Source organism: Chenopodium album, chromosome 11, assembly GCF_948465745.1.
Source record: "Chenopodium album chromosome 11, dcCheAlbu1.1, whole genome shotgun sequence".
Classification (NCBI taxonomy): Eukaryota; Viridiplantae; Streptophyta; class Magnoliopsida; order Caryophyllales; family Amaranthaceae; genus Chenopodium; species Chenopodium album.
The window spans coordinates 42890646-42962734 of NC_137844.1; the positions used below are offsets into that span (position 1 = coordinate 42890646).

A 72089-nucleotide genomic window follows, 5' to 3' on the forward strand; every position below is an offset into this window, starting at 1 on the left:
AAGTGGTTTAAAAACCGGGAAATCTGAAAATAGATTCTAAGTTTGTAAGCAAAGGTATGACACTTGAATAATTTGCCTAATTGGGCGAGACTTATTATAAGCAAAAACATACAAGAAAGAAAAATATTTTCTAAACAAAGCAAAGACTTGTTAAAGGATTCAACAAGTTCATAGTATGACTATTGACTGCAATGAAACCTATACATTAGTCATGTTGCAAAGATCTATTAAATATATTTTAGTGATTACTACCTTATGAGATTTGGTAGATGAATATCAAAATATTTTCTTGAAATTGTTCATGAAAGAAGATTTGTATATGATACAATCAAAAGTTTTGATAATCCAATAATCCTAAGGATGCATAAAAGATCCATTAATAGATTGAAGTAAGCATCATGGAGTTAGTGTTCTTAATTTTGTGAGTTAATCAAATCGTTTGATGTCGTAAAATGAAGAAAAGGTCTTGTGTATACAAGATCTTTAGTGGGAGATATACAATCTTCTTGGTCTATTACAGAGAGCAATTATTCATTGCTTGAAGGGTCAAGTGATGGCCAATGCATTTTGTATGAAAATCTGGAAGAGGACGATGAGTACAGATGGGATTCAAGATCTATAAAGATAGGTCTCTAAGGATGTTTAACCTTTATTGAGAAACTTATATTGATAAGATTCTTATTATATTCAAAAATTGAAAGGAGTTTCAATCCCATGTAACATGGCACATTGATTAAAAATTCAATGCTTTGAGAAAGCTTGATGAAATTAATGTTTTGAGTGATGCTCCTTATTCAATTTGCAAAGGATGCATCATGCATGTCATGGATTATACTTGTCTATTTGATTCACGTGTTTTAAGAACAAGGATGATAGATTTCAATCGAAATCCAATGTAACATTGGAATACAAATTAGAAATTCCTAAGTTCCTTGCGAAAGGACGAAGGAAAATTCTTAGTGTATGGAGATGAAGATTATTAAAAATTTTAGAAGTTGCAAAATTCGTGTTTATGAGAATGTCTCATGAACTCTACTTACTAAACCCCTTCCATGACCAAGGTATGAGAGTCATACTAAGGTTCTTGGATTGTGGCAAGTTATGTAATTTAAGTTGTGTATGTTTTGAGAAAACATATCACATAAGTAATACATTAACTTGCAGAATTATGTTTATCAATTGAAACAAAGTTTCAATCTTATTTAATCATGGTTTTGATATTAAATAAAATGTCCAAAATAATTATGAATTGATGGCCTCACCAGGTTGATGACTTGGTGAATAAAACCCCACAGGTGAACTAAATTCATATATTATTTAAGTTCCTAGTTCGAAATCATTAAAGTAAACATAAATGATTTCAATAAAAGGACTAGCATGTATGATTGATTGGATAGCGCAGTTTCATGGGCTATAGGAGGGTAGTGATGCTCGGTCAATCACATAGATATGCATGAATGATGCATGATCGAACTATAGACCTACTTTGAAGTTCAAGTATAGAGCTTCCGGGTATATTAGTGGATTCCTTTGACATGAGTGGAACACTGATTCCATTCAACGATTGATTTAATTGTGGTATGTTCAAACGTTTGCCCGTAACTGGAGATTATAAAGGATGTTTTTCTTGGTTACTTCAAAAGTTGAGTGGGAGCTTTGGTTGCCACAAGATTGGATTGAGTCTACCTATTTAATTAGGAATGTGTCTTGGCCCCTTGAAGAGGGAGAATTCAGAAAATGCATGGCTGTGCTCAAATGGATTACATAGTAATAATTTGTTTTGTAATTCTTACTCAGATTTCAAGAAAAGATTTGTAGATTAATATGATTACGACATGAGATGCAATCATATTATCAAATCGACACACATTGACTTAAGGAATTTGAACATTGCGCAGTTGTCTCAGACAAGTGGGAGATTGAAGGGATTATGTCTTCGATAAGTGCAATTACTAGATATATCAAGGATCACTATTATGGAGATAATAAGTTCGTTCTTTGGGGTCATCATTGTCTGTTGCTAGATATGATAAATGATCTTTGGGCTAGTCATATAGTCCAAAAGCCCACTAGATTGGATCTTAGAGGTCACACAACAAGGGTATTGGGTTAAACAAGTAAGATGCCCATTAATGGGCCTCATGAGGATATGACAAGCTATGTAAGGAGTAGGGCTAGTGTAATTAGAAGTGGGCTGGGATTTTGGGCTTCACATAGACTCTAATTATATATGTGACATATAAATAGAGGTCATGCCTAGGGTTGAATGATAAGTCACAATTCACCCATACAGTAAATTGTGAAGCAAGCAACCAAACACCCTAACACCTCTATCTCACACACGTCTCTCTCATCCTCCCCCTTTGTCCATACGGTACGGAACGGCGCACGGTGGACGCACGGTGATGGTAGCGGTGGTTCGTGGTTCGTTTGTTTCCTCTCCTCTCCGTAGAAGGTTGATTGAAAGGTTCAATCACAACTAACTAGCATTAGTGGAGGTTTAACTTGTGCCCATGGACCAAGTAGAGGAATCACGCTTGAGGTTCTTTATCTCCCATTATTCTTGCTCGATCGCACGTGGAATCACGCTTCAAAGATATAATTACTTGTTCTTTATGTGTTATGCAATGATCTTAGTTATTAGATGCTTATGAATATGATTCATGAAATTCCACTTAGAGTGTCTAAAGTCCTACAGGAATCTCCCTATTTATAGGGTCCTTGGGAATTGTGCCCCTTCCTAAGTTACAGAAACCTAAGATTGCGGGCTGCGGCGTTTTTCGACTGTCTCGAGAATTAGGCCTTGAAAGCCGCCATTCCCTTATGAGTATTTGTCTGCCACGTGTCGAGCTCTGGTTGGTCCACTTTTAGCCCTTTTTAGGGTGACACGTGTCACGCTCTAAGAGGTCCATGTGGTAGGGTAAAAATAACCAAAACAAAGTTGATAATCAATAAATTTATAAAATTTGATGGTAAAAAATTTATATTAACAATGATCTAACAATTTTTACATGATAACATTTGCTTAACATTAACCCAATTTTATTAAATCAAAATTAAATTAAAAGTGCCTAGATATAATAATAGAATTGAATTAATGTCACCCAAATTTAATTATGATGTTCAAATTATGTTAAATAACAAACCTTTTTTATTCTAAATAAATTAGCTTTGCAAGTAAGTCAAATGAATAAAATCATACTAAGTCTATAACTATATATTAAGATATCATGTAGGTGATAAATGTCATGAATGTGATATGTTTATATGATTAAGTTGAAAGATGATGGTGATTAGTGTTATCCCTCTTATCTCATTTCTCTAATTTTCTTAAATTTGTCCAGCTTATCGATTAAACAAGTATTATACTGTAATAATTATTTTAAAACAAGATTACAAGAGTTACCAAAAAAAAAGTGTGTAATATTAAACACTTTTTGGACCCATATATATACTATATAGGTAATGTTCCACATTCCCACATGTATGCTATTTAGTTAATTTTAAAAGGTTACTACTTAGACATTTAGGGTAATAAGACTTACTAGTAGTATTATGACTATAATAATTTATTGGGTTAATTTCAGGTCGAGTTGTGTTTAAATGAGGTTAAACTATTGTTGGTTTGAGTTCAAGTCGAATCAAATCGGTGTAGGGTAGATTAGGTCGAATCAAATGAATGTCGAGTTAAGTTCAAATTGAGTTAAATTCGGATTTGGGTGGAATTTAAATCAGTTACAAATTGAATTAGTTTTGAATTTTTCGAGTCAATATTAATTCAGACTGGTTACAATTCAAAATCAAATGTTTTTATTAATCGAGTCGGTTTTGACTCCATTCATATAATATAATATCATACAATAAGTCACATATAAACCAAGATGAGTATGTCACACATGATGTTGCAAATGTGAAATTTAGATATTTTCCCCGTGTATTTTTTAGTGTTATACTTTAATTTACACATAGTTTTTGTAAATGATGTAATTGGTAGTAAAAGTAAAATTATGCTTTGTTTGGAGTCATTTAATCGAATTAAATACACATTGATAACTTTTTCACTATTATAAAACGAATGAAAGAGGAAAGTGTTATGATCATGACGCAACAGCTGTATCGCCTAGTATAAGGGATTCACACCTACCTAACTGGGCTACTTCACTGATATGCGTCCTATATTCATTCTACCAAATTCTGGGCGCCAAAGCAACATACATACCCACCTGCTTAGGACTTGTTTTCTTCAGCTTAATTTCAGTTCAGTTCAGTTCAGTTTAGTTCAACTCATTTCAGCTCGGTTCAGTTACTAATTTCCTTGACTTATAAACAATTCAGTCAGCTTAGTTCAGTTCAGTTCAGCTCCAATCAGTTCAATTCAGTTCCCAATTTCCTTCTCTCATAAACAATTCAGTTCAGTAAATCAAAACAGACCCTCAAGGCCTGTTCTCTTCAGCTTAAGTTTAGTTTAGTTTAGTTTAGTTTAGTTTAGTTCAGTTAAGTTTAGCTCCAATCAGTTCAGTTCAGTTCTAATAAGTTCAGTTTAGTTCAGTTTATCTTTATGTCTAATGATATTGCTAATGATAATTAAAGTCAAATTTTATACTTTTTAGCATATATTACAACAACAACAACAACAACAACAACAACAACAACAACAACAACAACAACAATAATAATAATAATATATTATTATTACTATTATTATTATTTTTCATAAATATTTTAATATGTATTTTTGTATATACACTTATATATATAATAATTAATAATCAAAGTGGATCATTAATCTGTAGTTAAAAATCATTAATCAATAGTCAAATAGTTCAGTTTAGCTTAGTTCAACTCTAATAAGTTCAGTTCACTTCAACTCTAATCAATTTAGTTCAGTTCAATTTAATAAATCATAACAGATCCTTAATCCAAACAAATCCTACCTCCCAAAATCTGTATTGTCGTTATCCCTGGTACAAATCACTCTAAAACAAACCTCCTCTCACCCTATAATATAAAAAAAAACATTTGCTAGTATATAAATAACAAAGTAACAAAACCCAACCTAAATACTCCGTAATATTCGCTACCCAAGGTTTTATTATTATCATTTTCATTGTCACCGCTTTCAGTACCATTCACCGTCTCAACAGTGTCAATGGCGGAAGCAGTCTGCCCTGCGCATTGCGCGGCATGGGCGCGCGACTACATTGGGTATTGCTTATGCACTACCAGTGACGCCGTTTCTTTATCCCTTGGTTTGGCGAGTGTTATTAGTTGGGGTGTTGCCGAAATCCCTCAAATTATCACTAATTTCAAGACTAAATCTACCGAAGGCCTTTCCTTTGCTTTCTTGCTTACTTGGATTATTGGGTACTTTCTTCCTCCTTTTTCTCTTAATTGTATTTTTTCATAATCATCTTTACTATATTAGTACTTCCATGTTTCATTGTTTGTTATATAGTCTCGAGAGAAGACTGGCCTAGCTTCTTGTGTATCTTTCGTTTAAATAGAAAAAATGTTTGTTTGTTAATAATGTATTAATGTGTGAATGGTTAGTGTTTTTCGTCGAAATAAATAGAGCCTTAATATAATTTTACTCTGTTCGGAAAATTGTGTACGAGGTGGATTTGATAAGTTACGGTGGGTTGAGACTTGAGAGTGACTTTTATTTACATTTTTGGCATCTTTTTCATAAGGGACGTCGTTATTGTTTGCTGTTGCTACCTTTTAATAATGGGCTAATGGCTAATAATTTTTTATTTAATTTTTTTTTCTATGTTTTGTAAATTTTCTTTGGTTGTGTGGAATTATTTTGTATGTGGCGGACTTATAATACTCTTTCGGTTCCTTAAAGTTTGCCCCATTCACACTTTTCATTGTACTAGGAATTTAGGTGGATTTTGTGTTTAATTATGAGGTACTCCTAGTAAAGTACAAAGGGATTGTAGGGATTAAATGAGTTGGATCAATCTTTTAATTAAAGGCGGCTCAAAAAGGAAAATGGTTAAATCTTTAAGGGATGGAGAGAGTAACTTATTATGGTGATTTTTGAGTTGAGAGTGACTTCTTTTTAAAATTATGGTAAGTGGGCCTTGCCTAAGCATTAGGTAATCAAGTTTAGGAGATATGTACTTTCATTGTTAGTTGATAATAATAATAAGTGTTTTATCTTTTTTGAGATTGTTTGGGTATTGCTTTATTCTTCCAGCCCATAATTCATGTATTTGCATGTGGTAAAAGTCACTAAGCTTTGTCACAATGCTGGAATAAAGATCAGGTTTTGTCTTATAGATATGTAGTACCTGGGTTGTGTACTTTAAAGATAAGATTAGTGGTACCCTGATACAATTATGAATAATATTAGCATCTTTTTGAAAAGTGTTAATGGCAGCTGTTACAAATTTTAGTGTTTAGCTGTTTATCATTTTAGCGAGACTGTCTAGCATTTAAGGTAACCATGAAAGTTTTGATAAGCTTAAGTAGGAAGGTTAATGTTCCTCTGCATATTGCAATGACAGTACTATCAAGAAGGGAATTAGGATTCTTTTATGGGTTTAATTTAGCTCACTTTTTCTTGTGATTTTTTTATCTCGAAAATTGATAGGGGCCTTGAATTATTCTGTGTGAACAACATTTGGAATATGTTATTGAGGAAATTTCATTTACTAGATTTAGTCATCAAAAGGCCCACAAGTGACCTAAAGCTGCTCCAAAAAAACTAACTCTGTTCTCTAAAGGCTTGTCTAGTACTCCGTATAAGTTTGACCATTAATAGCTCAAATAATGTATTTGTATAAGTTATATAAAGGTTATAATCCAAAATTACATATTGAGAAAAATCTAACAAGAGTCTGTGTGAATATGTTTTTTGTATGTATGAATTACAAATGATGGTTAAGGTGGAGTTTGTGAAAAGATATGGCCCCACTATTTCTCACATTCTATAAATAAAATACACACCTCCTATTACATCTACTTTTTTTTTTTTTTTATTTATTATTTCTTTTAATAAAATAATGTGAAGTATTTTACTCTCTTCTTATGTCTATTAAAAAAATATTCCATTATTTCCTTTTACGTCTGTTTTTCATATGAATAATATTGCACTATCGCCTTTTACCTCTATTTTATTAATCTAATAATAATTGATAACCAAACAACTACTCATCTACAATAGTACGTGCCCATGATAAGTGCTAAAAATATGGAAAGAGGGAGTAACAATATCCCATATTATAATCATGTTTCTTGTAAATTAGCAAAGGATGTGGTCATAAATGATAAACTTGATCAACTAATTTGAAACGGAGTAAGTATTAATCAGAATAAACGTACCTGTGTGGTGGGGTAACCGAGGGTAAAAGAGAAATTTTCTTTGCAAAGTAGACCAAAGCAAAGAAGTAAGATCACTGAGGATTGGACACAAATGAAAAAAGTGGGAAGATCTTTGGATAATTAAATGAGTATTCAATCAATGTCTTGCTTAAGCAGTTAAGCCACCTCTCATTTTTATTCCTAATCAATTTCCTTAATCCTTATATGTATTTATCTTCTCAAGTGGGAGAAAGAACCTGTGTTTTCAACTCAACAATCAAGATTGGCTTCTCTCATTTGTAGCTTAGAAATTATCTTAGTAAAACTGATTGTATCATATGTGACTCTATAGAGGTTCAGCAAATCAGCAAAGTACAGATAGACTCTTATCTTAGTGCGTATAAGCCTCTAAGGTGTAAACGCAACTTGCTTAATGGGTTAGTGTCTGGATGTTGCTTAAAATTTTCAATTTGAGTATGGATATGTTAGTACCAAAGATGAAAGAAGTTACAAATAATATTGTCTTGTAGTAACTCTGATCATTTTGTGACTTGTGCATTCTAAAATCAGACATCAACTAAGTATTTATTATGAGACTTAAATGTATTAATTGGTCTTTTTTTTAGGGAAGTATTAAGTGGTCTTTTTTTTTTTTTTTTTTTTTTTTTTTTTTTTTTTTTGAGGGAATCATCAAGTGGTCTTTTATCCAAGAGATGTGGCTTTATTTGTTTTAATTTTTTTCTATGTGATTGTAGGAGTTATGGAAACTGATAATCTCTGTAACCCTGGATCATAATATCTTGTGGTCTTACCTGGATATGTTTAACTTATCCGTCTGCACTCAGTCTTACTTTTTGTTACCCTTTTTATAATTGCAGGGACTTTTTCAATATGTTTGGCTGCTTGCTAGAACCAGCTACTGTAAGTTTCTCTGTTACAATTTTCATTGCTAATTATTCTGTATTTCCTCCTTTGGCATACATTATGCAGATTTATTTATTAAAATTTGAAAGTCCCATCTATGATTTTTGCTCACTAAGAACTTCAAATGGATGTATCTGTTTCTTGTTGATCTTTGGCCTCTCGAGTTGTAATTCTACATACTGAGCTGTAAAAGTAAAAAAAAGGGAAACTAGCTACCTCAGTTCATTGTTAGCCATGACCATGTTTAGGCATTTGCTTCATGCTCCTCGAGGCAAGTAAACAAGGTTGTTCCTCCCTTGATGCAAACCTCTCATAATCTGATCCCTTTCTTGGTTGAGCCTAACCAGTGTTATGTAGTTTGCTCTTCCCCCCCCCCCCCCCCCCCCCCCCCCCACCACCACCAAAAAAAAAAAAAAAAAAAAAAACCTGGACTGAAAAAGGCAAATTGTACTAGCAACCCTGTTTAACAACTTAGGTAGTGATTGCAAACCAGTACGTGAATTAGGTAACCCTGTACCTTACTATTGTTTAGTTGCTTGATTCTCTTCCTATCTCTCTCCCTTTCACGTCCTTGTATTCAATTTTTATAAATAATGTAGATCAAATGGCTGTGTAGTCTATACCTTTGTGCAATTATGGGCGTTGTACTAACTTGAATCTGAACTACAATTCAGATCAAGTGATTCTGAAATCAAGTGTTGTTTTGTGTTTCTTATATCCAAAGACTTGACTACCCCTTCCTCCCATTTTCTTTCTTGAAGGTCTTTGTCTTTAAAGCTCTCAAAATTCCCTTCATCTCTCCCCCCCCCCCCCCCCCCATCCTTAATTTTAGACTTTTGCTAATGCAAGCCAAAACCAAAGCACATGGTAGTATGGTACTAGCACAAACACGTAAAGTCGTAAATACCTATAAACAACTCTAAAAGAATACTAGGATTTAAAATCTGAATGTATACTGTTTTTAATCTATTTTTATTTTTTTATGGTTATTAGAATGGAGGCTCCCCCCCCATTCTTTCCAAATCCTTAATTTTAGACTTTTGCTAATGCAAGCCAAAACCAAAGCACATGGTAGTATGGTACTAGCACAAACACGTAAAGTCATAAATACCAATAAACAACTCTAAAAGAATACTAGGATTTAAAATCTGAAAGTATACTGTTTTTAATCTATTTTTATTTTTTCATGGTTATTAGAATGGAGGCTATTTTTTTTTATTCCATTCTCCAAGGTTGCTCCTCACGATGGCCTATCAATGGCCTCTTAATCTTCTTTTGACGATGCAAACTCATTGCACATCTACGTCTTCAAAGACAAAAATTCCTTTCCAATCGGACAGTTTAAGTCCTTTAAGACCATTTTACAGTGACTTTAATAAGTTAAGTCAACTGTGATAAGTGATAACCATAGCTTAACTGCTCCAATCAATATGTAGTGTGTATTTGCCATCTGGACTCTAGATCATTAGAATTCTAAACAGAATTTGATGTTGGACATGCACATTGCACTGAGCTTTTCCAGCTAGACACCTTGTGAAAGCTTTGTAGTTAAAGCCATTGAATATATGCATGTGAGACTTGACTGCTTGCAGATTCAACTTGTTGACCTTAGAGCCTAGGTTTATCACTCATCAAATTCAGATCGTATTTTTGAATGTCAGAGAAAACTCCCTGTTGGATAGTTTCTATTAAAGCTTGATTTTTTTTTTCTTGGTCAGAGTTTTTAGATCAAGAAGAAGTTCTGCTTTTGATTGGAATCCTTAGATTTCCATATTGATGACCATTTATCTTTGAAATGCTTCACACTGTAGACCTAGTGCTTCCCTTACTACACTTTTTTTGTAGCAAGTCCTATGAAGCCTGGCTAATGTGTTTTTGGCCTTATTCCAAATCTTCGAACACCTAAGGTGTAGAATGACTGTATTTTCCTGCCAGAAACTATACACTAATTTATCCTTATAAACTCATGCAGACAAATCCATATATTCCTAGTAGTTTGAATAAGAACCACTTTTTGTTCTGACCAAGTCGTGAAAAAGGTGTTTGAGACTGGTATCTCTGATAGTGTGCCCCTTATCCTGAAAGTCAGTAACCTTTTGAAAATATTGTAAACTTCATCATCAGAAATAGATCTCTGGGTTTCCTCCTTGCTCTTTCTCAATGAAAATTGTAGAGAATTGGTTTTTTACAATTTATGCAAAGAGGATATAAATATTCTATGCTCCACCATTTCCTTCAATCCTCTATATCTCCCAAAATTATTTCTGATAGAAGATGAGCATGGATTAATTCATGCACCATGGACTAAGGTACATGCTCCTGCACCACGCTTCTTAAGTTCAAGGGTTTATACTCTTGAGCAGCTTAAAGCTCAAAGCTAGGCTATCTCACTTTGTTAGAAAGTATACATTGAGTTGGGAATATGAAACTTAGGAGTTTAGCTACAAGTTCAAGGCTTCAAGCTAAAACATCTTTAGGTAGTCAAGTCAGCTGTCCAGATATAGTGTGACTATACATATGGAATTCATCAGACCCTTTTTTGTAAAAAGGAATTTCATACCTTTCCATTTTTAGATGTTAATTGAAATTCCAGCTGTTTAAGTATGAGAAAATTTCCTTTCCATGGACTTTGTTGTCCTTGACGCCTATCCTTCTTCATTTGAGCTCAATTGTGAATAAAGTCTTGTTCAGATGTGGCCAATGTAGCATAGTAATTAAACACTTTAATCTCCTTTCTCCTCCCAATGGTTATCTTATGTAGATGAAAGGGTTTAGAGAATTTGAGCTTGAGTTGTTGGGAGGTTTGAGAATAACTTTCATTCATAATCCATTGGTCCGATTCAGATATCATTGCTTGCTGTTTAATTGTTCTAATGTTTTATGCTTCTTGAATTTATGTTCCTGATCTTGTTTAATAAATCTTAGTTGACTGATAGTTCACTTGTCTTTGTGCAGCTTCCTACACAATTTTATATGGCCTTGGTAAGAAAGTGTCCGTGTATAGAGTAATTTATGTCTTCCTGCTTTGTTCTGTTGACTTCACCCAGCAATATTATTTTTTTTTTTTTTTTTGCAGCTGTACACCGTGACTACCTTGACTCTTACATTGCAGTCTGTATATTATGGTCACATCTATCATCGATTAAAAAGTAAAAGACAATGCAACAAGGTTTGTACTTTTGCTTCCTGTGTATTTGCTTATGTTTGTACTAATCAAGAAATATCTCTGGGTTTGTGAACTTTACAGGTTGTTGAAAGGGTATACAACTATGTTAAACATGATATGTGCTAGAGAAGCTTGTCTTTTGGGAAAATTTATGTGTCTTTGTAATTTAATGAGTCTTCTTGGTACGGTTTTCAAATTGAGAGTTGATAGAGGATTTGTTGGATCAAACAACATTGCTTAGTGATCACTTTTTTTAGCTAACATCACCACTACTATGTTGTGATAACCTTGTAAATTACTACTACAGACTAAGTTTGTCTTTTTTGTTACTTCAACTCATCTTTGTAAAAACTCCCAGCGTCCCTAAAAGTAGTTAGGTTTAGATAAGGGCCAGGTTTATATAAAATTACATAATTGAACAATGACTTATTTTTTTTTTTTACTGATGTGCAGGATGTGATGCCTCATCAGGTAGAAGTGGAAGGAGAGTATAATGTACATCGAAACGGTGGTGTTGAGAAACAAAATGGAAATTGTGGCCACAAACCGATATCCAGTGCAAATCAGAGTGGTGCTACAATGAGTTCACCTATTCCACTTCCTGGCATTCCACGTAGTCATTCTGCAGGACAAGATTCCTTTTACACGTAATCTGTTTGTCTACTTTTTGAAGGTGTTTCTATGCTTTATTATTCTTTTAGCCTAATCAAAAATTTTGACCTTCCAAATTATTCCAAATTCCAAAATCTCAGTACCTTGCTAGTCTTGAGCATGTGTCATAAGTTGTGTTTCATTTGTTGAAGATAGGACTAGGTTTTTTCTTTTTACTTAGAGAAAGGGTTTTCTTTTTTTATTTTTTTCCACCACATTATTCTCTGTAAATATCCTTGATGTTTGCAGTTTGGATATCAGCATTTTATAGTTATCTTACCTTTGTGCTAGTCAAATGTCTCATTCAAAGTTCTGACCTTGCTGTTTGGTGAATATACTGACCTATCTCTCGATAAATATGTTGACAACATTTAGTAGATACACTAGGGAACTAACTTCTAGCCTTCATATGTATGGTTTAAACTAAGTCACAGTTGCTTTCTTTGTTTTTGTTGCTGTTTGTCAATCTGCTTGTAGCCTTCATATGCCATGGGTTCGGTATTTGTTTAGGCTTGTACACTTTTTTTTTCTTTTTAATCTCCCTTCTATTTCTCTTGTAATTTTGAGTTATTAAATGTGTTAGTCGTGACAATTTATACTGAAAATGTCACTCGCCTTTCCATTATGATATATGTTATGGAAGTTTTCAAGTTATAATTGTTCATCTTTTGTTGTTTGTATTAGTTTATCTGTTGATGCTAGTTTTCAGTTACTTATTATCATGAAAACCATTTACAAAAATAGCAGTTGTGTACTTTTATTCTTGCAATAGATATTATGTGGAACCATGGTATAGTTGGAAAAGTTGGTGCCACCAAATGCACTTTTTGAAGTTTAAATGTTCTAAATGGTTCAATTTTATCTATTTAGGTCAGCAAGATCTTTATCGACAAGCCATACTCCAACAAGGAGGTCTTTTGCTGCACCATGGAGACCCTCTACCACAGTGGATGTTGAGGATCCTATTGAAGAGCCTTTGCTTGGTGGATCCTTGCCAACTAGGCCGATGCATCCGTCAAAACCAAAAAACCTTTTGTGTATTGTAAGCTTCAATCCTGTAACCTTGTTTTCTGTTAAGAACTACTCATGATTTTGTTGGGCTGCATGTCATTTAATTTTTTCACTCAGGTGCCTGCTATAATTTTCATCGTTGGAACCCTGAATTTTACCCGTAGAGACACAAGGCTGAGTTTGGCTGTTGAACTACCAAACAGAAAGCTTTTGCAGGTAATATAGCATACTTCTATTTGTATGTTACTGAATTTTATAATTTGTTTTTGGTGTGGACGTTCAGTGATAGATTCGACATCTCCAGTTCAATTATGCGTTCATCAGTGATCCTTTAGTTTATCTGCTGGCCTTTGTATGTCTTACTTTCTCTTGCTGCTATAGGCAGCTATATCAATTTTGGAGTTACGCATTTCAAAGCTAATACACAACAGGCATCAAAAAGCAAGGGTTGGCATACAAATTGAGCTAGTCTCACTTAAATATAGAGAAGTTCTTTGTATTTTTTGTTAGCTTTTGCATCTACATTCTTGGTTCTAGAAGCTAATGTGATTTGTGGTAGTAGAGAGCAATAAAAGAATTCTGAAAAGAGAGAAAAGCTATAGTCATTAACGCATTTGGTCCTGCTGAAGTTTTCTTATCTTGAAATTACTTGGATAAATGACTGGAAATAGCTTTGATTTTGCGGAGTCAACTCGTGGAATATTGAAAACGACTAATATGCTACTTTCGTGAATTCCCCAAATCAGAACTTATTATAGAAAATTGGAATTTCTGTAACAGTTTGAGTGTGATGGAGGGACAACCTCAGTGTGACTGACTTGAATGCTAATGAAATTTCAGGTCAATGGTCAGCAGAACATCACATCAGGTGTTGGTGAGGGAATAGGCACGTACATGGGTTGGGCTATGGCGGTTATTTATATGGGTGGACGGCTTCCGCAAATTTGCCTAAATGTAAGATTTACTCACTGAAGTTCTGCATGGTTTTTAAGTTTATAAATATAAGAAAAACTCCTTACTAACAATATTTAAGTACATCCTCTGTTTTTTTAATCGTTGCAACACACTTTTTCATGGTCTTTATAAAAAGTGGGCTTTACATGACTTAACACACTTTAAATGGCGCTGAGTGATAGTTAGGAGTATAATTGAGTGGGTTAGGGCTTTAAATAAGGGTAATAGTGTAACTTTCTCCAAAAAAAAAAAACTTTTCAATTATAGTGTGTTCAAAATTTTGTGACATTTTCATTTAGGGAAGTGTTGCAAGTATTAACAAACGTAGGAAGTACATGCTAAACAGTAGGAATGAATCACAGTCCTATATTTTCCTTCTCTTCATTAAACTTGGTTGAACAAAAGTGCACATCGACCATGCTACATATGAGATTATGAATATCCATAAGAAGTGACGATAAACATCCAAATGCCTAGATAATGGATTAGGAAACAACTTCCTCTTCTCCATATAAAAATTTGATCAACAAACTTTGCTGTGAAGATTTCTTGTTTCTTTCCATCAAAAAAAATAACATATGGATAGCAAGAAAAGCAGCTGACTACAAGATCTTCTGCTCCTTATCCTTCTCAATCCCAAAATAAGCAATATTAAAGGTGATCTGATTATAAGCTTGGCAGTAATCCACTTACCATATCTTAGAATGTCTATGCTAAAGACATATGACTAGCTCACAATGCTTAAACTATTGCTACCTATTTCTTCATTTTTACAAAATACTGTGTGTACACATATGAAGCATGAGATACCTTCATTTTCATTCAGATGTTGTAATTTGCTGCTGCTTCTAAGTTTATCTTATATGCTGTCCAAGAAAAGCCTCCCCCCTCTTTGGACATTTAGAGTTCTATAAAAGTTAGCAGCTGGAAAAAAGAATTGTCTTGGTATCTTTTTTTGCCTGTTTGTCGTAAGGATTCTTAACAACCTTACCCTTCCGTTAAATTATCCAAAGAACAATTCTAAACATTAAATAAGTATAAAGACTTTTTTGGCATTGCAGCTTCTAGAAAACAAAGATATACTATTTCAATAAGAAATACTTTAATGTCAGCAATTATGTTATGGATTGAGAAAGGTTTCCTTGCCTAAGACTCTTCTTAGAGTTTAGTGTCTTCCTGTGTCCCTGGTCGATCTAATACTTGACTACTGAAGGAAGAGATGTGGTACACCTATGTTACATGGACTCGGGTACGTGATTCGGACACGGACACGTGTCCGAGTGTCCGATTCGTCAATTTCCAAAATTTTAGGACACGGGGACTCTGTCCTATATTTGGACACGGGTGCGGGGACACGGCACTTTATTTTTTGCAATAAATACATTACAAAATATTTAATATTTCATTAATATTCAAAAAATTTACAGTTTGCAACTTTTCTATTTTCATAATTTTCAATACATATTCTGATTTATGTGCACCCATATTACATATTGGATGACATTTCTTAATTTCTAAGTTTCTAACTACTTTCTTACATTGATACCAATCAGAACATAGTTACATAGATATGTAACTCACAAAATAAAAGCATTTTGCCATGTACATTAGCTATACATCTATCAAACTAACATGGCCATGCAAAAGCAAAAAAGGCTACTAAATACTAACACTTACTCACTAACAGTGCTAAAGTAATCCAAAATAAAGGAGTTTAGTTAGATATCACCGGGGATCCTTAGCCTTCTTTCATCCAACTCAAACCTCTAACGTCATGGCTTCAATCTCAGGTTCATTAAGAGATAACTCGACCAGCTCCAAGATGTGATCTACATCCATGACATCTCCTCCTTACAAGTTTAAAAAAAAAAAGACAATACATCAGCAATTTAGAATAAGATTCTTTAAATTTAAGTTTAAAAATACTTTGTTCACAATAACTTACCTATGTCCCAATAAGAGCTTGGCCCCTCACGATACTCATTTTTCTTCCTAGCAAGCAAACGGAGGTTCATATGCACATAAACCAAGTCTTCAACTCTGTTAGAAGTTAATCTGTTTCTCTTAGTGGTTTGAATAGTTCCATATGTGCTCCAATTCCTCTCACAACATGATGATGAGGCTGGTTGGGAAAGCAATTTAAGTGCCAACCCTTGGAGTAATGGTGTGGAAGCACCATAATTGGCCCACCATGACAGAGGCTCCGCTTCGTTTCTTGCATTCATGACATGAATTTGACCAAAGTAATCCAAACCACAAGCAAAAGCTCATACTCCTTGTATACTTTTTTAAGATCATCCGGGTTAGGAAACAATCTACAAAAGCACAAATCTCTGTTTATAGACACTTCTTCATCTTCATTAGGAGCTACTCGACGTACCCCGTTGCTTGAAGCTTGCAACCAGCCCTCACTATAGTATTTAGGAACTAATGAGTGAGCCAAACAATGCAAAGGAGTGTTGCTCTTATTCCATCGAGTCACCAACACTTGATGAATTGCATTGAAGAAGTTTGAGCTATCGGTTAGTATGTTTTTATCCTCTTGCTCAAATATAACTCTTTTCACTTCTTCTATGGTTGTGTCCCACATGTCATAAACATATGGTAGGACATTGGAATCCATATCTGCGACCCTTAAAAACTTCATCAAAGGCTCGGTGAAACTCAAGAAATAATCTACTTTGTCCCACCATCCATCACTCACTATCAAGTCTTTGATATCCCTTGCTTGGATTACAGTGGCAGATTTTCCAGTCACCTTAAAATTCTTCCAATCCACATCCATAACCGTCTTCTCAAGTGCTTCTTTGACCCTTCGAAGTCGCGTGGCCATCACAATGTTAGAGGCAAATCTGGTTTCTGCTACTTTCAGAAATTTGACATCAGAATATCGATCGAAAATTGTCTTTGACAGACCATGATTTGTGATGAACACATTGATCTCATTTACTTGAGAAACTAAGTCTTTTATCCATTTGCACTCTTCATAGTGAGAAGATTTCTCATTTGGCTCACATATTGCCTTGATGGCCAAATTCACACAATGGACAGCAGAGGGAGTCCAACATATATGAGGGAATCTTTCTTCAATCTTACCACCTGCTGCCTTGTAATTTGCAGCATTATCAGTCACAATCTGCACAACCTTCTCATCTCCAATCTCTTCAATGATCTGATAGTCTGCACTTTTTTGTAAAACATCACTAGCATCCACAGCTTTCATGAACATCGGCCTGCACCAGAAGTGACCATAAGGTTGATTAATGGCCTTGATTGGCTATCAGTCCAACCATCAGAGCAAATTGAACACCCCCTCTTCTTCCATGAATCTTTTATAGGCTGTAATAACTCTCCTACATGTGCTTTTAGTTGGGCTAAGAGAGTAGTACTAAGTCTTGTAGGGGTTGGAGGTCCATATCCACTTAAATTACCATTAGCAAGTCTTTGACAAAATGCCCTGAAATAGGGATTTCTTGCAAAATTAAAAGGAATAGCACCTATGTAAAATGCCATGGCACATTCTTTATCGGCCTCCTCCCTCTCTAGGACATTAAATGAGTATTCTAAACTTCCTTTCCTTTTCTTATGTTGTATAATGTCAGACCCTTCAGGAAGTGATACATAGTCTCTTTTTTGTTTTGCATTAAGAGCATGTTTTGCCTTTTGTTCTTTTGCCTCATCATATTCTTTCTTTATTTGGCGGTAAACATCATCAGAAATTATTTTGCAAGCTTCAACACCTTGGTTAGGAATTTTTAATAAATGTCCTTAAAGTCTTGAGTAAGAACCAGTTACCTTCTTGCCACAATACTTGCATGTCCATACTCTGTTTCCACCTCCTCCTGTAGTTGAGAGCACTGTAACATGATTCCACAATGGTGCATTATCGAATCCGATATTTTTTGTTGGACGATTGATGGGCTTCATTTGTTTTGGTCCTGATAGTGAAATTACAGAAATAAATTAGGTTGCAAAAATAAGCATTTTGTTACTGATTGTATAATAAATTGTCAAAGTGAAAATTAAAAACTCAAATGAAACAAGTTAGCAAGAATCTGACTAATTACCTAGTAATTACACGTGATAGTCATGATCTTGTTTAATTTCGTACTGATTTCTTGATCTTGTTTAATTTCATACTGATTTCTTGATCTTGATCTTCTCTGAATAATTGGAGAAGAATGATAGAGATGGTTTCTGTAACTATGGTGTTGAGAGGGAAAATGAAATTTTGGGAGGGAATGGGGTCTAGTTGTAATTGAATGGGCGGTGGAGATTAAATCATGGAAAAGTTTTTTTTTTGAAGACATCATTGCAATACACTGATACAGTGCTAGGCTTGTATCTTTGTAGACCTTAAGGCTAGTGTGCTTCCACTACATATAATGAATTATAATAGTATAAAGAATATTATATTATAAGAAGAATCTAGTAATTGTTGTTAGGGGGAGAAGATTCTAGTCATCTTACCACAATATATCGTATGAGTATGTGGGTTAATTATTATTATTATTATTATTATTATTATTATTATTATTATTATTATTATTATTATTATTACTACTTAGTAATAAGTTTTAAGATGTTAAGTCCGTCAATTTCTAATTACTTAATAAGTTTTAACATGTTAAGTCATAGTTCAATGTAATATTATCTAGTAAATTTTAATAAGTTCACACAAATAAGTTCATAAAGTATTAAAAAGTACTTATAATAGGTTTAATCAACTATTATCTAATAATCTCTTATAGGTTAAGAAGTTAAGAGTAGTTAATAATAGTCCATTTCACTATTACTTAATTACCGCCTTTATCTCACGATAGTCTAATAAGCTGGATCTTATAGGTTAACATTAGTTAACACTAGTACATATTCAATCTAACGATAATTACACCTTTTCATACTTTCTTTATTACTTAATTACCTTTATCTCACGATAGTCTAATAAGCTGGATCTTATAGGTTAACATTAGTTAACACTAGTACATATTCAATCTAACGATAATTACACCTTTTCATACTTTCTTTATTACTTAATCACCTTTTTCTCACGATAATCTAATAAGCTAGATCTTATAGGTTAATAGTAGTTAAGACTAGTATACATTCTGACATTCAATCTAACGATAATTACATCTTTTCATACTTTTCTATATTACTTAATCACCTTTTTCTCAAGATAATCTAATAAGTTAGATCTTATAGGTTAATAGTAGTTAAGACTAGTACCCATTCAATCTGACGATAATAACACTTTTTCATACTTTCTTTATTACTTAATCACTTTTTTCTCACAATTATCTAATAAGTTGATCTTATAGGTTAACCGGCTAGTTAAGACTAGTATCCATTCAATCTAACGATAATTACACCTTTTCATACTTTTCTATATTACTTATCACCTTTTTTTTTTCTACAAAATTACATTTTTATTCTTTCTATTATTCTATCTTAATTATAATAACTTACATTCTTTATTATGCCCTTCGTGTTTAAATAAATAAAACATTTTTACTTTTTTTTTACTATTCATCTATTATTATTATTATTATTATTATTATTACTTTTTTTTTTTTTTGAAATAACTACTATTATTATTATTATTACCTTCCGTTCTTTTTCTTCACCTTAATTTAAGTCTTATTTATTTATTACTTTTTTTTTTTTGAAGAATTATTTATTTATTACTTCATACTATAATTTTTTTGTCTTTTTATATAACTTTTTTTTTTTTTTTTTTTTTTTTTTTTTTTTTTTTTTTTTGTGTGGCGAGAGGAGGGGAATTATTTATTTCATTTTGGGTGTTTTTTTTTATTTGTTCTATTTGAAAAGATACTTTCTATATATCAAAAATATTGGACAAATTTACCTTACTAGCTTATTATTTCAACAATGTTCATATATATTTTTATTAATTTTCGACATTTATACTTAGTTTATTACGAGTATTTTATACGTTGAAAAGTAAGTAGCATAACATTCCAAAACACAATTATGTCTAATAATTTTTAATGAAGCAATTGACATTATAATCCACTTGACCACTTGTACTTTCATTATTACCCATTATTTACCCATACATCAAACCAAATGTAACAATATACATGAGTTCATTTTTATTTTCTTAACAATATAAGGTCCTTTTATATCAAACTCTCAAATGTCACATGGATACCCAAAGAAAAAAGTTTTAAAATTTAGGATATATTGCACATTTTTCCAAGTATAAAATATTTAAATATTCATATTGACAATTTTTAACCACAATTGACAACTCCTATTTTTAAAATCCATAAAAACACCTATAAGGGGCAATTATCTATCTTTTCACTAAAGGTAATTTTTTAAGAAACAAAGTAGAGATATTTCAAAGTCACAAGAATGTATTTCAAGTAGCATGGTACATTATCATAATTAAACCCAAGATGGTAAATATAAATTGAATTACATCTTCTTAATTTTAAATATTTAAATTTAGAAAAATGTTGTATATTTTTGTTAAAATACATTTTTTTTGGTATACTAATTGCTAATAATTTTTTTCAACATTTTTTTTAAAAAAATTGAGTATAAGTGTTTCCACTTTTTTTTTTTTTTTTGAACGAATAAGTGTTTCCAATTAGTTATAAGTTAAAAATTAAAAATTTCCAAACAATTGCTAACAAATGAAAAAAAAAAAAAAAAAAAAAAAAAAAAAAAAAAAAAAGAAACAAAAAAGGGAAAAGAAAGATACGGAGTACATAGCAAGTTAAGTCCCTCTACTTGTGATAAAGTCCCTTTACTAAATTACTTATCTTATAAACAAAAGTTACAGTAGTACAGCTGTATTCCTGTATAGTACTTTATTTTTAATTCTTATCTCTGTCTGCCTGTCTTCTTCTCTCTCTTTCACCATTTTTATCTGTTCAAATGGCTTCCTTCTTCAACTTCTTCATTTCTTTTCCTTTCCTAATTATTTTTTCACCATTCTTCGTCTTCAAAATGACATGGCTTCATGATTTTCCCATTAAATCTTGAATCTGCCAAAAATATGAAGTGGGATGTCAAATTTTCAACAGAAGATAATTTAAATCTAAAGAGGGAAAGGCTGCCGCAAGTCCGCCTCCGCAGATGGTGCCGACAACCAATACACAGCGGAAACTACCTGAAAGCTTATTTTTTATTTATTTATTTATTTTTTTTAATAAAAAATTTCAGCTTTGTTTCTCACTTTCTCCCATTCCCGTCTCTGAAGTGTCCGAGATCAAATTGCCGAATCTGACACGAATTTCGTGTCCGCATCGTGTCGTGTCGACACGGACACTTTGGGTTTTTTGCCGAGTCCGGTGAACATAGTGGTACACAATGAATAGAAGTACAGACTCGTGTTAGAAGCATTATTTATTATCAGTCAAGCATGGAAGCCACACGTTTTAAGGCCATACCACTGTTTAATAATTTTATACAAAAGGAATTTTAGTACTTGAACAAACTTATGCTTACCTACCAAGGAGATGTCCTTCAACATTGGATAGCCTGTAAGCAAGGTCCATCTTCTTAGAGCCTTAGTCCATATGCCAATTATCAACCAGAACAATCTTTAAGTCTACAAGTAGATGCCACATTGTCAAGTGATCTCTCTTGTATTTACATATTCCAAATAGTAAAAGTTGCTATGTATGCATTCAAGCTTCTTATGTCTGCCCTTTGCATTATGGACTCTGATGTGCTATTCTGTGGAGAATTGGAGATGTTCATCTTTTAATCTTAGTGCATGGTACCTGTACAACTAGGCATACTTAGTGTTTTTCCTCATAGCTAGCAAGTATTATACTCGTCTTGTAACATCTCAGTAGATGATATTCCACTTGTGCCAGGATTAAGTATATTTACTCTCTTGCCGTTTGCTGCTCCTGTTTTTGGATTAATGCAAGACTGGGTATTTTGGTTTTCTTACACTAATCCTGCATCATTTACTTTAATGTACTTTCAATGAGAGGTCTGCTGTACAATGATGCTATGTGCTTGGAGTTTGTGTGGAGTTTGGGGAGTGAACATCAGTAATAAACTAATAAATTGCTTAGAGTAAAGTCTTTATCTTATGCCTTAGCTTTCTTCAAGAATTTGTTGCATATATTACTATTGCCAAAGCATCATTGTCATCTGAATTCTGAATTTCTGATGTTTATACCATACTTTGTTTGAGAAAGGGAGGCCTATAGAAGGAACTAAAACAGGATACAGTGTAGGGATCTACATCCACTCTTCTGCCCAAGCCTCCCCCTTCTATACAGTAAACAATATTGAACCACATGGATGGTAAATAAACTAAATATATGTTTAGATAATCCCTTAAAATGGAATCAGCACCATGAATATGTGCAGATGTTGAGAGAAGCTTTTAACTTGTAATTCTATAAAGGAAAATTTCCACTTTGGTTCCCTGATGTTTGACATAATTCCACTTTGGTGTCCCGTGGTTTCAATAATTAAACTTTAGTTCTTGAGCTTATAAACTTTGTTTCAGTATGGTGTCGTATAGTTTGGTAATTTTACTTCACTGTCCTGGGTTTATACTTTTCTTTTATTTGGTGCCCTAAAATATGTATTAATGCTCACTTTTGTAACTAAAAATCAACTTCTTAAGTCTTATTTCATTTTAAGGAAAAAAATTGTCATTTGTCAATCTCATTATAAAGAATTTTTTTAAAATTATGTTTATTTTAATATTAATTCTGACAGTGATGATAGATTACTCTTTATTTAAACAATTTTTCATTGTCTAATTTTCTCCTTGTATATATTATTACTCAGTTTTTAATAGGAGAAATTATAGTACCAAAAGATTATTATTCTATAAAAGGAAAAAAAAGTTATGTTAAATTTGTTTACTAGAGAAAAGTTCGTGTTGAAATAGAATAAATATATGTGTAAGAAATTTACTTGAAGAGACTAGAAGTTTTTTTTTTTTTTTTTTTTTTCCCTATTTTAAAATATGACTAACAGAGTTAATCGTGTGCTATAATGTTGAACATTAATATAAGGTCTTTTAGGAGCAAAGTGCAATTATTTTTTTTACTTTGATTTTTTAAATGAAATAAGACTAAACAAATTACTATTCTTGTTTGATTTACCAAACGACAGGGATCATAATGAAGCAAAGTTTAAAAGCTCAGAGCACCAAAGTTGAATTAGTGAAACCATGGGGGACCAAAGTGGAATTATGTCAAATCTTAGGCACTGAAGTGGAAATTTTCCTTCTTTGCTGCTCCTTGTGCGATGACCGCTAGAATAAGAATTTGTATAACAAGGCTACTGCTCCTCATTCCCAAAACCAGCTTCTTTTGTTTGTATATATTTGGGGCCCGAATTTAGAATGTCAAAAGTCATTAATCTATGTACACCTTGTAATAAAGATACAATTACATTTTCATAGTATGTTTTAATCCTTTTGCACCAATCAAGTTATCTTCATCTTCAAAATTTGCAACTTGTGAATTTTTACTAATAATCACATACTGATATATATTTCAATTTTACAGTTTAAAAGGGGCCATGTTGAGGTAAGTACACTGTACAGAGTTTACTTGTATTAATTCAGGTCTGGACAAACTGATAACCATTATTGAGCCATTTGAGTACTTTGTTGGATACAGGGGCTCAATCCACTGATGTTCATGTTCGCATTGTTAGGAAATACAACTTATGTGGCCAGGTATTTCTGATAAATACTGAGTTTTTATTTGTTCATTGTTAATTATTAAAAGAATTTTTTTCCTTTCTCTTTTGTTAGTTCCTACCAAGTTATTTAGAGACCTGATGATCTACTCCCTCTGTTTTTATATGTTTGTCCCATTTGGTATCTACACAGTTTTCAATGCAACTTTGTAATTAAAATATCTCTAGCTATACATTACAAAAAAAAAACAAAAAAAATTGCATATTTAAAATCTAAAATTCCAGCCAAATCCAACAAGATCTCACATAACTATGTTCTTAAATATATAAAAAAAACCATTAAATTACTGGATTCCATTTCCATTAGAATGTCTCAAGATTTCAAATGAGACAAACAAAAGAAAACGAAGGGAGTAGTTTACTCCCAACTTTTCTGAATGTTTACCTATTATTTTTGGTAGGATCGTATGAAACATAGGTTAGCTATGTAATTGGATGGTTTGAGTAAAAGAGAGAAGGATAAATGATTGTTGACACATTTGGCTACTTTTCTTGTAGAAATTTAGTTGTTAAGTCATGTAACATTTCTAGTCATCTCTCTCAACTTCTGCTTAACCTTTCATCCTTCCCAATCACTAATTTGCTGCCTATGATTATAATTAGTAAAATGCTCAACCTAGTCATCTATTCCCCTTTTTTTTTTTTTGGACATTCTATTATGGTCCTGAAGGAGGGGGGGGGGGGGGGGGGGGGGGGGGGGGAGTAATTTTTCCTTCACCATTATGCTTGTAGCAAGTGACTCAATTTTTTTATGTTACGTGTGCTTGTATAAACTTGTCGCATAGTCATGGTACTGTTGCACTTCTTAAAAGCATGTTACAGTTTTTAAGTACTAATGGAAAAATCTTGTTTGAAATAGAGTTGTAGATATTGGAATGCTCACATGCTATGAACATGATATGGGAGCAGCCACCAGCTATGCTCATACTGCTTTGGACATAACAGCTCCTGAGCTAGCTAGGCTGAAATCTTTTACTAGTTTGTAAAATAACATCATTTAACAAAAAAAGCATAAATTATGTTATATGGGAAACAATTTTCTTCTGTACTCCGCGAACTAACCATTATATTTCGTCTGCATTAAGTAGAAATTATAAGCTAATAATCTTTTCATGGTCAAAGGATGAAGACACGAGTAAAGCCCTTCTAAGAATCCTTTAACATCGGGTCAATGTACATAGTGACAGTGTTGCTTCTTATCAGGTCTTGTGATTGAAAATTAATAATTCTACTTCCTCTGTTTCTTTTTAGTTGCTACACTTTTCTATTTTGGAAATTATTAGTTAGTTGCAACCGTCTTTGACATTTCTTTATCTCTATCTCTCTCCTACCCACATGGGTCCCTCTTATTTTTCTCTCTATCTCTCTCTTAAAAAATTGTCTAGGAGACCGTGAAAATAAAAGTATAGCAACTAAAAAAAAAAAATGGAGGAAGTATTAGGCTTCCTACTACCCTAATGCTGCTGGATACCTTTTCAACATAATATATGACATTAGCTGAAGGCACAAGTGCATTTTTTTTCCAGAAAATTCCTGTTAATGTTTGGTTCTAAGTGCAAGGATTTGATTGATCTATATAAGGTGAATTCCTCTGTGAAAAATTGTATAAGATTGTGGGCTATGCTTTTACATGAATATATATATCTACGGTCCCAAAAGTATGCATTTCTTTGCTGTCTGTGAATAAAAGAATGTATAATATTTTGTCAGTTTTTCTACTTATTTTCGTAAGATACCTCTAGAGGGGGATTATTTATTTTCTTTATTGTTAACAACTCATAGACTCTAGCTGATGTTTTATGTTTATCATGCAGCATACTAGTTAATAGCTTGGATTGGTCGAAGATTTTCCCAAACCTTCCATGGCTGGTTGATGCAGGAGGCTGTGCACTTCTTGACACATTTGTATCCTTAATTACCATATGTGGTGTTTCCTTGCATAGAGTTACTATATTCAATAGAAACTCTAGAAGATCAATATACTTATTTTTTTTTTTTTTTTTTTTTTTTTTAAAAAAAAAAAACCCTTAAGACATTCAAAATATTTTTGCAGATTCACTCCTTCCTATCTTGTACAAAATCAATAATTTCACATTTCTACATTTGTTTTCAATTTGGTAAATGTTTACATTTATGTGCTTGGGTTCTGGGCAGTTGGCCTAAGTCAAAATTTAAAATGGAAGGAAGAATGTATGGCATATATAATACTTATCTGCTTATGTTTGATGCGGTTGTATTTGTGTCCTGAATTACAAGGCATTGTTGGGTCCTTAATCTCTTTGATTAGATACTACTTCAGTTCGTATATTTCCTACGTCAGCGATCATATCATCGTGGGACCAAGCAAACCACAGAGACACATTCTACATTAAGTTAGCACTTTACTTTCTCAGGTAGTTCTATCCTTATTTTCTCATGCCTTCATTTAGTATCAATGTCATGCTAGATCATTTTGACCTCGGCATTTTGAACATATTCGCTGAATATATATGCCGATCTTGTGGATTCTAGTTACATTTATTTATTTATTTTTTTTAATAGGGAAAATTGGGATTTAGCTTCTTTACAGTTTTATCACATTTTCCCACTTTTGGTCTTGTTTAGTCTTTATCTTGATACTAGTATAATTTCGTGAAATACAATTTAGCACAAAATCTAAAATATATCTATGAGAATAATTTCTTACTCGGCGCTAAAAAATCAGTTATTATCTGTTTAATATCATTTTTGAAGTATTGATTTTCAAAGAGGCATAATTCCTTAATATCATTTTTGATATATAATTTTGTGGGAACTATCTTATAAAAATTGATTTTTGTATAAAATTACTATAGATAAAAAACAATGTGGTAATTAATTACCTTATAAAGCATAAAATGCTGTAAAAAGGTACCTTTTGCCGGATAGCGGGAGTTTGACTATTTGCCAGCAATGACTTTTCATTTTTTTTGCCTTTTTTTCCCCTCCTTTTTCTCTCCATTTTCGCAATTTCACCCAAATTTTTTTATCTTCCTCGTAATTTTTTCTCTCTTCTCAAAGCCCTCATGTTTTTCTCAATTCCTTCATAAATTACCCACCAAAACCCAATTTTCTCTCTCCTCTTCTTGAAGAAGACCAAACCATAAAAAAATAGCTTGTTCAATACTTCAAATCCTCCCCCCCCCCCCCCCAACCCAAATCTGCGAATTGGACTCTGGATTTTACTTTAAACTATAATTGTTTTGCAAATTCTTTTGAGAATATTGCTCATTTGTTACAAGTGAGATAAGAAATGCAACTTCTTCAAGGTTTTGATGTTGTTGTCTGTCATAGAAGATGCTTTGTTTTTTAGCATGTAATTAATCTGAGAGGAGGAGAGAGAAAGAAGCTAAGTGAATGTTAAGTGAATGTTTTGCAGGGACAAAGGAAAGGGAGTTGCCAATTTATTTGACGGGGAAGAGTTAGAATAGAAGGTGGCGACTTAGCGCCCATCAATTACTCGTAGTAATCATCAACTCCCTAACATTGGATGAAATTGGAGAGAAAAAGGAAGTAAAAATATAAAGGAAAAAAAAAAGTCAACGCTGGAAAATAGTCAAACTCCCAGAACTCTGCAAAAGGTACAATTTTACAACGTTTAATTTTTCATAAGGTAGTTTTTTACATCATTAGCTACTTGTATTAGTAATATCTATTAGTTACTCAACCTTCCTTTTTGCCCCAAACCAATCGTAACCAAACACTTTAGTTTCGCTAGATTATTTTTTTTTTTTTTTTTTTGATATTTTTGTTCGTAAACACAAAAATGATACACTCTTGAGGTTCATTTAACCATTTGTGAACACAGAGCCATGGGACTGCAGTACATAGTATGTGCCATATCCTCTTAATGTCATCTATCGTACCACATGCTCAGAGCAATTGATCCTGTCCAACCAAGCCTTTTCATTCTTTATCATATCTTAGTTTCTAGAAGGAAGTGCTCCTGGTGGCATGGATAGTAAACTTCAAGACTTATACAGAGATCACTATAAATTTTGATAACTGATGTTCGATAGATAAGGTAATATGGGAATAAATGTAACCCATCTTTGAAATTTTCCCTTGTGGTTCACGAAAACTGGTTACTGTTTGATTGATCTAGGGTAAATGTTGCTTACCAAGGTTGCTTTATTTGGTGCAATGGTCTTTTATGAGCTCGTCCCATTGCTATGCTCTTCTTTTCTCTAACTTATTGGAGTTGTTACTTGTTACAGCTCTAGTTTCTCCATAAATATGGTTCAGCCTTTTATATTATGTTACCAGTTTGGAAATTGGAATCTTGTTGAGCTTTTATGTCTCAAAGTTGATTTTTGCATGATCACCTCTGTACCTTACATTTTTCTTTTAGGCCTTGTTTGGTTTGATGTAAAAGGTTTTCATGGAAAATGATTTTTCCATTTTTTACCCATTTTCCTTTGTTTGGTTTGTTAAGGGATGGAAAACAATTTTTCAAAGGGTGGAAAATTTCATCCTTAATGATGGAAAACATTTTCCTTCCCAAAACAAGGGAAGCCACATTTTCCTCTCTCCTCCTTACCTCCTTTTTTACTTCCCTCTCATTCATCCTTACATTTCTACTCCTATTTTTTATTTTTCTTGAACTTGTATGCAACCAAACAAAGGAAAACTAATTTGCAATTGTGTTTTTCGTTGAAAATATGTTTTCCATGAAAATTAATTTTCCATTGAAAATGTTTTATATTAAACCAAACGGGGCCTTAGTATGACTATATTTCAAGCTCAACTGCACTAATCTCTGATGTCACAACATAACAGGGAATTTCAAGCATCTGAAATCACGACATTGAATCACATTGATTTAAAACTGACAGTGCTGTGGATTCTGCTTGGCTTCAGCGTAACCTCATCGCAAATTGCTTACCATGATATGTAACTAGGATTTTTAAGTTTTTGTGGTCTGTCCTGGACAAAACACCAATTTTGTTTATTCTCTTTCATGTTGATATTCCTTTGATAACTGAAAACAGCCATTACATTTTCGAAATTGTCTCATTTTAAAACATTGTAAACAGATCCGTAATATCTTTTTTGCCATGTGATTCAATTATCCTTTTGCAACATAATTTTCCTACAAATGTTAGTGACAGTTAAATCCATCTTGACTTGTTTGACATAACTTATAAGATCTCATCATCGGTAGAGTAATGTGAACTTTGTTTATGTGGCATGGGACAAAAATGATTTGTATATTTCTATTAAGCTCCGTTTGTTTTGAAGAAAAATTTTGAAAGGGAAATTGTTTTCTATGTAAAATAGTTTTCAAGGAAAGCAAAATTGTAAAAATTGGTCCTTGTTTCTTTGCAAGAAAAATCGAATATGAAAATGGATATGTAGATGAGGAAAAGTATTTATGGAGAATTTAACATAAACTTTTTTTTTTTTCCGACAAAGAGTTCATTGAATGAAAACATGTACAACAAGATTACAACCTACAGTAAGTGAACGAAGCTAAAACACAAAGCACACATACTAAAACCTTATTAACATTCATGATCCCTTCTCGAATCATACAACATGCTTTGGTTATACTACAAATTCGAAGTAGAGCATTGCTACCCTAAACATTTGAGCGGATACCTGCAAGACAAACCCTGTGAAAAGGAAAGAGCGAAATAGGTGAGGGAACTAAAAAAGAAAGTAACAAAGGGGCCTAAGAACAAAGGTCGAGAAACAACACTGATGAAAGACGATGTGAGTGAGCACTACCTCTTCAAAACTTGATTGTCGTTTCACAATAGGCGAGTATCTGCACTCTCCAGTAAGGTCATCCCAAGGCCCTAACAAGCAACGAACATCTTGGGATCCTTGACCTGGAGTTACTTTCCCTAGTAACTCAATACTAAACATCACCTGACAAGGAGAATGTCTGGTCTTCAAGGTGGAACTTGCTTCCCTCACCGTTCTCAGATGAGAAGCCTCCATCAAGATTTGATAAACAGCGATCATGGCTCTACTGGCCATCATCACCAAACACGAGGTTGAGGGGTTCTTATAGGGCAAATGATCTTTCACTATTTAGGGGGAAAAAAACCCAACTAAAGTTATCCTTATCTACAACTACCAATAGAGTACCAAGGACACCACGATCTTATTCTTAGGTACACCTAAAGCTAAATCCAATGATTTTAATTGCATTTGGAGGATTTGAAATGAAGAAAATTGATAAATTGAGCCAAAAACACACATAGATACACCTATCTTTTGGTACCTCATTACAATTAAAAATTTATAAACTTTTGGAGTGGAAAATAGAGTAGCGGTCTTAGAAATTTCTTCTTTACAACGACGTTAACCTGTTAGGAATGAAAAAGATAAAGTAGGTAAAAGTAAATAAGATTTATGCAGGTTAAAAGGTATATAACCTTTTATATTAGACTACCTGACCATACTTGCCTTGAAGGGTGTTCCTGTGGATTCTAGGTGTGGGTTCTGTCATCATGGTGTGGAAACTCTCTCCCACTTATTTCGTGATTGTCCTTTTATTTGGAGTTTATGGGAGGATCAGCCTAGTAGTTCGTCTTTGGGTGCGTCTCAAGTTCAATCTTTTTGATATTTGGTTTCTTGAGGTTCTTTCTATGTTTCAAGGTTAAGGACTGGTTGATGTTGGATCGTTTCTTTAGTCTTTTGTGGGCTGTCTGGCATACTCGGAATTCTCTGTGGTTCCATTCTAAAGTTTACTCTCCTCGTCATTCTATTTTGGATCTTGCTTCTACTTGGTGGACCGGTGTTCAAAGGCTAGGTTGTTGAGGTATGATGTTAGTCCTCTGACTCATCCTGGTTTTTCTTGTTCTTTGTCTTCAGTTGTTCTCCGGGGGGAGGCTTTCGCTGCATGTGATGTCTGCCTTGCTTTTGATGGAGCGTGGAATTCCGGGGATCATAATGCTGGTACGGGGTGGGTTTTCTTGGATTTGGCAATTGGTGTTCCAAATCAGGGGGGCTCAAGCATGTAGTTCCAATTCTACGATTCAGTCTGAATTGTTGGCTTGTCTGTTTGCTATACACCATGCCGGGCAGCATGGGTACTCCTCTTTACAGATTCGTACTAATTGTAGTTTGGTTGTGGATCTGCTTCAGTCTCAGAATCCCAGAGATATTTCTGTAATATGAATTCAACAAGAGATTCTGGGATACATAGGTACTTTGGCTGTGTGTCATGTTCGAAAGGTTCCCAGATTAGTCGTTGCACATGTTCATTGCTTGGCGGGTTTGGCACGTCTTCGTGATTTTCTTTGTTTCCGTTTTTAGTGTGTGTTTGTTCTTTTTGTTTGTTGTTATTTGTAAGTTCTTTTGTAAAAAAAAAAAAAAAAAAAAAGACGCACTACTTAACCAATTAAACTCATGATGATGTTATAATGTGACAAACAATAGTGACACTAGTTGTTGAGAGATTAATTCATTGAAACCTAAATGCTCGTGCGCTAACTAACACAAAATGTTAGAAATATTTTGGTAGCCTTCCATATTTAAACATCTTAACCTCTCCACCTCCACCTTCCACCTTAAAAATGGTAGAAATGAAAGGGTATTTATAGGCAAGAACGAGAATAAGGAAATCCAATTATGGTGTTGCACGGGTTAGCTCTTAGCTTGGTGTATGACTTTGCGTCCCAATCGTCAATACATAGGAAAATCGACCAAAACCTAAAAAAGTGATCATGGGGGCACACTCGTTGCACCCTCTCTCTTAAAACCAAAAATGCTCTCTACACAATTTCCATAGATTTTTCTCAAAATCAACGATTATTGTTTAAGAATTTGCATCAAACAAGTAAAATTAAGCAATTTTTTTTTCGCAAATACAAATCCTAGAATGGAAAGAAGAAAAAAACAACAATATAGTTGCGTCCTTAAATTAGTTCTGAAACGCAAAGGCATTATGATATGAGAAACTATTGGGTGATGAGTTTGCCTCATCAATAATTTCATGAGACAAGCCCAAAATAAGGAAAGTTAAACCTTTAAAAATGGTAAAGACATCCAATCTAAATACTTAGAGATATCATCCAAACAATTAATCATATCATCCGGAAAACTAATCATGTTATCCAACCAACTATGGAAAATTACATGATTGATGGAGTAATTAAAGAAATCTTGAAATTTGGAATGTTGAATGTTGAATTTCTTTAGTTGAATTTTGGTGTGTGAGACTGGTGACAGAAAGCGTTAAGATTTTTTTTCAATGGCCTTCATACATCTTATTTGGGCCTTTAATTCATGGGCCCCATGCTAAGGGTCTGTTTGCACAATCTCTTAGCTATCCTTGGTAAATCCACATCTTAAGTTAATATTATAATGTATTAATTTGTGCTTGGTACGAATGACTTTTAAAAAAAAAATAGAATTGATATTCAAATTAATAGTGTTTAGGATAAAATACCACTCCACGTTAACCAAACATATAATGACACGTAAACCAATATATGGATGACACATGTTCCAATGGTGGAGGGACATGTGGCACCATACTTTCACTGGAGAGACAAAAGGGATTGTCATAAAAAGCTCAAATCCCGAGATACGAACCATGACAAGCACATAAGAACACATGTCCTAATGTTATTGCGCAACCAATCAATGCCAACCTTTCTAGGTGTGTAACCCTAGAAAGACACGCATTCCCACCTCTATAAATATCCTAATCAATGATGATGGGAGGAGTGGATTGAGACATTAGCATTTAAGGCACTTCATTACTATTTGCTCTACCTTTTCTCTACTTTCTCTCTCTAAACCTTCCGTTTCTGATTACTAACATAATCGTTGAGGGTAATATTCTGGTAATAGAATATCCGTTATTTTGCAAGGTGTCTTAAGACTGGGTGAGTGGCATTGACAATATGTTTTCCAAGGGATTCCAAAAAAAACCTTGAAACAAATAAGATACCAATTAAATAAATTAACCAAAAAGTTGCTTTTCTTTTATTCATCAAGATTATATACAAAGTGATCCCGTGATCATAGATGATAGGCTAAGACTTAGGCTATAATCTAAACTAAAAGTATACTTCGTATTTGACTTTTATAACAACATATATGGCTATCCTAATTCCTAATGAAAGGCCTATATTGATTAATATTTATTTACCAGAATATTTACATAATAATCTATCAAATTTGACACTCAATTTTCAAATTGAATTAAGGGGTCTGAATTACAAGCTGAATAAAAATGTCTATTCTTGATTTTACTGGGTTTAGCGAGTTGACTCGGTAGATGGGACTAAGAACGAGTGATAATGGTGCTGGTTTATAGAGGAGAAAAGGGGAATGAAAAAAACCTTAAAACGGTGTAGTTTGATAGGGGTGTAGGCAGTAATAGAGACTATAGTGCATGCTAAAAATTGTAGCTGATCATATGTAGCTAGGAAATTAAAAGATCAGAGGATGGAGTTTGGGTCAAGCGCTAATCACTATAATATAATTACGCACTGTTGCAAACCCTAATTAATGCGTGCAAACTGACCAAATTCTCTCTCTTTTCCCTTGTTGGACGATCGTGTATACTCCCTAAAGAGGAAAAAGTTCAATCATTCATTCTTATCATCCAACTAGCTTTGGTGGATGAGAGAAGTAATACTTGGGGTTTTAATTCTCCTTGATTCATAGTCAAAGTATTCGTGGAAATCACGCATCAAAGATATTATTGCTAATTATTAGGTGATCCTCTAATTGTTATACATGTGATCCTAATTGGGTGTGAATAATATGACTCATGAAATTTTGCAATATAGTACTTAACTCTTTATAGTCATGTCCATTGTCCCTCCACCAATCGATCTTGGTTGAAAACCTTTCGAGACCCCACCATCCAACCAACGAGGGAAGAGGATAGAGAAATGGGTTGGGTGGGGGAAAGCAGGGTCGAGGTAGATCAGATAAAAGTAGGTGCAGGGACTAGGTTGGGGTGGGGATATGGGAGACAAGGAAAGGGTTGGGGATCGGGTAGCCTGGGGTCGAGGATGATTTGCAAAGACCAACGAGCAAGGAAGCTCGAGGTTTGAGTTAGGGGTGAGGGAGGGTGTTGTCCAATGGTAGTTAGCGGAAGGGGGTTGGCCAGCAAGGGATGAGCTGGTATGGTGATAAGGTTTTTTTAAAAAAAAAAAAAATGTATTTTAATTGTTGAAAAAATTCTAACCAATCCCAGCGTGACACATATTCAATATAACTTGTTTAACAAGTGAATGATTTTGTTATTCTATTTTTGAGTAGATGTCTGTCAATTGTTGTTTTAGTTTGAAATAATCAAAATATGGTTTTATTTTTAGAAGACCAATTAAATATCGTATTATTCCTCGTAATTTTTCTTTAACCTATAAATTTCTTTTGAAGAAAAGTCTTTTTTTCATTAATATTTAGACATTTTGTTTCTCTACTAAAATCCGAAAAAATAAAATCTTCTTATCTTATACTTTGTAGTTGGTGTGTATTAGTTAAAACGTGTTATTCCAAAAAAAATAAAAAATAAAAATAAAAATAAATAAAAAAAAACTGTAAATAAATAAATAAATAAAAATAAAGTAAAATGTAAAGAATAGGTAAGATATTGCATCTTACATGTTCGAGACCCTACGTATTGCAAGTGTGATAGATCCTTTTGTATCTTAATTCATGCATTTCATGTTTACCACAATAAATAGTAATGCTGGTAGAAGGCAGAAAGCAAAAGCGCAACAAAGTTCTAGAATCTAGATTCTTAGTTTCTTACGTGAACATCGTAGAACAATTTGGATCAATCGAGACGCTAAGTAGTTAAATTTTCACTCATTTTCGCTAATTTTCAGTGTTTCTTTAAATTTATAGATTAGTATAGTATATAAAAAAAAAACTGATCTTGTGCTTTAAAACAAAAACTTTAGGGTATGTTTGACATCATTTTGTTTTCAGTTTTCTAAACTTTTTTTGTTTTTTTTTTTAAAAAAAAAAAACAAGAAAACACCAAAAAAAATAAGAAACAAGAAAAAGATGGTGTCAGTTTTCAAAAATATAATGATTTTAATAAGTTTGACCAATTTATGACTTATTATATGTCATACTTCCTCCATTTCTATTTGATGACACGTTTAATTTAAGCACACATTCTAAAGAGATGAGAGAATATTAAATTAAGTGGGTAGACCATGTACTGTAGCTTATTTAATCAAGTTTGTAGTGGGATCAACAAAAATAAAACTTCCCAAAAAGCCAAAAAGGTATGTTTCAACCAAAAAAAAAAAAAAAAAAAAAAAACCTTTCTAAGAATGAATGAGTAATAACTAAAATAGAACGGTGGTAATGTATCACATGATTTTAAAAATAGAACGGAGGTAATATGTCATACTTCCTCCGTTTCTATTTGATGACACATTTAATTTAAGTACACATTCTAAAGAGATGAGAGAATGTTAAATCAAGTGGGTAGACCATGTACTTTAGCTTATTTAATCAAGTTTGTAGTGGGATCAACAAAAATGAAACTTCCCAAAAGCCAAAAAGGTATGTTTCAACCAAAAAAAAAAAAAAAAAAAAATTCTAAGAATGAATGAGTATCAACTAAAATAGAACGGTGGTAATATATCACATGATTTTAAAAATAGAACGGAGGTAATATATCACATGATTTTGAAAAATTAAAAACAAAAACAGAAAATCACATCGATACCAAACGAGTCTTAAGTTTTTTCTTTTAGTTTTGGTTAAGTTACGACTTACGGATTTAAAATTTAACTATTCCTCCTTTATCTATTAAATCAAAAGTGCAAAATGTACATGACTTTTATAATTATAAATGACCAAAATAATCAAAGTAGGATGTGTGAATATTGTAACATGTGTTCTGTCAAAAGTATGCATATACATTGTAACATGTAAGACGTACTCTCTTTACTATCTTTAACATATACTTCATACTTCGTATAACTTTCTTAAACCGGTTGGTTTTTTTATTGACATTTTATACCTGGTATATACAAGTATATATAGTGATTACCTCTTTCATTTCATGGTCTCCACACCCATGCTCATACCCTTTATGTTACAAAGTATTATTTATATTCTCTCACATACCAAACTTTCAAACACCTCAAGCATAATATTTGAAACTCAACTCAACCACCTTAAACTTCAGATGGGTTAAAGTATTGCATTTTTTTTTTTAAAAAAAAAAAAAAGACAAGAGTAACTGATAATAAATGGAGGAAGATTGCAGTGATAATACTAAATTTCAATTACTAGAAACAAGTTTTAATTTAATCGATTAAAATAATTATGTTCAATTAAAATAAGGAGAAACGAACATGACTTTAAATTAGCCTATTTTCAATTCAACTTACAATAATATTTACACTATTTTTAAATACATGCAACATCTTATACTAGTTATATATCCATTCTACTACTACCTCCTATTTTTATTAGTTGCAAATTGGAGTATTATTTGTGAGATATAAATATTCCAAAGTTGCAACTAATAAAAATCGAAGGTAGTACATTTGATACTAATATACTTCCTCCATTTTTCTAAGTTCTAATCCTTTGTCGTCATCCAATATTTTATCATCTTCTACCCCACCCTATATAACCTTATCAAATTTAATAACACTACCAACAATTAGAATGGTCAAGAAAGTTCAGGACTTGTTACACTGCCTTGATAATCACTTGTACAAATAGTATTCCTCCTTAGAAAACTTTTCAAGTTGTCAAATACAGTAACAAAAAAGTTTTAAATACATTCACAACTTTAACAAATTCTAGATTGTTTCTTCATAAGGCTCAAAATAATGTCATTGGAGAGCAATTTAGTAGAAAACATGAAGAACATGTCACTTGAGAATTGGGATCCATTTTATTGGGCAGCACAATCATGTCCTGTATTAAACAGCCCAGTAGATTGGAAAGAAACACCAGAGAATCATGTTTTTATGGTTGATCTTCCCGGTGTTACGAAAGAAGATGTCAAGATAGAGGTTGATCAAGGAAGGGTCCTCCAAATATGTGGGGATAGAGGTGGTGCCTCTGATCACCGGGAGGCGGGTTCTGAGGCTGTCAAGGATGGGGATAAATGGCACCGGATTGAGCGAAGCAGGGGTAAGTTCTGTAGGAGATTCCAACTGCCAGAGAATGCTAAGGCTGATCAAGTTAAGGCTCATATGGAGAATGGTGTGCTTAAGGTGATTATTCCTAAACAAGAGATGAAGAAGCCTGAAAAGAAGGTTATTGAGATTGAAGAGAAATAATGAGATGACACTATAAGGTCTTACTTCGTTTGTAATCAATAATGGTTAAAGTTATGCATTGTAGAGTATATGAATAATTGAATAAAGATGCTGATGTACTGTGATATATATAATGTGTTGAGTGTTTGAGTTTGTGTTAAGTGAATATTTCCAATTGATTTAATATAATATTGTCAAGTTTTAATTTTGAATTGTTGTGTAGCTTGATAACATACAATTCATGCTTCATATTTATATACATATCTAAATCTATAATCATATGACTCAAGTAATGTTGATGTACACAAAAACTGCAAATAATTACTCCATCAAAAATATATTTGTCACATTGAAAGTTGAAAGTATGATCTTAATTTTTAACCATCATTGTAAAAACTTAGTAGTTTTCAAAAGACATGAGATGGTTTCGAGTTGCTTCCAAGATAGGAAGCTTAACCTTTGTTGGAGGAAGGCTTGTGGCACCATAACTTTTTCGAGGATCAAAGACGAGGTATGTAATGTGATTGTTGTGATCCTCATCGTCGCTTTCTTCAAGAAAATACAGGCGTTGCCCTGCACCATACCCCTCAAGGAGTTGGTATGATCTTTCAGTTTGTTCCATTGTCAGACAAAAGTCTTCAGTACCTGTTATATCATTTGACATATAAAAAATACATCCCACTGCACAATTAATATAGTAATGCAACATACTACTCCAGGAGGGAAAGGGACATGTCTTCCGCCAAGGATGGTGGCGACAGTTGGGGTGGAGGCAGAGGTGGTGGGGAGGGGAATCAGGGGAAAATGCAGGAGAATGTCATGTGTGCGCCTTTTAACAGATTAAACACGAACTTGATGTGAGAACTTACAGGCAGCAAGCTCCAACTGAGTTTGATAGATGAAATTCAGGACAGTAGAAAGTTCTTGTTCAAACTGATGAAAAGGCCCCCCTTCAAAATTCAGCTTTCGAAGCTTGCACAGACTCTCTCCCATCTCCATCATTGCACCCTTGTGATTCTGCATGCCCACTTTGTTTCTTAATTTTAGACCGTCATAAATTTAATTGTAACCCTGTTAAAGTTTATGTACTCTATGTCTAGAATTAATATCACATACTATTTCGTGTTTGTATATTTATTTAGGGTGTCTAATAGTAATGGTTTATGAATAGATTTAATGATATGCCGGAACATAAACTAATTGAATCACATAGGTAACAAATGAAAAGAAATGAACCAACCAAAAGGGTATGATTGTCAAAAATTGTCATATGTGTAAGTATGGGAGTTGGGAGTTGGAACAATCTGAAAACTAATTCCAATAAGAGGGAATTACTAAATTACAATGTTTGATCTTCAAATAGCAGAATAAGTTGCTTAAATTACTTGGGGCAAAGTCTGTAAGTATTTTAGAGTGATGTGCAAGTTTAATTTCTAAACAATAAGAGCTGTGTTATATACTTTGATTAAGCTGTAGAGCACATTTTCTGTCTGAGCAGAATTTCAATTTTTTTTTTTCTTTTTTTTTTTTTTTATAATTGCGATTTATATTTAAAAATGCGATTGTTATAATGTTCTGTACTTTGATTAAGAAGATGCAACCCACCTGGTTGAAGAGGTGATAGAAAGCAACAGCACATTGGAGGAGGGCATGAAGAAGGGTACGAAGAGGATCATAAGAATCAAACCAAAGAGATTCAAGCAAGTCATGGCATGCATAGTATTCCCTTCCATTGAACAGCTTCACTGCTTCTTCAAACCTCAAAAAATGATCGGAACTAGAGTCAAGACTTGATTCTTCTTCCTCCTCGAAGGAGATGGAACGGTAGGATCTGGGCAGATGCCTTTTAGCTCTTCCAGCATCGGGTAAGTTGCATTTGATCAGCCCAATGACAGGTATATTAGGGTTGTGAACATTCCAACTGCAGGTAATGAGGCAACGTAGATGGTGAGGAGAAAAGGGGAGCAAACCAGGAGAGGCAAAAGCTCGTCGATGCTGTACACACAGCATTGCTTAGGTCCTGATTTCCTTCTGTCTCCTCTCCTCCTTGCTGACCACAAAATGGGATATTTCATGGGAGCATTTGTGGTGAGACCAGAGGCAGAGATATAGACACAAGACAGATATTTTGTATGCTAGTTGCGTTAACTACTAGTAATACTACAAGAAGCCAATTAAGACAATATAACAAAGGACTGAGGATTTGAATACAATAACACTATAATATCGACATTTACTGATCAAAATCGTTTTACACAACTTTGTGATATTACGACATAATTACATCATAAACCCATTTTATAAAACTACAGTATAATAGCAGCAAGACCAGATATTCATTTCAAACTTGAACAACAGACTACTTCATATTAAACGAATAATAAAAATGCACCACCTCACAAGTAACAATGACATCAAGAATGACCCTTAGCTTATTGACATCAATGGATTTCTGCAGGGAATCGATTCCAAAAAGAATACAATAACAAGCATAGTATTTGCCGACACTCAAGAGGAGGAGCTCCCAGGATTTGATGGGTTAAAAGGAACTTGTTCAGCACAGGTGAGCGTTTCACTGGGCCCTGCTTCTTCTCGGCCAACACCCAACAAGTCAAGGTAGTAAAGGTAGTGAGACATGATGTTGTTCATATCATCGACATCACCCTTCCCACAAACACCATCTCCATACAATATATTCATGGTGGCTCCAAAGCCAGGGACACGCTTAGACAAAGTATCGTTCTTGGTAGGCTTCCAATCACCAACAAAAGCCTGGTGTGCTGATGGTTGTCCCTTCTTCAATGGTGTCATCCACTTCCACATTGCAGCTGCGAAGGCAAGTGTAGCATTCTGCTCGATGTACTCTGGATGATTCAGCAAATCCTCCTTAAGTGCTTCACCTGTAGCTCCATAGTTGTAGTTCCTAGAAAAAGAGCACCATCAATTATTAATTTTTTCTGTTTCATAAATTATATACGCTGAATATACTACCTTCTTTTTACATAGTCATTGATCATAATCATATGATATCAGATAGAGTCAAGCAAGATATTCAATTAACAAAGAAAGGATATTGTAACATTTCTAATTATCACTTGAATCTTTATTTTGCCTGAATGATCTAACTTGTCATCCATTTAATAATCTAAACTGAGCCTTTTGGGCTATAACTCGTCATCAAATAAAGCATTGGTTTTGTATTTGGGGAGGGGACTAGGGGAGAGATGATAAGGTATAGCAATAGTAAGAGGAAACAACATCAGCATGTCTAAATATCTAGCGTGACAGGTAGAAGACACATGTCAGAGCTAACTGAAGATTACAGGTTAGAGCATGCACACAAACAGTCCACTAAACACTTATGGGAGATCAAACTGATAATAATTGGTAAATTCATAGTTCAAATAGAATTCACCTCAGGAAATAAAAATTGCACAAGGCATGCATCATAAAGGGGGTGAGCAACCAAATGAATGTGGCAATTTACACATACCAGTAAATGGGTATAGCCCCTCGGCCGTAGTATTCAGCTCCAGGTGCGCAGGGGTAAGTATACTTGTAACTGTCATCACAGTACGATTGGCTTGGGCTCATTTCCCTCTTATAGCAAAGTCCCCAAGCAAAAGGTCCACCAGTGGCAACTCCATAGCCGCCTGATACGAAATCATTTTAAGCCTCATATGATCAAAGACAATGTAATATTTCCAGCAAAACCATTGTATTACAACCACAGTCTCACTACAAACAGAATATGGATAGAATATGGATATCAAAGAGATCATTCAGGCAATTCTCAAACCACACAACACACAGAATGAAAGTCAACATCAACTTAATATAATCAAATAAGATAGCACAATTAGCAACCTCACGAAGATTGGAGACACCCTTAGCAAAAAATAGCTAGGAATCACAGTATCCAGACCAATTCTCACCATCCTATATACAACAATTCGTCGCTTTAGCTAAATCAAGTAGCAATTGTAGCGATTACAATGTTATAATCCATCAAAATTCTCCACTACTCAGATTAGAAAAACACCAAACTAGTTCTAGCATCATCAATCCAATTTTCCAAAAACAGTCATAAGTCATAACAATCATATTCTTCTTCAAAATTGAACAAACCCAACAATGATATATCATTACCAAAGATCATCATCATTAACAACAACAAAATTATTTACAGATCATAAAACTATATCAAAACAGAAACCATAATTCAATAAAAACTCAATCAATTAAACCAAATGTAAACCAAAAATTCAATAAAATCAATCAATCAAAACCAAATAAAACCCAAAAAAAAAAAAAAAAAAAAAAAAATAATAATAATAATAATAATAATAATAATTGAGAAAATTACATGAAGTTTTGCTGCCGACATGACCCAGAAAAGCAGCAAGCTCCTTCATACCCATAAGTTTACCACCAGTAGTACAAAACCCAAGATGTTGAAACAAAGAAGAAGCAGTAATAAAGGATTGATAATCCCAGAAATAAGCAGCATGAGCTTCTGGAAGATTCCTTTTAGCAAACAAATTCTCAAATTGGTAAGTCTGAAAGAAATCCGAAATTGTCTCATTACAACAGTACTTAGACCAAGTAGTACACTCCCATCCTCTTGTACAAACCTTCTTCCCCTTCACTTTCTTCACCTTCGTCTCTTCGGACATATCCGCCGTCGCTAACCCCGCCATTAACACTACCATTAACACCACCGCCGACACCTTCCATGCCGACATCTTCGCTAACAACGATACAATAAGTTGTGAGGTTGGATAGATGAATTAAAAAGGAAGAGAGAGAAAATGATTGATTAACAGGGGAATTGAATTGATTGCTTTAAATGGGTGTTTTGGATCTTGAGTAGGGTGGAAGGGAAGAGAGGAGAGAGAGTGAATGTGTGTGTGTGTTAAGAAGGAATTGGGAGGTGGGCTATGGTTGTCGAAGTAGGAGAGAGAAAAAGGAAAGTGGGGTCGCGAGAATGGAGAGAGATCAACGGTGGAGAATTGAGTTGGTGGGTTTATTGAGTTTAGCTTTAAAGACAGGCTGGTTGAGTATAATGTAATGCGAAGGCGACGACTCAACTCCTTAGCACCGACAGCCAGCTCCATTTTTTGTTTATGGTTAATTATACCTAATTAGTAAAAATTACAAGTGTTTGATTAGTGTACGTTAAATTATTTTTATTAAGATCACATGTTTTTGATGTATTTGACTATACTCTATATATGTACATACGAGTACTACTTTAGACTTTTTTTTTTTTTACTCGGTTGTTAATTTATAGGTAAACTTTTAAAAACTTTGACCAAAAATTATTGTTAGTTTATTAGAGATAATATAGTCACGAGGAATGTCCCTTGTTCTTTCATGGGTCCGCCAATGCTAGTCAGGTGCATGGAGAGGTCACGGGTGATCCCGAATACGAACTGAAAGATTTATGTTTTCGTCATGTGCAATTACTAGATATATAAATGGATCAAATTATGGAGATAATTAAGTTCGACCATTTAGGTCGTCGTTATATCATGGCCAGAGGTACTAACGATCTTTGGCCTAGTAAAATAAGCTAAAGCCCAATTGGACGGATCCCATAAGGTCACACAAATGGCCTAAATCAAGCATTAGAGGACGAGGCCCATGATGGGCCTCATCACTCTAGGTGGCCGGCCATATGGAGGAATAAGGTAATTGGTATACACTAGACCCTAGTGTAGGTACCACACCCTACACCCCCCTCACAATCTCCCTCATATACCCACTTTCTGCAATTGTACAATAAAAATCAAACCACCATTTATCTTTTTTCACTTTCTCTCTCCTCACCCATTTTCTGCACTTTCTCTCTCTACACCCATTTTCTGCACTTTCTCTCTCTACACCCATTTTCAGCATTTTCTAATCCAAAATTTTCAACAAAATTTGTGACAAATTATCCAAAAAAGCTGTTCAACTGCTACATAATTCAACAAATCAAGGTCGAAATTCAAAGGAGTAAGTAATTTTGTTCATATTTAATTCGAAAAAGAGTATAAATTCTAATTTTTATAATTTATTGTTGCAATTGTGTTACAGGAACATTTACTATTTTTAGTTTTAAAACTAGTAATTTGAACAAGTAAATTTTGAATTTTGAGTATGAAGTATTTCATTTTTTTTTATAGCAGTATGAAGGAAATAGCTTCAGAGAAGAACACCAAAAAAAATCTGGAGAAAAGTAAGCATTAATTAAATTAGTTCGTAGTGGTTTTTTTTTTTTAAAAAAAAAAATTTATAAATGTTCATTTTCATTTTGATAAATGTTCATTTATATATTAGTATACAATCATTCACATGTTAATAAATGAATAATACAAATATTTATTTATATATTACTACATAGTCATTGTAAAGATCTCCTATTGTAGATCAAGAACTTTTAAAAGATATTAAAACTTATGGTATAGATGTTAACATTTCTACAATTCCGAGGTAATATATGAACATATACTGAATTATAAATGTTCATTTGTATATTTGAATCTATTTGAGTTTATATTTGACTTTATATACCAAAATAAAAAATGTTCATTTTTATGATACGTTATGCACATTTATGAAATGCATAAATATTCATTCATGTGAGTTGAGAAACTGACTTGTGCATACTATGAAATCTTTTGATCATATATGAAATTCATAATGTTCATTTACATATATAGTAATGTAAATCAATGTAAGTATTATACTATAATCTTAGCAATTTTTATTGAAGAACTAATAAATTATATCTGTACATTCTTCAGTTTTGTTTGCAGAGCGAAGGAAACCGTTTCAGAGAAGAGAAACAAAGATTATAGTTCGTAGTTATTTTTTTTTATTATTTATTATTTCTTTAATTTTTTTTTATTTTTATGAATGTTCATTTTCATTTTGTTAAATGTTCATTTATATGTTAGTATAACGTCATTCACATTTTAATAGATGATAAATGTTAATTTACGTATTGATAAATGTTCATTTTCATTATATATAAATGTTAATTTACGTATTGATAAATGTTCATTTTCGTTCTTATTCATGATCAACAAGTAAATGCATTAATTTTAAAATGAATATGTGCATATACTTAAAATTTCATTTTTATACTACTAATTAAAGCACCCAATTATATCATGAATTAGTTATTTTAACAAATTTAATAAGGAATTTCAATAAGAGTGTGTGCTATATTGTAGTTTTCATGGAAATGATTCTTACAATTACAATAAGGAGTGTGTGTTACCTTCAAAAATTTTCAATAACAAGTACAAAATTATAAATTTTATACATTTTTCATCTATAATAATGCTCTTTAATTAAATGTTCAATTATAAATAATTGTATGTTCATTTACAACTATTAATAAAATATGTTCAGTTTTGAAATATTATATGTGCAAAATGACGTCACTTGGGGAGGGGGGGTGTAGGTAGCAGAAGCTACACCGGGGTGTAGTGTAAAATTTTCAGGAATAAGGAGGGTTTTGGGCTTCGTTACCTAGTCTAATTATAATGGGATTATAAATAGACTAGGTGCATAGGGTTTGAAAAAAAAACAATTCAGTGATCAGTAAGATCAAACCCTAATTAGCAAACACGAAACCTAACCCCCTCAAACTCCTCGCTCTCTCACGGCTCTCTCTCCTCCTCGGCGCCGGTTATGGTGGTTCGTGGTGGTCGATTTTGTCCATTAAAGGTGGTGATCTATCGTGGTTTTCCTCCTTCACTCGACCAATCTAGTATTGGTGGACGGCTCGTTCGAATCTCATGGACTAAGTAGAGGAGCAACGTTTGGGGCTCTATTCTCTCCCTAATTTGTCGTTCGAATAGCTTTGTGGAATTCACGCTTCAAAGGTATGATTATGTGTCTTCTGTGTTATGCACGCGATCTTGGTTTAAGTGCTTATGAATATGATTCATGTTTTCCGTATATAGTACCTAACAAAGTCCAACAGTGGTATCAATTAGCCTCTTGCATGAACACACTTGATTATAATAATATGATTATTTGAAGTCCATGTTCATAATTTCATAATCAATTAAGAGGGAGAAATTAATTTAATTATGGTTCAATTATTATATTTAATATGATTAAACTTTTGGAATTAATTAAATGTGATTTAATTATGCTCAAAATAAGATTTGATTCTATCTCATGACTAAATTAAAATATATGATATTTTATAAATGGTCATGAATAATATATGTTATTATCTAATTATGATTTAAAGTATGAGATATTTTAGGAAATGCGTTGCCTTAATTATGAACATTCGATGTTGTAGTTTAGACAAGAATGTTGAGTGATTTATTATATGACACTTTTATAATATATGATATTATGTTGCTATATATAGACTAGTATGGCCCATAGATTCTAAATATGATCTGCGCATCGTGATGAATTTTTGTAATCTAAATACGATATGCGTATCGGTTGTGTATATTTGTAACTTTTATTTAAAGTAAATAGATTAGTTATTTAAATAGTTTTAGTCCAAAGAAGCCCATGAAGTGAAGGCCCAAATGAGCAAGGTTGATGGAGATCCATGATGATTCAAGTGGGAGCATTTTCATTTCTAGTTTCTTAGGATTAAGGGGCCATACTATGTCATGCTTTTTTTTTTATGAATTATGCATGTTAGATTTTATTTATGTTGATTGATGATGCGCTAGAGTTCACTAAATAATCACCACATAATAAATCTAGGTCATAGTAATATTGAGATTGCTTTTCCAATTAAAAACCCAACAAACTTTTGATGATTAATGATAGGTCGTACCAAAGCTGGGTGTCATTTTATCTCTTGGGAGACTTGGGGTAAATCAAGTTTTATAATTTTAATTGGTTATGCTCAACAAGGTTACCTAAAGAGTTTAGAACCTTGAAGCAAAGGATAATAATTAAACATGTGATGGTTAATTATTCAACTAAGAGTTACAAGAGTTGTAATTAGTAAATAATTTACTCACCTTGAAAATGTAATGGTTGATGGTAGGGCCAACGTCCAGTCAATTATTGCACAAATAAAGGGTCTTGGAATCACTTAAAATTCAATTGGGATCATTTACTAGTTGAATAAAAGTGCTTTTAAAGTTACCTATTTAATTCGTTTATGGTACTTTAAATTTTAATTAAACATAATTATTAAACTTTGTCTTATTTTGACATAGATGGGTAGCCGTAATAATGATGACAATAATTCTTTACCACCAACAATGAAAACAAGGCTTAACTTTCTCAACTTAACGATTGAGAAAGAGAACTTAGAAGTGTTCTAATAAACGAAAAGCTCGAATTTTGTTAAGACTTACCAATCAAGGGCAGATTTAGTCTAGACATGACCCCTAAGAAGCATTTGAAAAATGTTTCAGATTCTAAGAGAGTCGCGTATGTAATGTTGTCTTCTATACCATAGGATTGGGCTAGAAGATTCATGGAATATAAACCTGATCTCTTATTCAATTGCTTATGTGATGTTCGCAATGGATTATTGAATTCCCATGGTGATGGGAAATTGGATGGAAATGTCGAGGAAATCATTAAGATGGTTCTCAGAAATGACGACTCCTAGACTAGAAATATTAGGTTTAAAACCTATAAGACCACTGGTGAAATCACTACTACAAAAAGTAGAATAGGGAACGCATAATATAAAATGGTAGGTAGGATAAGTATTCTCTGGAACTACATAGAACACTTATCTTTAGCAGGCGTTGTGTAAAGTAATAGATGAAGAATAGTTAGATTTCTAACCGTTCTCTATTCATGTTAAACAAAATAAAAATTATTTTAATAAATTACTAGTTTAGCTCCCGTACGATGTACGGTTTAACAAAAATAAATAAATAAATAAATAAAAAACACACAAATGGATTAATAATTACAAATTTATTAAAATAAAACAATTGTATTACATTGAATATTAATCAAAATCATAAAATAAAAGAATCAATAATAACTACACCCATTAAAAAAATAAGCGAAAATTTAAATATTGAAATAATGATGGAGGCATAAAATCTTATGAAAGAGGCAACAAAACAACACAATTGAGAAAGAAGAAAAGCAATAAGGGTTTCAATAATTGGGAGAAATGGAAATATTCCTTAATTTGAGATTGGTAAATATCTAATAAGGAGTAGTGGAGTACTATTTTTTAGGCATAATAGATTGAAGGATTTAACACAAAAGAAAACAAATAATAAAATGATGTCATAAATTATTTAGGCAGGAAATTTTTTTTATGAGAGCATAACGTGTGTGCAATTTAGGAAGGGAATGATGTTAGCGGTTTCTACTTTAGTATTAGTTTTAAATAGATTATAAAAAATTGCACTCTGCCAATAGCTTCAACCGTCAAGTACTTTTCACGTACGCAGTACTTATGTATATTTTTAAAATTTTGAGTTTTTTTAAAATTTTAAATTTCTAGAGCCTTTTTTTTTTTTAAAATTTAAATTTTTGGATGAATTTTTTTTTTTGAAGTTACTTTATTATTACTTCGAAATATTAGTATTAGTATTAGTATTAGTATTACTTTTAACAAACCTAACCCTATTCCTTTCTTAATCTACCAGTAGCCTCCCCTTACTTTTCTACTGTGATATCTTGATCTCTTCCACCGCGGCGGCCTGTGACTTAGCTTAGAGATTTTCAATTCAATCTGAACCAATAATCGATGAGCACCTACTTCGTCTCTTCTCAGTATAGTTTTATCAAGAAAAACTATCTCTACTCATACAACCATCATCTTCTCCAAATGTTATTCCCTTTCGTAATTCTCCTTCCTATAACTTTGTATTGAATTTTGATTTTTGTTGAGTAATGAAGATAAATTAAGTCAATGTTGTTTGAAGTAGCTTAGCAAACTTGAGAAATTCTGGTTAAAGTACGGAGTATTTATTTTGTACGATGTTCATTTGATAAGTTAAAGATATGATTATTAATAAGCTAACTGTGCTAATTGCTCTTCAATGTCTATTATATATCTTGAGAAATATGATTATATTTTTGTTTTGCACAATGTCCATTTGATTAATTGAATTTTTAGATCTTGCAGATCGAGAATGTATCTTTGATTCAATCTCCACGGTATGTGTTTTCCCCTTTGTCTTATTGTCTATATGACTATATGTGTTTTTTTCGTTAGGATCTTCGATTAATTGGGTCCTTTATAGAATTGATTTTTGGATTTATATGTTATGATTTTTATTATGATCTTGATTTTTATGTTCGGATCGAAAGTTTGAAACCCATTTGTGTCACATGATATCAAATTATAATTATTGTTTGTGTTACATATGCTTCAAGATCTTGTTCAAGCTGCAAATTGGGATTATGAGGACTTTGATTTGAATACCCATTCATGATAATCAGACTAAGGTAATTTTATACTTGTGTATAACTATATTTTTTCTTTCGAATTTCAGAACATAGATTTTGTAGTTTTTTTTTTTTTTTTTTTTTTTTTTTTTTAAATGTTGGAATTATTTTATTCAAATAAGAATGTTAACTTATATTTATTATGTTTTTTTAGCAGACTTACAACTATAAAAAAAAGCGAAAAGAGAAAAGTAAGAACAACTGAACGAAGAATGCCATTTTATTTTATTTTGGATAATTTGACTTTTGCTACCTCACAAATACATCAATTTCACTTTTGCTACCTCGGAAAAATTTTATTTTATTTTGCTACCTGACAGTTACACTTTTTTTAAGTTTTGCTACCACTGAACGGAATCCGTTAAGGAATCCGTTAAGTGGGTCATAATGACACGTGTCGCGTTATTATTGGCCCAAAAAAATAAAAAAAAAAATAAAAAATAAAATTTTAAAAAAAAAGTTAAAAAAAATAAAAATAAAATAAAAAAAATAAAAAAAAAAACCTAAACTACCCAGCCACCACCCCCGCACCACCCCCGCGCCACCACCCCCTTCCCCCACCTCACCGCACCCCTCCCCGAAGCCACCAGCCGCGTCGCACCACCACCCCCTATCCACCGGAACCCTTCCCCTCCCTTTCCCGCAACCGCCTCGCCCCCAAAAACCACCAAACCCAAAAACGCACCACCACCCCCTACCCAAAAACGACCACGAATTTGGCCTTAAAAGGCCGAAATCGGCCGATCAAGGCCACTGAGCCTCAAAATCGGCCAATTTCGGCCATTTGTGGCCAAATTCGTGGCCAAATTCGAGCCATTTCGGGATTTAGGGTTTTTGGGTTTGGTGGTTTTTGGGGCGAGGCGGCTGCGGGAAAGGGAGGGGAAGGGTTCCGGTGGGTAGGGGGTGGTGGTGCGACGCGGCTGGTGGTTTCGGGGAAGGGTGCGGTGAGGTGGGGGGAAGGGGGTGGTGGTGCGGGGGTGGTGCGGGGGTGGTGGCTGGGTAGTTTAGGTTTTTTTTATTTTTTTATTTTATTTTTATTTTTTTTAACTTTTTTTTTAAAATTTTATTTTTTAATTTTTTTTTATTTTTTTGGGCCAATAATAACGCGACACGTGTCATTATGGATTCACTTAACGGATTCCTTAACGGATTCCGTTAAGTGGTAGCAAAACTTAAAAAAAGTGTAACTGTCAGGTAGCAAAATAAAATAAAATTTTTCCGAGGTAGCAAAAGTGAAATTGATGTGTTTGTGAGGTAGCAAAAGTCAAATTATCCTTTTATTTTTTGATTAATTTGTTCCTCTTGTTATGATTTTTATATACGAAGTACAGTTTTTGTAATGTTGCATGTAGTGCTGTCAAATTTCAAACCGAAACCGTTTAACTGTCCGAAACCGACCGACCCAAATGAGAACCGAACCGATTAAAAACCGAAAACCGACCCGAACCGTATTTTAGTAAACCCGAAATCGAATCGACCTGAGTAATGGTAAACTGTTTAAGAACCGAACCCGTTAACAAACCGAACCGAATATAAACCGAACTGAAAGAAAACCAAACCGAAAAAAAACCGAACCGTATCTAAATCGAAACCGGTTCCCACCCGAAACTGTTTAAACTGGCAAAAAAACCGCTTACACCGAACCGTTAGCAAACTGCTATCCGTTTGCACCGAACCATTTAAAAATCGAACTGATTGTAAACCGAATTGGTTATAAACCGAACCGTTTATGAACCAAACCGCTTCTAAATCGAACCGTTTACAAACCGTTAGTAATCAAAACTTTACTTGGTGTCATGTTTGCTTTCAGACATCCGAGTTGGTGACTATGAGAAGTGGCTTACCAACTGCTTAGCATGATACACTGACAGTTGAAAACAGAAAAATCAAGCAGTATGAACTATGAAGTATGATTAATCATGTACTTCATAGTTCATATTACATGTAACATTTGATTGAAAGAAAGAGAGTATTAAGTTACAATCTATATACTCGTATGTAATATTTGGTAGCAAGACATGATAAGAAAAAATGGGATATATTGAAACATCTGAAAGTTGATTATGTTACGAGTTTTGGAAGCAATTACATACAAATAGTTGGGAAATCTTCCTGCCCAACTAGGTCCTTAGCCTCACAAAAGCCTACACTAAAAATGGCTGTGCTATTTTGCTACAAGCATATATGAAGTCTAACAAAGTCCTAAAACTGTATTATAGCATCGAGACTAGTTATGTAACAAGCAAAATAATAAATCTTCCAGAATCATCTCAGGATCATCTTTGATCAGCTATCAAGACTAAGAAGCAAAATAATGTCTTCTAGGATCATCCCAGGATCATCTTTGATAAGCTATCGAAACTAAGAAGCAAAATAACAAGTCCAATTCAGAAATCAATACTAGGCCACATATCGAAACCATATTTGAAACAAAATCAATACTAGGCCACATATTCAACACTTTCAGGAATCAAGAAATGTAACAAAATCAGAGAAGACAAATTGTCTTTGAAACAACAAAATAAGACTATATAGTATATACTAGTCCAATTCTGTAATTGGGAGTTAGAATCAAGAAATGTAACAAAATCAGATAGGTAATAATCATCCAAGATTATGCCAGTTTCACATGATCAAGCTCATAAGTTATTGACATCAAAATTAAAAGCATAATGGTACAGGCATTGCCTCAATCAGATTCAGGAAATCATTCTTTCATGATTTCATTTTCCAAATTCAATTTTCGTTTTATTATTAACATAAAATACATATATATAGAAGCCATCTTTGGCTACCCTCTTATCCATGCAAGGAAATAAGGAATACATTTTGCTCTCCAGTAGACAAATCGATATTGCTCGAGCAGTGGAAACAAAGAAGTCAAAATATTAACAAAAAGTTGATGAAAATGGATTTACCCATGAAGCTTCTAATTTCCCTCTAAATATAATATTTCCTTCTTTTATTAGGTATTAAGCTTTAAAAGAGACTAGATGAATTTACAATTACATTACTGCAGAATCAGTAAACAAAACCAATATATCCTTAATTCCTTATAAACAAAACCCCATTCTTCAACACTTTCAGTCAATTCATCCATTCATCCCTAAATTTACATTTTCAATTTCCATGCATTACAAGAAATACATATACAAAATATAAATAATAAAAAATAAAAAAAAAACCAATTCATACCATGATACCAACAAAACATATCAATTAAAATCTAGAAAGAGAGAGTGGTTACCTGAATTTGGAGCATTTAGGGCAGCAAACACCAATGACTCAATGAGAGAGAAGCGCCAGGACAACTTCAGAATCAGGACAACAAACACCGTGAATGAGAGGCGCCGTGAGACGGAGAGGCGCTTAGCCGTGAGAAGGAGAGGCGCCGTGAGGATGAGTGGTAAAGTGAGAGTGGTAAAGTGAGAGTGAGAGTGAAAGGGTTTCAAAAGGGTGAGAGTGGTTTCATGTAAATCTAACTATTGATTTTTTAATCTATGGTTCAGATTGGTGATCCGTGTGTGTTGTGGGAGAAAGAATCTAACCATTGATTTTTTTTAATCTATGGTTGAGAGTGGTGATCCGTGTGTGTTGTGGGAGAAAGAATCTAACCATTGATTTTTTAATCTATGGTTGAGAGTGGTGATCCGTGTGTGTTTGTGTGTTGTACATTCATCTACAAAAATATTATTCCCTCAATTCTTTAGTATTTTTTTGCCCCATTTGATCGGGATCAGTGCCCAAGACACGTATTAAAACATCTACTAGTATATCTTTATTTTCATACACGTAAAAATTATAAAAACGTTGTATTAATAAAATGTATAAATAGATAAATTTAAAAAGATCACTAATGAGTCTATAACTTTGTACTAATACATACGAATAACGATGATACGAATATTCATCTATGAGATGGTTAGATGCCACGTGTTAATAATGTGTACATATGATCGATTGAACTAATCAATATTACCTTGTTAATTAGTCATTAGTGTTTTCTTTCATTATACAAATCAAAGCACTTTGTAATATCTTCATAATTTCATGAAAATATATAATGATAAACGAGTCATAATTATAAGTCTTGTTGACTAATCAAGTATCGAATTACCAAATTGCAAATTTCTATTTCACAAGAAGTCAAGAACTCATCAAATCGTGATTATGATAGTATGCGTAGTATATAAATGATTAAATAAGAAGCATATAATAACCTAATTGTATAACAATAATACATTAATACACTAACTCTTATAATCTACTTCGTAATAAACTAGTAAAATCAGTATGACTAAACTTGAAACAGAACATAATATGTATTTATAAAATCAATGAGAATTTGTTTATAATATGATGCCTAAATATGAAATGATTCGCGACTTGCCGACTTTATATAAAACTTGTGAACGCAAAAGGTTAGCAAGTACTATCAAATTTCAAACCAAAGCCATTTAACTGCCCGAATCCAAACAACTCGATAAACAATTTATTTTTTGAAACCGAAAACCGACCCAAACCGTAATTTAGTAAACTTGAAATGGAACCGATATGAATAACGTTAAAGTGGTTAAACCATCGAAGAACCGAACCAGTTATAAACTGAACCGAAAAAGAACCGAACCAGTTAAAAACTGAACCGAAAAAGATCCGAACCAGTTATAAATTGAACCAAAAAAGAACCGAACTGTTTCTAACCCGAAACCGTTTCCAACCCGAAACTGTTTGAATCGGGATAAAAACCGTTTACACCGCACCGTTAACAAACCGCAACCCGCCTGCACTGAACCGTTTACTACCCGAACTGTTTACAACCCGAACCGAATTTAAACCGCTTAAGAATAAACCGAAACCGAATCGAACCGATAACTATTTAAACCGAACCAAAACCGACCCGCGAGACAATTAAACCGATTCCAAACCGACCCGATTAACTACCGAACCGATTTCAAACCGAACCGAAACCGAACTGTCAAACCGTTTTGACAGTGCTAGTTGCATGTTATTTTCATGATATATTTATTGTAATTATTTGTTTAATTTTAATATATATTCATTTTAAGTTCAAATCAATATTGTATTTCCTTATTAATAGCTAGAAGTTAAAATACTGAATTTATATAAAAACAAAACACTGTATATTAGAATTTTTATTTTTATTTTTTTTAAAAAGAAGCATTAGAGAACGGTTATCTGACTTGACCGTTCTCTTTAGTAATGTAATATAGAACGGTTAAGCACACTAACCGTTCTTTATTCCTTCTTTATTTTCCGATTTTAGCTAGGGAATAGAGAAGGGTTGTGTCTAATGACCGTTCTCTATAGTTGAATATACAGAACGCCTGTATGAACCGTTCTATATACTTTACACATCGCTTAACAGAAGAACGGTCCTAAGGCGTTCTATAAGGCCTTTTTTAACCGTTCTATAAACCCTTTTTTGTAGTAGTGAATAGTTTCAAAAAAACTCATGCCACGTCAGTCAGTATAAATTCAAGTGGATATGATGGTTCAACTATTCAACTACATGAGTATGTTAGGGAGACCATACAAAGATCATCAGGTTCATGATATAATTCTGCATTCTCTACATGATGGTTTTGACCTCGAGAAACTGTCACAAGATGATGACGATTTTGCGGTCAAACTAGTTAATTTACTCAAAAATCATGCAGAGAATTACTTGAAAGGAGAATAAGTCAGTGCTTGAACAAAGATGTCCCCACTACGATGAAGTGACAAGTAAGAGTTACCTAATACTCTTGTTATAAATATTTTAACTTTCACTTAGGTATGTGATACCAAGTTGCAGTGCTTAGCATTAATAATGTTGTGCAGAAACTGCAAATAAGTGAGGCTGGCATGGAGATGGAGCTTGTAGGTGCACTAGAAGTATTCGAGTGGCCAGAGAAAGCTTCATAGTTTTAATTTCAGAATTTTTATGATGATTTTTCCAATTTTTAATGAGACAATATTTCGGTTTCCTGTTGAGATACTGATCTGTTTTTCCTTAGCTTGGACAAGTGTTGATCCATGACCAAGGTGATAAATTGTTTTCATTTTTTCTAGATATGAGTTATTTTATTTTATGACATTGATATAAGTAGATCACAAAAGCAAGACTAGATGATTCAAAATAAACTTACTTCTAACAAAGTAAGGTTAGGTCACATAAACCATTTGCGCATCCAAAAAGTTACAATTGGATTGACTCTCATTCTTATTTGATTATGAATCACTTGAGAATTAGAAGTCATGCTTGATAAGGTAAGATGACCAAGTTGCCTTTTAGTTGAAAGGGTGAAAGAGCTAAAATAACCTTTTGGAATTCATACATATGATGTATGTAAGCCAATAAGTTCAAGAATTAGCAAAGAGATTTAAATATTTCATTGCTTTTATTAGCGATTTAAGTAAATAAGTCGATAATTACTTAATGAAGTAAAGGTTGGAATCATTGAAATGTTCAAAATTTCCATAATGAAATGTAAAATCAATGAGAGATGACTAATTAACACCACAATATGATTGTTGTGATAAATATTTAACTAAATCCAAGAACACTATAATTAAAATGTGTGTTGAAAGCAGGAATCTGTAGACACCCAAATGTGTCTCCCCTAAACCAAACCCAGTGATGAATATCTTTCACGTCAATGATTATCGAACGAAGTGAAAGTGTGAAAAGTCTAGTGATGCGGTTATTCTTTTAAATATCTTTCTTTCTGTTTTTGAAAATATTTCTTCGTATACTCTATTTATGAAAATAGCCAGTCCAATTATTTTGGTCCATGACAAGGGTCCAATAATAGTGTAGTTGGATGGGGCTCGAAAAGAGCTTCCAACGATATATTATAAGCCCAATTCCGATGAATAATGAGAAAGTCATGGACTAAATACTAAATTGGGCCCGAAATGATTTTATATGCGGCCCAATGATCTAGAGGAGGACCTATTAATTATTATTCCTAAAGTTATTAGGGTTGATTTTAATTTTCTAGAATATTTAGAAGGTTCTTTTAAATTTTGATAGTATTAGGATTGATAATTATATTTTAAAGAGTTTTATTTGGAATAAAATAAGTGTTTTATGATAAACCTAATTTTAATTTGATAAACACGAAATTTGTTGCTTAATCATATTAAGAAGAGGATTTCGCGTACAAGCGCGTTTTATCTTTTAATTAGCGCCAAAAGACAGAGTCTGTCGCGTGGCGCTGATGTCTGTCGCCTGGCAACAGATGCCAGTTTTATTCCAAATAGGACTTGATTTGTTTACGGACTATTTTTCTATAAATAGGGGTTGTATCTCCCCATTTTCCATTATCAAGAAACAACAATTCACAATCATATCTCACTATTCTCTCTCTAAAGTTAGGAGCTTCTCTCTCTCTTCCTTCCCCTCTTACAAAATTCCACATACATTAGTTCTAGACACACATAGCCAAGGTCGAAGTTGCCTTCACCCTAAAAGTAAAAGGTTGATAATTTCTGAGGGTTTGGTCCCAAATCTCTATTTCAATTATTTAAGTTAATTGTTTATTTATTATTTTCCCTGAAGTTACTAACGCGTGTATTTTGTTATTAGAAAGAGATACGAGACATCCAAGTAAGTAATTTAATTGTTATTCTTTTGATATAGAAATCATGCTTTGATTATTTTGATTCCTAGTATCATGTTAGGATGTCTTTATGATTCCTAGTATCATGTTTAGGATAATAACTAATATTTCTAATCTCATGCATGTTTCTATGATGCTTCCTATTCTTTCTAATATCATGTTAGGGATAAAACTTTGATCTTTATTGTTTAGTGACATGGTAGGGTTTGTTATTAATCTTGTTAGTATCATGCCTAGGATCTTGCTATTGTTATCATGCTTTGATGAGATTAAGGTTATGATGATGATGATTGTTATTATGTTGCTTGATATTATTGTTGTTGCTTGATCACGCCGTATCTTGCAGGATTAAAGGGAATTTGTACTTGTAATCACGCTTAATAAGATAATTAATAATCTTGTTTAGGCTAATATGATTATAATTCAAGTGATCGCTAATAATAGATTTGTTTGTGCATTAATATTCAACCAACATAGATTAAACAAGTTTAGGATTAACCTAATGGTTGTATGTTAGTCAGAAAGCGCACATGAATACGAAAAGAATAAAGTGGAGGCCTCTTTAGGGCAGGTTCAATCTCTTTTAGGTTGGATTTGTACCTTCATCCCCGAATATCCAGTCATGGTTCAAGACCTATGGAGTTAGCGATCTCATGGATCGTGAAGGGGTGTAACCTTCATCCTATGAACGGTTTACAAGTTCCTAAAACTTGTTGGCGACTCTTTTACTCTAGCTTCTTTCCCTTTGGACGCCACCATGCTTAAGTGTATGATCACAGTGGGGCTCAAGTGTGGGATGCTTGAAATATTCCCTACGGAATCAAAATTTTCTTGCCATGGTTCGATCCAAGATTAGCTCAAATGATTTACAAAATACCGTTTTGAGGATATACATTAGAGCAACAATTGCAAATATACTAAACAGAAACTCAACCAAAGCAGTTGAAAAGACGTCATAAGAGTTATAAATTGGAAATGTTCCAAAAGTTGTCTTTTCTAAATAGGATTAAGGGTTATGATATTGATGTAAAATGTTTACAAAGATGACATAATTGACCCTAAATCAGATAAATGGTTCTTCGTGGGTTTTCCCATAGAAACTAAGAGGTATTATTCCTACAATTGCATAGATAACAAAGTGTTTGTTGCTCATGATGGTGTCTTTATAGAAAGAAATATCTTCCTACAAAGCCAAATGGGAGTAAAGTTAGATCTCGAAGAGATTCGAGACGAACAACAAATGGATGTGGATAACACTGCATCAGAGACGAAGGCGCATGAATCAACTAATTTGATAAATCATGTATCGAAGCAAGCTAATTCAACTAGCGAGGCTTCCATCGTCCCACTTGAATGAAAGGCTTCAAAGAGTTGAAGAGAATAATTCTATTGTTGCTCATACCTATCGTAGGTTACTTAAGATCAAAACAAACAGTTTGTTGAAATTCTGGTAAAAGGTGGATTCTAAAAAATTTTCCTTTTGGAATGGTTGGAACCCATGCCCTACAAGCAAACTTTGGATAAGTGCCAACTCAGGAAATGGCTTAAGGCCATGAAATCCAGAATAGACTCCATGTCTGTAAAGATGTGTTAGTCCATGATAGTCTTACAAATTGGGGTCAAACCTATTAATTAGTTGCGTAAGCCTATTCGGATTCTTCTAGTTATTGCTGAAATTTTCGATCACGAAGTTTGGCAGTCGAAGATCAAAATCGCCTTCTTGAAATGTTTTTGATGGAGGATATGTAAACGATACAACCTAAGGGTTTTGAAATCCAAGAATCATAGAAAGTTTTGCAAACTTTAGAAATTCATTTATAGATTAAAGTAAGCATCAAGGAGTTAGAACATTCGTTTTAACAAGGCAATCAAACAGTTTGATTTCCTCAAAGAACAAAGGAATCTTGTAAAGACAAGAAGTTTAGTGGGAGCAATTGGTCTTCTTAGTCTTGTATGTAGGTGACATACAATTCATATGAAATGACATATCAATGCTTGAATCAATCAAGTAATGGTAAAGGAGTTGTTTCTATATGAAAGACATATGAGATGTTGAGTACATATTGGGAATCAAGATCCAAGAAATGAATCTTGAAGAATGACTGGACTAAATCAAGAGACTTATGTTGATAAGGTTCTTGACAAGTTCAAGATGCAAGACTCTAAGAAAGGACATTTTCCCATGCCTTCAAAAGCTAGCAGAGTTGAGTCGTATGGATAGTGCACCTTATGCTTCTGCAAAAGGGTCCATTGTATGTACCATGATATGTACAAGCAAGATGTTATATATGACTTGTGCATGTGTAGAAGGTTTCAAGAAAATTCAGGGTAAGCATACAGAAAGCTACTTAGAGCAAATCCTTGATTATTTGAGATGGACTAAAGGAGTGGTTCTCAAGTACTAGATATATAAATGGATCAAATTATGGAGATAATTAAGTTTGTACATTTAGGTCGTCGTTATATCATAGCTAGAGGTACTAACGATCTTTGGGCTAGTAAAATAGACTAAAGCCCAATTGGACAGATCTTATAAGGTCACACAAAGGGCCTAGATCGAGCATTAGAGGACGAGGCCCATGATGGGCCTCATCACTCTAGGTGGCCGGCCATATGGAGGAATAAGGAAGGTTTTGGGCTTCGTGACCTAGTCTAATTATAATGGGATTATAAATAGACTAGGTGCCTAGGGTTTGAAAAAAATCAATTCAGTGATCAGTAAGATCAAACCCTAATTAGAAAACACGAAACCTAACCCCCTCAAACTCCTCGCTCTCTCACGTCTCTCTCTCCTCCTTGGCGCCGGTTGTGGTGGTCGGTTTTGTCCATTAAAGGTGGTGATTTATCGTGGTTTTCCTCCTTCACTCGACCAATCTAGTATTGGTGGACAGCTCGTTTGAATCCCGTGGACTAAGTAGAGGAGCAACGCTTGGGGCTCTATTCTCTCCCTAATTTGCCGTTCGAATAGCTTTGTGGAATTCATGCTTCAAAGGTATGATTATGTGTCTTGTTTGTTATGCATGCGATCTTGGTTTAGGTGCTTATGAATATGATTCATGTTTTCCGCATATAGTACCTATAAAAGTCCAACACGAACATCCTCCTATCGTGTTATGATTACCTAGAAAGGAGTCAGCTCAGTCACGCAAAGGTGGGTCACATTATAAAAGGTCAAAGGGAACCCCTCTAACTACACCCTTGGTGGAACCTAGGACAAAAAGATGGCCCACACGGTCATTTTTGTGTTACTGTCAATTGGATGTTCAATATAAATACTTAGCCAAATTAAAGCAAAATATTCCTCTATATGGGGCAAATGCGCGGTCAAACAAGGGTGGAAGGCCATGAGCTATGGGCATAGCCTTGGACATAAGAATGCCAATGAGGGATATGCCATAGAAGAAAATGGGTTCAATGGACGTTGGTTTGGGCTCGTGCGGGTCTAGTGAACTGTGGCTTATGTCTCTTGAATATCTAATACTTATGTATTAAAGATTTTATATTTTAGCCCTCTGAAAAAATAATCCAAAATGAAATTTAAATTCAATAAAGGAAAAGAATATGAAGGAAGATTACGACCAATATTTTAGAATTTAAGAATAAAACCCCAAAATAAAATTCAATGCAGGACACAAAAATAGGAGGAAGAAGAGTAGACAAGTTCTTTACCCGATTTATTTGTTTTTTGGAATATAAAATCTTGTAAATTAGGAATTAAAAATAAAAATCTAAAATGAAGTGCAATGGAGGACTAGACATGGAGAAGGAGACAAGTGTTTTTGCAAAAAAAAAATAAAAAAATAAAAAAAATAAAAAATAAATAATAATAATAATAATAATAATAATAATAATAAAAATAAAACCCAATGTGCACCTTCAAAGCTTTTTCAAAGAAAAACGATGAAACAAAAAAAGAAAGAAAGAAAGAAAGATGAACATCAAAATTATTAAACATTTTTATCAAAAAATAAGTTTTGGTATAAATGTGTGTGGGAAATGACAATTAGATTTTAATTTCAAATTGAAAAATTCTATCTGGTAACCTCCAAATTTCAAGTTTTCTATATGCAGTGATGGCAAGGTTAAACAAAAACATTTTACATAATGATTCCAACTTTAACAAATTCTATCAAATGACCTTATTTATTAATTAGTGGCTAACCCATTATTGGTGGGTAACCAATGATTACTTTTAGGATTCTTTTTTAATAATTAAGTGGATTTTTTTACTTTTACCACAAAAAAATTAAGAAATTGTTTTTTACCGCCAAAACTTCTCAAAGTTTTATTTTACCTCCAAAAATATACTAAAAATTGTTTTTCACAACATGCCATCAAGAAAGCCGTAAAATCTAACAGTTCAAAAAAAATTCTTCGATTTTAATGCCAAAAACATGTTTTCTAGAATTTTCAGGGGTTATTTTGGTCCTTTGGGTTCGATTTGAGGTTAAAATTGACAAAAAAATATCGTAACTGCCTCGTTTTGCATGTTTAATGCAAATCGAGGTATTTTTCAGTAGGCAGTACAAGACATTTACGATACTTTTTTTGTCAATGCTGACTTCAAATCGGATCCAAGGGGACATAATGACCCCCCCCCAAAAACTCAAGAGAATGTGTTTTTGGCACGAAAATTTCTTTAAATTTTGTTAGATTTAATGATTTTTTGACAACAGGTGGTATAAAATAATGGCGGTGAAAGGTTGTTCATCATCGGTTTCAATTTTGGGGAGACATTTTTAGGCGTCTACAGGAGCAGTAGTATTGCACAGGTGAGTTTGATGATGTGAAGTTGAGGGATTTGGCATACGCAAGGGATTGGTGTGCTTAAAAGTATTCGATTCTTGTGTTGAACTTATTTATATTTTATATTCCGTTCATGATTTGGATTTTGAATATTGGTTTGGTTTTAAATAAGGGCCTAATATGGTTCTAGTTTGTAAACTTTGATTTATTGGTTTTCTTTAACATATTGTTTTAAGACTTAAGTTTGGATTTTTCGTTGCTAATTTTGATGAAGCCTTAACGTTTTAACACGTGGCTGTAACACGTCAATAGTTCTGCTCTATTATATTAAAGTATCTGGGTTAGAAAAGGGAGAATTATTGGGTGTTACATTTCATGTCTATCTTGCGTTCATGGTGTTGAGTTGTTGCTTGAGTTATTGCCTGAGCACATTTGTAAGTTGAGTTGTTACCAATGAAGCAAAGAAAATCAACCATTTCTATTTAGGGTAATTTTACCCCGCCGTGTGGACCAACCAGAAGGCGACATGTGTCAGCCCTAGGATGGTCCAAAGTGAACCTATCCCTGCTTGACACGTGTCATCCCAGATATTTGGGAAAATGACGGCCTTCAAGTCCAAATCCCGAGAAAGCCACAATGCGGCGCAACCCACCACTGATTAGGGTTCTGTGACCTAATCAGGGGCACAATTCCCGAGGACCTTATAAATAGGGAGATTCCCCTCTTTTGGAGGACACGTTTTACCATTTATTAAAAACCGTCCCTTTGATAGAGACAACTGAGCTTGGAATCCGAGCAGATCCCCACCTAAATTTCCGCACCTTTTTCTCTCCTTTCAAGTTACTAACTTGATCGTCGGAGGCGGAGCACCTACCAACTGGTGTCTCCGTTTGTCTTGCAGGTACAGGCCGCACCGGACCAGTCTTCGAGCTGTAACTCTCCCGAGGGACAAAAATACCCAAAACATTTGGCGCCATCTGTGGGGAGAGTACCTCAAAGATGGTTGGAGAGTCTGTACCCATTCCTGATCTTACAAACTTACAACCGGTTATACAACCGGAGAACCAAGAAAACCCTCAACCGGCACCTCAGCCGGGAGGTTCTGGAATTCCTCAGTCGTTCCCTCGGCCTCCGCCTGAGGTCGTCACTGAGGATGAAGCTGATGATGAAGATGATGATGACGTGGAGACCTATACCACAAAGGATGGGTCCTTCGTGTCTAAGTACAAGCGTTTCAAAGATAAATTGGAGCGCAATCTTGATCAGGCGGGCCCAAGCAGGCGCCCCTCTGGAAGGCCAGAAGGGGAAACCCAGAAGGCCAAAGGTCAAGCCCCAGTCACCCGGGATAAGCTCATGAAATTCATGACCTCTTTCAAAGGTGAAATCAAGGCCATGATCAACAAAAACAAGGCAAGCTCTAGCAAGAGTCCGCCGGCTAAGAAGTCTCCCACTCCTGGGAAGAAAAATCCCGTCAAGGAGAGGCGTCCAACTCCCCATCCCAAAGACAAAGAAAGGGAGAAGGGGAGGATGGCCTCTTGACTTGACTGGTCGAAAATTCTACTGCCTACTGGTCCTCAGAGGCAGCCTCGACATGAATAGCCGGGGACCAGCAAGAAAACAGCCTCCGACGCTCGACACATCATCGAGCGGAGGAGAAACCAGCAGCTGTCTGAGTCAGCCTCTACTTCGAGCTTTCCAGACAGCTTCAAAGAAACTTCTGTAAGGAACTCACAGTCCTTACTTGAGAGTCGGACATGCGGCAAAACCGTCAATACCGAAGCTGTCCAAGGTTAAGAATGTGCTGGGAGGCACCTATGATGGTACCACCAACCCAGAAGACCACCTGATGGCATACACCAACCTCATGTGCTTACAGGGTTGGGACGATGCCACCTGGTGTCGATGCTTTTCGACTACACTGAAGGGCATTGCCCAACAGTGGTTTGGCAACTTGCCATCCGGCTCAATTGATTGCTTCAAGAAGCTAGCCTTCTTGTTTGCCACCAACTTCTCAATGAACATCCCTGCCAAGAAAACGAGGCGGAATATGAAGCCCTGCTAGCCGGAATCCGCATGTGTAAGGCGGCGGGGGCAACAAAGATTAACGCCCATTCTGATTAAGGCTGGGTCTCTTGAGGAGTTTCATTTGAATCAAGTATCCAGGTCTGATAACAACCAGGTGGATGCACTGTCAAAACTTGCATCTTCCGCCTGCCATGATACGCCTCGGTCAGTCTTTTGGGAAGTTCTTGAAAAAAGAAGCATCTATGAAGATCCCATTGGAGTCTTGGACCGAAGCTCTACCTGGATGGATGACATCCAAGCATACCTCTCAGACGGTACACTTCCTGATTCGCCACAGGAGGCAGCCGTTCTGAAAAAGCGAGCCGCAAGCTTCGAAGTTGAGAAATAGAGAACTCTTCAAGGCGCGGTTTCTTAAGCCTCTTTTGAAGTGTGTAACCCCAGAAAAGGGGAAAGAAGTTCTTGAAGACTTGCACTCGGGATTCTGCGCCTCCCACATAGGCGGCAGATCCCTAGCCGTCAGAGCCAGACGACATTACTTTTGGCCCACTCTAGAGGCAGACGCCAAGGAGTTGGTGAAGAAATGTGACAAGTGCTAGAAATTTGGCAAACTTATTCATCGTCCGGCTACTGATCTGACGGCCATCCACAGCCCAATCCCGTTTGCAAAATGGGGCATGGACATCTTAGGTCCTTACACGCCTGCTCCAGGCGGTAAGCGTTACATCTTGGTGGCTGTAGATTACTTTACCAAATGGGTAGAGGCTGAGGCGGTAAAAAATATCAAGACATCAGACGACATTTCTTTCATCTGGAAGAATGTCATCACCCGGTACGGGGTCGCTATGTCCATGGTGTTTGATAATGGTCCTCAATTTGAGACGCCTCAGCAAAAAAACTTGGTTGGGAGATCAAGGGATCTCAACTTGTTTTCCATCAATCGGCCGTCCCCAAGCAAATGGCCAAGTTGAAGCCTTCAACAAACTAATCTCAGACGACATTAAGAAGAAAATAGAAAGAGCCGGTGGCTTATGGGCTGAGGAATTAATCCATGTCCTATGGGCCATCCGGACAACAGCAAAGGGGGCAACCGGTGAAACCCCATTTCTCATGGTTTACGGTGCTGAAGCCGTCTTTCCCATTGAGCACTATGAGCCAACTCTCAGAGTCATGCTTTATGATGAAGAGGCAAATTGGGAGGCAATGCGCCTGGCATTGGACTCACTCCCAGAACGCAGGGGCAACGCCGCCTTACGTCATGAGATTTACCGTCTGAGAATGACAAGAGCCTACAACAAGAAGGTACACAGGCGTCCTTTGAAAGTGGACGACCTAGTGTTACGGAAAATGGAGGCAACCGGTAGGGCCAACGAGCTTGTAAAGCTAACTCCAAATTGGGAAGGCCCCTACCGGATTTATGAAGAAGTAAGAGACGGCACCTACCTCCTGGAAACTCCAGACGGCAGGCGCCTGCTTAGAACTTGGAATGTAGACAATTTGAAAATGTACTACTTCTGAGATTTTTAATGTTTGTAAACAAGAAGTAAATTACTGAGAAATTGCCTTTTGTTTTCACTTGTTTATTTCTCTGAGTTTGTCACTTGAAAATTGAATTAACGTCTGATTGACGAGAGGCCAATGGCCAGATAATTAAGCTAAGCACAAAACCGCTCAGTGGCTATACAGCCGGTCTCAAACAAGACCAGAAGGCCAATGGCCGGATGGCTGCTTTTCCCATAAATTCGCCTATCCCAACATGGACAAAGGCGTTCGGCGACACCCCTCCGGGTGCAATCGTCGCAGAGAGAAGCCAACTTGCTTACTCTACGTACCAATGCAGGCGACCACGATTGGACGGCTGAATCAGCCATCCATAGCCGTCTGACCTGAACAGTCTAAGGAACGACCAAGTTTCGGAACCCGGATGTCCAATGACATCAGTCGGCGACCGACTGAAGTTCTTACTTAGCATTTTTTCGTTTTAAATTGCATACATCCTCGTTTGGGGCAAAAGAGTTGTGCAATGGCTATACAATCTCTACTTAGACGGTCAACACCGTCTAGATAGTGACTGGAACGCCTGTTAATGTACGGCTGTGCACTTGGTTTGGGGCAATCACTACTGTGATTGATTGACTTACAAACGTATCATGCTCTATGCAACATCAGACGTTCCCAAGTCAATCAACCAACTCCACTTGAAACCAACCACACAGCCGTCCAGGGGCAAGGACAGCCGTATACTTTTGATAAGTTAGGCAGAGATCGCCGCATGCTTTTGATAAGTTAGGCAAATATTTAAAATGCAAAAAATTGAAATGAAATTGAAGTGCAAACACAAGCGCAAAGTAATAAAAACCGACTCAATCGGTGCATTCATTGAATTTCCACCCAGCCAAACGGCTGTGATGGATTAAATGTTAACCGGACCCCGTCCGGGTAAAGGAAATTGTTTGACAACACGGCCCTACAGCCGGTAAAGATACAAATATACTCGGCACACAGGCTAGAAAGCAAGTTTGGTGGCATACTGCCGCAGATAAATAAAAAAAAAGAAAGAAATTGGCACACAGCCGCTGAATTCATTGCCCTGTAGACGGTCCGTCCTGGCCCTTCTTCTTCTGTCTCGGGGACTTCAGGCTCGGGGTGCTCAGTGTTGGCCCAGGCGAGGAAAGACTCAGGCTCTGGCTCACCCTTCTCTCTCAGGTATATCACCTCTTCAGCATATTTGTAAGCCAGAGCCCAGACGCCATAATCCTTGTTGGGATACAAGGCAGCCCAGGCGATCTTCATCATAGCCTCGTTGTCGGCGGCCATCTCAACTACCAGGCGGTTTTGATCCGCCTGCAGAGTCGCTCGGAAGTTATCCTGAGCTTTGGCCGCCTCCTTCTCCAGCTTGGCAACCTTGCCCTTCAGATCAGTGTTCTCTGAAGAGACACCCTGAAGTTTCTCAAGGTCTTCCTGGGCCTTCTTGAGGTCCTCCCTGAGCTTGGGGAGGTCCTCCTCCGCCTGTTTTTGGGTCGTCTCGGCATCCTCAGCCCTCTGCTTGGTCGCCCGCAGATCCGCCTCCAGCTCTTGAATCTTGGCCGCCTGTGTCATTTGGGTTGCTTTAGTTTCAAGATCGTCAATGATACACGAGTATAAAGCAACATTATCGGCGTCTATGGCGGCCTGCTTGGCCCGTCTTACCTCGTCCCGCTTGCGGGTGTAAGGACGCTTGAGCCCGTTTACCCGCAGAAGAGCCTGCAAAAGCAAACAAGGTTAGCACTGCAGGCGGAGAAAAACTTGGAGAAAGTTATTGAAAATTATTCAAGTGTCTTACCTCAGCCAGGAGGGACAGGATACGTTCAAGATTGAACGTCTCAATCCCCGGGATAACATCCTTATCCCGTTTGCTGACAGCCTCCAGCATGGCCTTGGCGTGCTTCTGGACGTCTGGCCAGTGGGGTGATTGATCTGCACCACAATCAGCGTCAGAGTGTGAAACTAAAGCAGCACCAATATGGTTCCGACCGTCTAAGAATGACGTCTGCAGGGAGTGTGATTTCACTCGCAACGGCCATACCAGCTCAGGCGGGGATTCAAAAGGGTTCTTACCTGCAGAGCCGGCCAGGAAAGAGCCGCTGGCAGGCGTGGTGAACCCCCCGGTTGCAGATAGGGGGTTGGTCAGGTCGAGGCCTAGAGAGCCACTCGCCCTCTCCGTCCTTCCCCCTATCCGCATTTGAGTCTTCCTGCCTGGGGCGTTGGGAGTTGCGGTGGAGGCAGCCTTTTTCGAGGACTTGCTGGGGTTAGAGGCGGTGGTCTCCTCCCTAGCCCGTTTGAGTTTTTTCTTCAACGTCTTGTCCACCTCTCCTCCCTGAGAAAATAAACAAGTTAATGTTAGCAGTCGAAGAAAACAAACTTTGAAGCAAATTCTAGAAAAGAGTCAGACGTTTACCTTGGCCCTGAGCTCTCTCGCTTGGGCTTCCGCCAAGTCTCGGCGGATCTGTGCTGAGGACCGTTTGGGGGTCTTCTCGTCTGGCAGCATGTTCAAAGCTTCTTCTGCGAAAACAAAAAAGGAATTGATTAGTCCATCATAAAAAACAATTCCGACACAAAAGTACTACAGACGAAAGTGTATTTAGGCGCATACATCTGGTGAACATGTGTCCTAGCCCGCAGGCGGCTAGGAAGCATTCGTCCATGAGCCAGGCGCTCTTAGGGATCCAGAATCTGGGGACTTTTATTGTCTCCCCGGTTGACAATGTGGCGTCTATGAGGCCGAAGAAGTCAGCCTCAATTATTTTATCAAAGTCCTCATCCGGGATCCGGGGAAGACATCATTTCCGACCCAGAAGGTCAGGCTTTTATTGTATTGGCGGAGCTCGCAGTTCTCCCGTCTGGTTGGGGCCGTCAGCAGGTAGAACCTGTGCTTCCAGCCATCAAATTTGGAGACCTTATCGAAGGTCATCATATATTGAGGAAACGTGGTCAAAGTATACCACGCTCTGTACCCGCCTGGGCCGCGGCTAAGATAGTGCATCTTAGCAAAAGCTTCCCAGCCGGGGTGAATTCGTTGGAATTCACAGGCGGCAACATACCCTAGAATGTTTGCCCAAGAATTGGGGGTAAGTTGCCAGACTCCGAGGCCGTAGCCTCTCAAGATTGCCTTCACCGCCTGGTGAAGGGGGAAGCGCAGACCAGCCTTGAACGCCGCCTCGTAACAGCCGAAGTAGCCGTTGGAGTTTCGTTCAGTGTCTTCCCAAGAAATGGTGCCGTCTGCAGGAGGCACCCTTATTTTCCACCCGTCTCCCATTGGGTGCACTTTCAAAAAATTTTCAAGGCCTCTTTCCATGAGGTCCCTGTCTTTAATGGAGACGTGGATCTTGTAGGGATCGTCCTTCTCGTTCCATTTCTTCCTCTCTTCTTCCTCGCTATCCTCAAGCGGGGGAAGATCATCGCTGCTTTCAGAAGAGGAGACGGTAAATCCACTCCCCGTCTCCTCCCCAGATTGGGAGACAGAAGCTGAGGCGGCCTCCTCACCGCCTTGGTCGCACTCGTCCAAAAACGAGTCTGGAGGAGTTGGGGGGCCACACGGAGGGGATCTCTCCGGAGCCGTCTGGTGATCTGAGCCAGACGTCTCTCCCTCAGGCGTTTGGCCGCCTAAGCCTTCGCTCCTATAATTGGGATCCTGTGCCGTCTGCATAGTCCGAGCCATTGTGTCCTGCACAGACGCGCAAATGGTCAGAATCCAAGCATGAGGGTGGTCCCAACACCCTGAGACGGCACTACCAGTCCTAGACTCAGCCGTCCCTGGTGAACAGCTGGATTCTAACCTAGGTTGTGCCGTGTGTGTTGGTGATGAATCCATTTATTGCAAGAAATATGTACAAGTGGTAAAATGAAAAAGAGCTGAGAGAGTCAGAGACGGTACCTTTAGATTTGAGATCCGAAGGTAGACGGGTCCGCCTGTGTTGATGAGGCTGAGATTTCTTAACTTGCGCTTGACTCAGACGGATGACTTCTGCTCTCTCTTTCAAGATTCTCTCTAAGTTTTCTCTGAAAATTTTTGTGAAACGTACAAGAATAATGAGGGTAAACGGCTATATAAGGAGGGTAAATTAAGGGGTATTCCTGTAATTTACTCAGATGGTGAACAGTAAAATTTTGGCGGTAAAATTACCACCAACCAGAGAGTGACACGTGTCACAGATGCCACGTGGCGTGCCACGTCACATCTGTGAGGGGCAAATGTTTAGGGTAATTTTACCCCGCCATGTGGACCAACCAAAGGGCGACACGTGTCAGCCCCAGGATGGTCCAAAGTGGACATATCCATGCTTGACACGTGTCATCCCAGATATTTGGGAAAATGACAGCCTTCAGGCCCAAATCCCGAGAAAGCCGCAATGCGGCGCAGCCCACCACTGATTAGGGTTCTGTGACCTAATCAGGGGCACAATTCCCGAGGACCTTATAAATAGGGAGATTCCCCTCTTTTGGAGGACACGTTTTACCATTTATTAAAAACTGTCCCTTTGATAGAGACAACTGAGCTTGGAATCGGAGCAGATCCCCACCTAAATTTCCGCACCTTTTTCTCTCCTTTCAAGTTACTAACTTGATCGTCGGAGGCGGAGCACCTACCAACTAGTGTCTCCGTTTGTCTTGCAGGTACAAGCCGCACCGGACCAGTCTTCGAGCTGTAACTCTCCCGAGGGACAAAAATACCCAAAACAATTTCCATGTCAAAATTTGGCAAAAATAAAAGGTAGCCTTAATTACTCGATGATGAAATAACCGAGAGTAATTCCCCTCTTCTCCCCCCAACCCTATTTAATGAACCATTTTTTTCAAAATTTACTATACTCTCTACTTTAATGTGTTTTCAGGTTGTGAAAAAAAATGAAAGGAGCTAGAAAAACAAGGGTTATATATAATACCATGCAGTTTTTAAAAGATGGCAAAAAAATATCCCCTTCAAAATTTTGAAGTAATTGAAAAATGTAATCTGTGAAAATTTGAAATATTTGGAAATTTGTTAAGTAAAATATAAAGACATGCGTACTAAAAAAAAGTTATTGAAATTCAACATAATTTTTTTTTTTCGAAAACTACTACTAGTAGTATTTAATGACGCATATAATCAAATAAGCACTTAAAAAAAGTTTAAAATGGATTATTTAAAAAAAAAAAAAAAGCTAAGTTTGGTAAATGCATAATATAATTTTTAGTTAAATAAAATTCAAAATGCATAAAAAATATATTTAAAAAAGCCAAAATTAAAGAGTTTTAGCGGTAAGAAAGTTCAAAGTTTGTTACATACGTTAATGAATATATAATAAAATAAAAAATAAAAAGGCGTAAAACTATATTAAAAAAAAAAGAAAAAAAAAATTAGGGGACAAGGGATTCGAGCCAAGAATATATAAAGCCAGCTTTTGGGACGTGAGGCGCTATGATGTTGGCTTGTTTGCATAGCCCAATAGCCGGCCCTGATAACATGAGTTGGTGGAAAATTTCTTTCACTGTTTGTTAATCCTCCCACGCGATGTTCTGTATATATATAAAACTAGTTTTGTACCCCATGTGATGCGCAGATTGTTTATTGATTTTTAAGATTAATTTTTTAATCTATATGTCAAATTTTTAAATATATCATTATTGATTCAAAATTAGTTAGTCATTGATGTGCTTTCGTGACGATTTAAACTATGTAATAGACATGTAATGACTAATAATAATATTAGTGAAAATGTTCAATTAAATACATAAATAATAGCAAAAAAAATGTTCTAAGCACGTTGGGTTGACCTGATTTGAAATAACTCATGATCTGACCCGGTTGACGGGTTTACATACAGTAATAAAATCATATTAGATTGTGAAGTATATTATTTGAATCGATTAGAACATATTGAATAACTAATATATATAAAAAATAAATTTAGATGATAATTATTGAGAGTTATAATCTAATATTTTTTGAATAAAATTAAACTTCAATTTGTACATATTAAATATTGGTATTTTATCAAAAATAAAACTCTAAACTAACAATTTTATGCTAAAATTCTATCCAAAATTGATTGAAAATAGAACTTTAAAGTAACTTTTTTAATCCTACGAAATCTATCTAAATCCATCCAAGGTGGCACGACACTTGGCGAAAAGTTGGAATGCCAAGTGTCGCTGTCTTGTGGCCTGACTAAAAGTTTAGTTTAATATATTAGTTATATGATGTTACTTTCTCTTTCTACATTTCCTTAATTAATCATCTAAATTTCTTAGGGACCACATCCAATTCCGTTTCCCTTGCCATTTCTTAATAAAGCAAATGTGTTGAATGGGGAAAAATAACATGTCAGAGGGAGTATCAATATGTCACTAGTTCATTGCTTATAGTCTCACTTTTATAGGTATGATAAGTCACCGATAATTCGATTCTAATTTAGCTTAAAGATGAAAATGACACAAGAGCTAATCAAATGAGAAAACTAATACTCTGTAATTATTAATGACATGATATGAAAAATGACACATGAATGACCTGATATTATTTTAGTTTAAAAGTGACCTTATATTCGAATATTGGATTTGGTCAACCCGACCCAAAATTCAGCCAAAAACCAAAAAGATTTGAATCGAATTGGCCCAATACTGAATCAACTTTATCTTAATCATCCTGAACTTAGCCGAAACCGAATCGAAATCAATCCAACCCAAATTCATCAAATCCAAAATTAACCCGGGTTTTAAACCCGAATTGAAAATGACTCAACTCCTCCCGTGGCAGGTTAAAAGGGTAACCTTGACCCAAACTCCATTAGGTAGTATTCTCTGACTTAATTCATGTGAGTAAGTGAAAGTAGGCGAAACCTGGCAACTAACAGATTTATATGTTTACGTACAAATTGAGTTTTCCCCCATATTATCTGACCCAACTCCTGCATTTATCCATGCAAATTGCACGTGACCTGACCCCCTTCTCATTTCCATCTACACAATCCAACTGCAAAATATTAATCACCAATACCAAACTCAACTGCTATTTGTCGCTCCCATTTTACCAGGTAACGCTCCCTTTTTTTCTTGAAATTACCACTATGCCCTTTATGCAATATGGGTTATAAAAATGAACTTGTTCCCCATTTGGACACCATACATGAAACGGTACCCTTACTTCACGACATTGTTGTCCCGAGCTTCCCAAAATCGGTCCCCACGACCTTGCAACCAAATCGGTCCCCACGACCACCTAAAATTTCTATTTTCAAAAATCGTTAAATTTTCCGACGGGTCTTGGGTCATGGACGGCGAGTGGAACATACGTACGCCAGAGAATGCGTCGGATCATTCTGTAAGTATTTTTTTTTTTATTTTCGGTAAGTAGGACATCCGCCTAAAATTTCCGGATGTCCTAGGTACATCCGCCTAAAATTTCCGGATGTACCATGGAACATCCGGAAATTTCAAGCGGAAGTTGGGATCCGCCTAAAAAATCCGGATGTTCCATGGTACATCCGGAAATTTCAGGCGGATGTACCTAGGCACATCCGGAAATTTTAGGCGGATGTACCTAGGCACATCCGGAAATTTTAGGCGGATGTACCTAGGGACATCCGAAAATTTTAGGCGGATGTCCCAAATTTTTTTTTTTTTTTAAATTGTTAAGTACGTTTATCAACATATGTCTTGTGATTATTGTTGTGATTTAGTATTTGATAATTAATGTAATTTTGTTGTATTAATGTGGGTCGGGAATGAAAAAACCGTATTTATATATCAAGGGTAAGATTGGAATTTCAAGAAAAAAAGGGAGCGTTACCCGGTAAA

At 35.0% G+C, this 72089-nt stretch overlaps 4 protein-coding genes across 6 annotated transcripts; 2 read left to right on the plus strand and 2 right to left on the minus strand.

Annotated features, from left to right (window-relative positions):
- The first annotated feature begins 5050 nt into the window (after positions 1-5050).
- Positions 5051-28836, plus strand: LOC145568908 (vacuolar lysine transporter YPQ1-like). 3 transcript variants are annotated; one of them, XR_014096012.1, is made up of 14 exons: positions 5051-5364; positions 8187-8229; positions 11188-11214; positions 11309-11401; positions 11852-12045; positions 12920-13091; positions 13178-13276; positions 13901-14014; positions 23536-23556; positions 23650-23708; positions 25546-25636; positions 26019-26124; positions 27115-27330; positions 28529-28836. XR_014096012.1 is itself a non-coding variant. In XM_081628291.1 (13 exons), exons 1-12 carry the CDS (start codon positions 5150-5152, stop codon positions 26106-26108), a joined length of 1218 nt encoding a protein of 405 aa, XP_081484417.1. In that variant the 5' UTR covers positions 5051-5149; the 3' UTR covers positions 26109-26124; positions 28529-28836. The 3 variants fall into 3 exon arrangements, 1 of the variants encoding a protein (XP_081484417.1); XR_014096011.1 differs by having other exon boundaries at positions 27129-27330; XM_081628291.1 differs by lacking the exon at positions 27115-27330.
- A 7698-nt stretch (positions 28837-36534) lies between these two features.
- Positions 36535-36990, plus strand: LOC145566640 (18.1 kDa class I heat shock protein-like). Its single transcript, XM_081625995.1, has one exon. The coding sequence runs from the start codon at positions 36535-36537 to the stop codon at positions 36988-36990; it is 456 nt and encodes a 151-aa protein (XP_081482121.1).
- A 272-nt stretch (positions 36991-37262) lies between these two features.
- On the minus strand, positions 37263-39056 carry LOC145568909 (uncharacterized). Its single transcript, XM_081628293.1, has 3 exons — positions 38575-39056; positions 37839-37986; positions 37263-37614 (listed from the first exon to the last, which is right to left on the minus strand). Exons 1-3 carry the CDS (start codon positions 38977-38979, stop codon positions 37367-37369), a joined length of 801 nt encoding a protein of 266 aa, XP_081484419.1. The 5' UTR covers positions 38980-39056; the 3' UTR covers positions 37263-37366.
- Positions 39057-39171: 115 nt separating this feature from the next.
- LOC145567585 (chitinase-like protein 1) lies at positions 39172-41917 on the minus strand. Its single transcript, XM_081626895.1, has 3 exons — positions 41336-41917; positions 40463-40622; positions 39172-39892 (listed from the first exon to the last, which is right to left on the minus strand). The coding sequence occupies exons 1-3, from the start codon at positions 41712-41714 to the stop codon at positions 39478-39480; spliced, it is 954 nt and encodes a 317-aa protein (XP_081483021.1). The 5' UTR covers positions 41715-41917; the 3' UTR covers positions 39172-39477.
- Between the last annotated feature and the right edge of the window lie 30172 nt (positions 41918-72089).

Bases quoted from the DNA above. Each gene is read 5' to 3' on its own strand.
- LOC145568908 (XM_081628291.1), top strand. From the start codon at position 5,150: ATGGCGGAAGCAGTCTGCCCTGCGCATTGCGCGGCATGGGCGCGCGAC. The intron at 8,230-11,187 runs GTAAGTTTCTCT...GTCTTTGTGCAG, and splicing joins GCTTGCTAGAACCAGCTACT to CTTCCTACACAATTTTATAT. The intron at 23,557-23,649 runs GTAAGTACACTG...TGTTGGATACAG, and splicing joins TTAAAAGGGGCCATGTTGAG to GGGCTCAATCCACTGATGTT.
- LOC145568909 (XM_081628293.1), bottom strand. From the start codon at position 38,979: ATGCTGTGTGTACAGCATCGACGAGCTTTTGCCTCTCCTGGTTTGCTC. The intron at 37,987-38,574 runs GTGGGTTGCATC...GTGGGCATGCAG, and splicing joins TCTATCACCTCTTCAACCAG to AATCACAAGGGTGCAATGAT. The intron at 37,615-37,838 runs GTAAGTTCTCAC...ATGATATAACAG, and splicing joins TCAGTTGGAGCTTGCTGCCT to GTACTGAAGACTTTTGTCTG.
- LOC145566640 (XM_081625995.1), top strand. From the start codon at position 36,535: ATGTCATTGGAGAGCAATTTAGTAGAAAACATGAAGAACATGTCACTT.
- LOC145567585 (XM_081626895.1), bottom strand. From the start codon at position 41,714: ATGTCGGCATGGAAGGTGTCGGCGGTGGTGTTAATGGTAGTGTTAATG. The intron at 40,623-41,335 runs GTAATTTTCTCA...ATTTCGTATCAG, and splicing joins TGTCGGCAGCAAAACTTCAT to GCGGCTATGGAGTTGCCACT. The intron at 39,893-40,462 runs GTATGTGTAAAT...CTCTTTTTCTAG, and splicing joins GGGGCTATACCCATTTACTG to GAACTACAACTATGGAGCTA.